This window comes from Pholcus phalangioides, unplaced genomic scaffold (assembly GCF_987345545.1).
Source record: "Pholcus phalangioides strain wild (caught in Gottingen) unplaced genomic scaffold, Ppha-v1.0 ptg000008l_1, whole genome shotgun sequence".
Lineage (NCBI taxonomy): Eukaryota > Metazoa > Arthropoda > Arachnida > Araneae > Pholcidae > Pholcus > Pholcus phalangioides.
Genome location: NW_028301601.1, coordinates 27,932,424 through 27,993,028, shown reverse-complemented (window position 1 = coordinate 27,993,028; position 60,605 = coordinate 27,932,424). Strand labels below are relative to the sequence as shown.

Sequence of the window (60,605 nt, the reverse complement as noted above, 5' to 3'; positions counted from 1 at the left end):
AAAACTGAATGTTTTCTATAATCGCATTTTTTGGAAAATACGCGTATTTATCGAAAAACCGTTTTTATCAATATGTCCCTATTCGGTTAGCAATCTGCATCAAATTAATTTAATATTTATTTCAGGCAATAAAAGAATTAAACATACAAAAATAACCGAAAAGTGATAGATGGTAAAATGGTTAAGAAAGAGCCCTTATAAAAAAAACATGAAAATGTGAATTTTCTCATTGAAATGTGGGCTATATATAAGAACTGATTCTCTACAGTATAAGGGTCATTTCGGAGTAGAGTCCGGAAGCTAAGACACTAAAAATGGTGATCACGAATAACACAAGCCACGAACCTTTACTCTTTTAGGCATTTCATTTATGTCTGTTTTGTGCAGCAGAAGTAAAAGCGGGCATCCAATGATTCTCGGCGATGTTTTCTGAAAGAATATTATAATGTCTAGAGAGAGATGGCTTTTTTTCTCAGCCCGAGATATCAAGGAAACAGTTATTTTCCGGATATTATGCTGAGGTGATTTCGGAAAGAAAAGTCGTCACGTCTCCGCCTGGGGAGGCTACTACTGCCTCTACTTCAGCACCTCACGCCACAGTGCGTGAAATAAGTAGGGCAGGGTCATGTCTCTCCAGTGGTGTAGATGGTAGCATGCTTGCCCGGTATGCAAGAGGGTTTGGGTTCGGTTAGAGTCCCGGCGGAGACGTGATGACATTTCTTTCCGAGTTCATTTCAGCGTAATATCCGGAAAATAACTGTTTCCATTATAAAGTCTGTTAGCCGTTTATTTATTTATTTATTTTTTTAATTCAGTTAATTTGGCAGAGTATGCCATGGAAATAATCCATTGCCGATTTAAACTTACGAAAACCTTCCACTGCGTTGCTCATAATGAACTTGCCGCCCAGTTCTTAATCTTGATCATCATGTCTTATCGTTTCGTTTTCAGGAGTAGTCAGTTCGATTACCTCCCGTCGATTTCTGAATTGCTGTTAGTTAATTCCCCAATTTCCTTCTACGTCCACTTCATTGTACCTCTCTCCATCCACCTGCTTCACTGACTTGCCAATATTCTTCATAACCTTTTCGGCTGGCTCCGTAGAATGAAATGGATGTTTCCTCGAGCACACATAGTGGCCGAAAACTTCTTCCAAGACGAGATGTTCACATCTTTATAGCTGTGGCTTATATAGCCGAAAAATTCTCAAAGGCAAGTAAAGTTTCCAGTTACAGCCAAAAAAAATTGTCAAATGGTAGGAAAGTTTCCATTTAAATCAGAAGAAAATGTCAAACGAAAGCAAAGTTGGCAGCTAAAGCCAAAAAAATTGTCAAAGTCAAGTAAAGTTGCGAACTATTACTAAAGTTGCTAAAAAAATCCCCACTCGCGGTAGATGATGGGTACTGCAAGTCAAAATGTGTTTCACCAAAAGAACGTATATGTCTGACAAAATGAATTTTTGCGATGAATTTTTTTCTGACAAAAATTAAATACGATAGTCATAATTACCATACAAAGTTTTATTTTAAAAAAAATGGTGGGGTGGCCGAAACAACGGAGATGTCCCGGAAAATACTGGTCATATGGTCGCCGCATGCATACAAGTTTCTGGCCCGTGAGCGGCAGAAAAACTGCGTATAGGGCCCGCGGACTGAAAAGTTGTGGGGCCACGGTGTTCACAAATTAATATCCTAAAGTCGACTCAAAGCTCTCTACAAAGAATGCCACTTTCCTTTGGAGTCGTAATAAGTCACTTTGACAACCACTAATATCGTTGAAACAATATATCAGCGTTTTCCAACCTTTTGAAGTTCGCGGGACACTTGGGAATAATATTAAAAACTTGGGGCACCCTCCCTTGAATACAGAATAGTTTACTACAACAAAAATCACAGTAAAAATACATCAATTATTGTTTTGTTCGATTAATTATTAATGTGAAATTGGGATGGGAGTAATTAATTCGACTTAATGTATTTTAAGACCTTATGTGAACCATAATATTTTTTATGTACCTCCATAATATCTCGCGGCCCCCCCCCCAGAAGATATCGCGGCACCCTAGGGTGCCAAGGCACACCGGTTGGGAATCACTGCAATAGATAGATCGTTTGATTTCATTTGTGCCACACAGTTTGCATATTCGCCTCCTTGTCATATTCCGGCATGACGAAATGAGCCAACTCAGATTTCTGTTGGACCCCCGTTTTCTTTTGGAACTTCCCATCGATTCCAGATTTGATGAAAAAAGATTCTCTAGAGAATGGACGAGGTCTGATCCTGGAGAGTCCCGAATCCTCTCGGATTGACTTGAAGAAGCCTTTCTTCAGCTTCTTTCTGACCTAAGGGATAAACGGTAGGCATGTCGTTAGTGTAACCTTTCTTGTGTGTGTCGTTCTTCAATTCTTAGGGATGGCAATAAAAGAAACTTACTTCTATATCACAGTATATGCGAAGGCACGGTATCAATACAGCCATTAAACAATTCGAAACGATGAAAACTTGACTGAGTGACATGTTTCTGTATGCAGATGCCAGCATGCCGGTTATCCATGATATCGTTGTCAGGATAAGTACGACAAGAGATACCCATTTCATTTTGAAGAACACTCTATAGCAGAATTTTGGGAAATATTGAAATGAATAAACTGAGCAGGGGCAAACACACAAGTATTCATAAAGTTTCTATTTCTTAATTTGAAATATAGATGGCACTACTTTGGATGGATTAGTTAATTTAATGGACGGAATGTCGGAAAAGTCCTCAGAAAATCTCTCATAGTAATCAACTGTTAGAAGAGGACAGGTTTTCATGGTCCATTTTCTCCTTTGGATGATAATTTTGCGCTTTCTAATTATTAACGTCCGTATTTTTTTTACGTTTTCCATATAAATTATTTAAATTTTTTGAATTTTCGCACATTTTTAATTAAGTTTGAGAGTTTTAACATTTCATTGGTTCGAATTTTCCCGAAATGTCTCAACAATGTTATTTGTTTAAATCTTCTCCACAATTTTTTTCGTCACTGTTTTTTTCGGGAAATTCTCTTTTAAAGGAAAGAAATTCGGTAGTTTTAAAAAAAATTACAGTTTAAGAGCATTTTTATATAGTTGTCTTTTTTTTTTTAATGAAGAATTTCATATAAATATGAAATGTTTTTTACTCGTGCCTTGAAGTATTTTCAAGAAAATATTTCCTTAAAATAACACGAATATTAATTCCGATGAAAAACAATTTTATTTTTATTAGCTTCAAAACTTTTGAACTTTTCGTAAACTTTTTTTTTTTAATTTTGGTTATTTTGACGTATAATTTACTTAATCTTAATCAACTTTTAAAACATTATTCATGATTATTTCTGCAGCTCAAATAATGGCAGGGATTACTGGCAAATTCGATTTGAATGGCATTGCAAACAAGCTATCAAAGAAAATTTGTGATATATATAATAATTTCAAACCATCTTTATGCATTGTATATTGAATACACAGATGTATATTGAATTACAATTATATTGAATTACAATTATATTGAATTACAATTATATTGAATTACAATGATGTATATTGAATTACAATTATATTGAATTACAATGATGTATATTGAATTACAATGATGTATATTGAATTACAATGATGTATATTGAATTACAATGATGTATATTGAATTACAATTATATTGAATTACAATGATGTATATTGAATTACAATGATGTATATTGAATTACAATGATGTATATTGAATTACAATGATGTATATTGAATTACAATGATGTATATTGAATTACAATTATATTGAATTACAATGATGTATATTGAATTACAATGATGTATATTGAATTACAATGATGTATATTGAATTACAATGATGTATATTGAATTACAATGATGTATATTGAATTACAATGATGTATATTGAATTACAATTATATTGAATTACAATTATATTGAATTACAATTATATTGAATTACAATTATATTGAATTACAATGATGTATATTGAATTACAATTATATTGAATTACAATTATATTGAATTACAATGATGTATATTGAATTACAATTATATTGAATTACAATTATATTGAATTACAATGATGTATATTGAATTACAATTATATTGAATTACAATGATGTATATTGAATTACAATGATGTATATTGAATTACAATTATATTGAATTACAATGATGTATATTGAATTACAATTATATTGAATTACAATTATATTGATTTACAATTATATTGAATTACAATGATGTATATTGAATTACAATGATGTATATTGAATTACAATTATATTGAATTACAATGATGTATATTGAATTACAATGATGTATATTGAATTACAATGATGTATATTGAATTACAATTATATTGAATTACAATGATGTATATTGAATTACAATGATGTATATTGAATTACAATGATGTATATTGAATTACAATGATGTATATTGAATTACAATGATGTATATTGAATTACAATTATATTGAATTACAATGATGTATATTGAATTACAATGATGTATATTGAATTACAATGATGTATATTGAATTACAATTATATTGAATTACAATTATATTGAAATACACAGTGTATTTAAAAAATTTCTCTGGAAGGAATAAAAATTCTATGATTCATTCTAAAATTGAAATAAAATATAAAATAACGTCCCAGTTTTACTCGAGTCAAATAATATTTGAAAAATTTATTGCTATCTCTATTGTACTGAAAAAAATTTGTTCCGTAAAATCTCATACAAAAATAAAATTTATTAAAATTTATTTCATAAATAAATAAATCTCAAGGGTCGTGTGGAAAAGTGACGTCATAAAATTTTTACACAAGCGTGACGTCAAATTTTCTTTTATTTAAATCATATGAAAGTTTCATTTTTGTTTTGCAGCGATTGAATTACGTCGGCTCTTCTCAATTTCTTCCCTGAATAAATTTTCTTGTAAATCTCTTCGATTTCAAAATCGATCATTTTGATTTCTTTTTCGAACACTACACCAAGTAAACAGATGAAATAAATAGCTTCATGTTTTAAAGTTTGAACGAAGAAGCTGGGGTATAAATGTTTACAAAAAACCTAACTTATAAGATCTGAAATAACCAATGTCAAGAAATATTCAAAATCCTCATTCGATTATTTTACCTGATTCGATGGTCTTGTTTCTTGAATGTCTCTGCACTCGTGCACTGAAGTATAACCAGCAGTAATAGATGTGATGCCGCAAATATCGCTGAAGGTATCACGGATGGATAAAAAGCTCTGCCTTGGATATTCAGCCAACAACTATATATCCAGAATAGAAAATAATAGAAACCATTGTACTGCTTAATTATTTTACAACTGATTGGGGACTTTATCTCATCAAACCGTTCGTCGTAATGAGACACTGAAATGAGACATTGAAAATCTTTCAAAAAAAGTGTTGAAAAATTACCCTGTACCAGTTTTGAGAGTGAAAATACAGTGTGTCAAAGGAAAGAAATCTAAATTTTTAGACGCTCTCCCTGTCCTCTAACTTCCAATTAGAAAGTTGTCGCCCTGTCTCTCCTGAGGCCAATGACAAAAAAATTGTCCAAGTTTCTAAATGCAATAAATCGCTTAGATATTCCAATTCAAAAATCGGAGAAAAGTTGGGGAACGACAGCACAAATGCGGGAAAGGAGTGTTGTGTCTCCATTAGTTACGCGTTCTTTCTTAATTTTTCTCCAATTTTTGAATTCAAATGTCTTAGCGAATATTGCACATGGAAACATGACATTATTTCTGTTGGCCTTGGGAGGTAAGGGAAAACAACTGTCTCATAGGACGTTAGGGGGACCGTATAAAAATTATTTTTTATTTTGGAACGTGCTGTATTTTCAATCTTAAAATTGGTACAGGGTGATTTCTGTGATCACATTTTAAACATTTTTTTAATTGAAGCCATACCTTTACGAAGAACGATTCATGAGATAAAGGCCGCATTAGCACTTACAGGACCCCCCCCTGTATACAAGATGTATAAATAACAGGGCGCATGACATTTTACTGGCGAACAGTTGATCCTAGAGGAATACTTCCAATTAAAAAAAATATTCAAATAAAGTGTCTATAGAACTCAGATACGTCATTTATGTAGCGAGCAGTTGTATAGTTATTAAAACAGGAGAAAACAACTTTTTAAATGGACACTATGTCCTTAAAAACCCAATTAGAAATTTGTTGTCCAATCTCTCCTGAAGCGAACGTAAAACATTCCACGTTTCTGAGAGCAATATTCACTGAGATATTCGAATTCGGAGAAAACAGCCTTAAATGCGTGTAAAATGATTTATCCGCATTCAATGCTGTTTCCTCCTAATTTTCCCTCATTTTCCGAATATCTCAGCGAATATTGCACTTAGAAACGTGGAATTTTTTTGAGACTGGGTATCAATTAAATAGGGTTTTTGGGCATACGGGGAATGTATGAAGAGTCACTTTTGTTTTATTTTAATAACTATACAACCCCTCGCACTATGAATGGCATATCGGAGTACTACAGGTTATTCGGATGCTTCTTCTAATTGAAATTATGCTTCTGGGATCAACGGTCCACCAGTGAAATGCCTACCTGAGTAGCAGGGCTACCCTGGGAAAACATCACTTTACTTTTTTTGGAAGTTCCGTAATTTCTGAAATTTAAGATATTTCGTTGAAAACAGGCTTTTTGAAAAATTAACGGATAAACAGGGTGTACAAAAGGTTAATAATACATTTTAAAAATTCACAAAAAAAAGAAACTACTTGATATTCACATTCGTGTTTATTACTATAATACTCATAATTGTTCAGAGTCTGTTTCATAAACAGAAACGTTTAGAATTTCATCCACAGATAGCGCTGTATGAAAACTTGACATAACATAAACTAAGTAAACATTGCATAATTAGTGTTAATTACGATTTGAGTTGCATCATTTTAAAATGAGAAAAAAAAATTTCTCATTACGCTACGCCTAAATAATTCTTAATATTTTAACCAATGTATTGGCTACATCGTTTGCGGATGTGTCTCGTTTACTTCCGTGATTCTTGTCTCCATTCCCTACTTCCTTCTATTATACGTGAGTTATTACGGGGTTGACCGTCTTCGACATATCCCCTACAACACGGGTCCAACTTTTCAGACGTTACGGACGAAAACATCTTTCCACGAATCCTGAGGGGGCCAACAAGCTATTGTAGTATCTAGATTCAAACTATGGGGTCTTTCGAGTGGACACAGGGTTCTGTGTCAACAACTGGGGGGAACCAATATTATTTGAGAAATTTCGTTAAAAAATTCTGGAATTGTTTCATTAAATAGGAATTTTCATTAATTCTGGAATAAATCAATTCCAGAATCATTTTTCATAAATTCTCGAAATATTTTTTATTAATAACGAATTTTCATGAATTGTGAAATTTCTCCTCTTTGGTCTCCACTAATTCTGAAATCATTTCTCATTAATTCTGAAATCATTTCTCATTAATTCTGAAATCATTTCTCATTAATTCTGGAATTATTTCTCTCATTAGATCTGATACGTTTTCTTAAAATAATTTCGAACTTATTTCTTTCGTCAGCTACGGAATACATTTTTTCATCGAAGGTTTTTTTCAGTATTTCTATGATTTCCGTAACTATGTAAGCCTTTTCGTCCGCGGGGCACTGCAAAAGGCTTTGAGGGCCACGTGTGGACCGTGGGTCATGTTTTTAACACCCCTGCCTTGAAGAAGAAATCAAGGCTAAGGAGGGGTTAAATCTGTAGAACGAGGCGGCCATAACAGGGGGGCATCTCATCCAATCCATCAGCCAAGTCATTTTTTATGGAGAGAATCTTGCACAGTACAATATTTTTCCAATATAAAGAAGTGTCGTCCTGCTGCCAAAAGATGTTGTTCCTTTGCAAATGAGAAATTTGTTATGTTAACTACAAAAAGTTTGAATATCCTGTCCAACTAAAGATCTTTCGTTACAGGGCACATTAGGTTCTGATGCGGCCGTTTGGAGGCAATCGTTTGAAAGTGGGACATTTGGACTGTGGCCGTTTGGACATCAGCTTACTGGACGGCGCCGTTTAGACGCAGTGGTTCTCAATATCGCATGAAAACTTCAGTAATCGAGAAATGATCGAGTACTTACTGTGCTCACAACTTTATACTATAACTTAATGTCATTCTGCTATAATTTAACGTGGTTATGCTATAACCTAATGATATTTCTTATATTTTGCGGTTTTTACGTATTTTATGTTTTTAAATTTCTCATTAGTTTTTTCTACGTGTTTTTTGTTTTTGTTTTTTCAGATTACTTAAGCGACCCATATGGAACTTCTATCTCATTCAAGTCACCCACGAACTGTTTCCCATCACTCAAGTGGCAACAGGCACATTTCCAAATCACTTAATCAACCCACTCAAGTCACCCCTGGCACATTCCCAGATCATGGGGTGACCCGAGGCACAGTTCTAGAGCCCTCAAGAGGCCATGGGAGAGTTCCAGGTCACTTAAGTGACCCACGGCACATTTCTAGATCACTCAAGGGACCAACGACATATTTACAAGTCATTGAGTGACTCGTGATACAGTTCCAGAGCCCTCAAGCTGCCCGTGGTAGAGTTCCAGATCACTTAAACGACGCACGGCATATTTTCAGACTGCTCTAATGGCCAGCGGCACATTTCTAGGTCACTCAAATGGTCGCGAGATATTTGCATATCACCAAGTGACCCGCGATACAGTTCTAGAGCATTTATGCGGCTCGTGGTACAGTTTCACGTCACTGAAATGGCTCGAGGCACACTTCCAGATCATTTAAGTGGCCCCCCGCGACACGTTTTCGAAACCAATAAAGTTGTCCGCACTCCCTTAAAGATCAAGCACCCTTGATGTATATGTTACAGTAAATGTGACAAATTGGTTGTTACACATTATAACCGGTTATTATGCATACTTACCACACAATCGTCTTGGCAAGTTTGATAAATTTATCACTTACACCTGCGAATATGCATAACACCTAAGCGTCATTGATAAATTTGATAAATACTGAAAATATTATTACTTTTATCGGCGATTATTCATATTAACCAAGTGCTGTTGGTAAATTTGATAAAATACTTCAAATTTATCGCTTTTATCTGTGATTATGAATAATAGCTTAATGTAATTGATAAATTTGGTAAGTACTTTAAATCTATCAACTTTATTTTTCTGTGATTATGCATAATACCCTAGTATAATTGGTAAATTTGATAAATATGAAAAAATTCCAGGCAAGTATGTGTGATGAACATAGTCGGACCCCGATATAATGATATATATATCAACATACGTATGAATTATCACGTATACAGTAGTACATCATACAGAACGATTTAACATGTTTACCAACGACGCGACGTTTGGGAATTACGCATAATCACCGGTAAAAGTGATAATGTTTTATACTTTTCAGATTTACGACGCTTCGGTACTATGCATAAACGCCGGTTAAAGTGATAAATTTAGGAAATATTTATCAAACTTTCCGAAACGCTCGGCGATTATGCGTAACAACCGATTATTACGTATCGAATCCGGATGTATCGCATTTACCGTAACATATATAATTCTAAAATATCGATTAATAATTGCATTCCTCTATCAATCAAGAATCAGTCAAAATCTTTTAACAATATTTCTAGTTAATATTGATGAATTGCTTGTTAAATTTATAATTCATGTATGTTTTAGTGACAGTATTACGCAACTTCCAACAAATTGTAAATTGCTCATTGAACACGCAGTCTTGAGCAAGCCATTTTGGCTATTTTTCCATAATAAAAATTATTCAAATGACTATTTTGATTAATGGGTAGTAATCTTTCTTTTTTTTTATATCTGCCATCTGGATGTAACAGTTGCGCTTGATTTTGAATACTGAGGAAATCATTAAAAACTTTGCTCACTTTTCGGTGCCATCAGTAAATTCATCACTAGCAACTGATGCTGATATGATCAAAATCAGTGACGGAATGCCTGCAAAATAGCGTTTTATCACAATTTTTAGCACCTTACTCTAATAACAATTTCATCGACTTCAATAATCATACACAGTAGGATCCCGATTATAAGAGCCTCCTCGATTAACCGAGTTACGGATCATCCGGGGCTCTTTCTGTAAACTCATGTTAAGAATTAGGTGCCGTAATATGACCAGCGGAACATCTTTTTGTCGTGACAATACCGTTACGCAGAGTGTCTACGTCAGTTTTTTTTCGGAGTGCGGGCGATATCGCCCTTTCGGGGGTAGGGGGGGGTGGTAGAAACTGCAGACTGGGGTTGGTGATTAGAGAGCGGCGGTACGATTTTTTTTTTTTTTTTTCGGAGAAGGAAGAGTCAAATGCGTTTGTAAGTCTGAATTGGACGTAAATCTCAATCCTGTTGATCTCGAGCACCATGGTACTCCCAAGTGCCGTCTCAAATCATGGCATACCTGGTCAGGGCCCGAAGGCCTCGAATGCATCGGGGGGGGGGGGGGGGGGGCTCGTTATTATGAGATTTGGAATTATGATTTCGAAGAGTGAGTATGTAAATTAATAGGCAGATACACCCGGCTAAGTAGGAGCCCTAGAAAATCATTTTGCTCGTGTGGTCACGTTTAAAGCTTCTGGATAAATCCAGGCCGCTTCATCATCCGCCATTTATGCCCAATGTGATGTCAGTATTATCGCTACAGCCAATAGGGGGCGTATATGTTGTCCCCCGTATCGTTTTTTTCTAACGATTAGACGTCACTTTGACGTGAACAGAAAACTGGTCTTTTCACCCTCAATGAGCCCGTCAAGGATTTTTTTAAGGCATCTTAAGTCAGGGCCACAATCGTGTCAAGCCTGGCCCCAATAGTATTCCCCCCCCCCCCTTCTTTCATACCAATACCTCCGGTCTATCGCCATGGGCAATAGACCCAATCGTCATTTGCAAATATTTGCTTCCAATATTCGCCTTCCCCGATGCAAAGAAGCAGCGGCATTGGCTGGCTACACATTGGCCCAGCCTGATCCAGTATTCATTTTCAAATATTTGGTTCCGGAACACTCTCCGAGTTGCACTGTTGACGTTCTTCGACCAATGTGTGGCCAGATGGATTAGAAAATCGAGAAGTAAGGCGGCAACTTTGATTTCGGTTGGAAGCTGGAAAATACTCGCCGTTCTCTTCTACAATCTTTCCAATATATTTCCCAGAATCCAACATCTGACGATCATCGTCAACGGGGGAGCAACCACACTACTTGCCCATGATCAGCTTTGGAACGTATCGTTCCAGAATAGACACGATTGTGCCCTGGCTTTACTCATGGAGCTATTAAGATGGCTCTGATGTGCTCTGAAGCATCTAATGGTGCTCCCTAGTGCCGTTTTAAGACATGGGCATACCTTTCCAGGGCCATAAGTCCTCAATTGCATAGGAGGGGGGCTCGTTATTATGAGATTTGGTATTATGATTTCCAAGAGAGTAAGTATATAAATCAATACGCAAGTACGTCCAGCAAGGTAGGAGCACTAGAAAATCGCTTTGCATGGATGGTAATAGTGCTGTGAAAATGGCTCTGGTGTGCTTTGAAGAACTTAAGACTGCTCGATGAATGTAAAATGATATTAATCCTTAAATTCTCTGTAAGGTCCGTATAATCCAATGTTTGAATAATCCGAGTAAAGTGTGGTCCACGTTAGCTCATATAATCGGTGTCCTACTGTAATTCCAAAATTTTATTTCTTTTTCTTGGACTCACCCCATCCACAAAATATGACTGCACCGGGTGACGAAACAAACGAGACACAGAATGACGGAATCCGATTGGTTTCTTGAATCGCCGACAACATGGTGACGACTTCTAACAATAAGAAGAAGAAAGAGCTTTGGAAAAAGAACTGTATCAACACGGCCGTAGCTGTACACAGGATCGGGTCAGGTCTCAGGCAAACCTGTACATCGAAAATTACAAACATGTTTATTAAAGTTTTTAGTATACTTTATTTTTTTTAAGACACACAACAAACACTTCAATCAAATGAGCTTACTTCATCGGTACTATAAAGCTGAGCGCTGCCAATGAGCACACACATGTACGCTGCCATGAGCGCGATTTCCGAACACATATGAGCCAATACATCTGTATAATACATCCTGAAAGCATGTAATAAACGATTTATTAAAATTCAAATTTCATGAATTGTACAATTCAGTTGAGAGCTATTAAAACTCGGTGCAGTAGAATCTCTCGATAAAGGGTACCCCCCCCCCCCCTTCAGACCGAAGATTTTGTCCGTCAACGGACGAGTGTCCAATAATGTTTTTGAAACCTTAAAATGTGTAGCAAATGTTAATGTACCGTTGCTAGTTGGTACGAAGTACCGAGCTTCTTCATCTTGGTTTCTCTACTTAGGTAGAGGTATTGATCAGTCAATGGCAAAATGATTGCTATAAAACAACCACCGGTGATTGTTTTTAATATTATACGAAACCCTATTCACAGGTATGAATCATATTGAACATTTTGACAATATTTATATTACACAAAGTATTAAGCTATGGTTTATATGCCTTTTTCAATACTTTACAATAATCAGTTCAGACAGTATAGCAACTTACATTATCACAATTTGCAAAAGTTATAACACCTTTTACCACATTAGTTTACACTCATTTTCAATATGTATACATATTGAAATGTACACATATTTTCAATATGTATACCTCGAAGATTACTAATATTCTCATTATCATTAAAAATAATTCAATTTTGTCACAATTTGAAAAAATTACAATTATGTTGAAATTTTAAAAAATAGTGTCCACTCACGGGGAGTGTCCGTTATGGGAGTCTTCATTGTAATCATTAGGCGAATTGGCACTATAGCCGAAGTAATAATGTAGCTCGAAACCCGTCCAGTCTTTGTAAGAATCTTCCCTGGCAGCGAGCAAATAATTACATTTGTTTGGGAGAGATGGCGCCAAAATATTCGAAAGCAATAAAGGATTTCGGTTTAAGGAGTTTTTGACATAGTGAAAAACTATACTCTAGTAGAAATATCATTAAAATATTGCTTAACCATTTTTTACACACTGTATATGCTATCCTATGTCAGTATAAAGTTCTACATATACATTTATATCGCTAACATTTAATTATTTACAAATTTTCCAACTAATGCACATCTTGCGCGCATGATAAAATATCATATGAATGTAATTGAATAAAAACAAAATAAACGTCACTATTCAGTCCGTGAAATGAAGCAAGGGATTAAGATTTCATTGATTCAATCTTATTCAGAAAAAGTTATAATCGAAATTTAATTTTAAATAAGATTAAGTCAATGAATTCTCGATCTTTCCCTTCATGTCACGGACTGAATAGTGACATTTATTTGAATCAGTTTTTATTCAATTACATTGATATCATGCTATTTTATCATGAGCACAAGCAAGTTGTTTTTAATGCACTAGTTTCAAAATTTGCAAAGAAATAAGTATTAGAGATAAATGAAACTTTATACTGACATAAGATAGTATACATAATCAAAAATATGTGTAAAGAATTTGAAATAAAGCAATGGTTAAGTTGTGTTTTTAATGATATTTCAGTTAGACGAGCAGTCTTTTACTATTTTAAAAGACACGAGACCCCTTAATGCCGTCAATATTCAGGGAACTTACCTCAGCACTGCGAATATAGAAACAGAGCAGCAACATCCAATGATAACTGCACAACAGCTCACTATCTTGAATATTATCAACGAACAAGTGTCGTCAACCTAAACAAAAATTTAGAGAAAATTATGGGTCTACATGTACAACATTTGATGCTTCCAAAAATAATTGTAACAGCTGAAATCTCGACATTCCAAAATAAATTGCATTTGAAAACATGTTGAAATTTCTTGTCTTAACGTCACTAATGTATCAACGAAATGTCACAGCGCAAAGTAAAAACGATAAATAACCTATAAATAACAATGGAAAAATTACAAATAACAGTAATTTTCAACCGGGACGCTTATTTTCAAAACGGAACATTTCCACTTTTGTTAAATTTACGCAATAGAAATAAAAAATGTTTTCCTATGCAATGGACTGCTTTACAAAAGAGAAAAATAGCCAACATGAAGCTGTATGTGTGAGTAATATAAGAATATTTAAAGACAATTATTTTTCTTGATCAACATTCAAAAGAGTTATATACGTTTGAATTTCGGAAATGTTCCGTTTTGAAATAAAATAAGTGGGAATGTTGCCTTTTGATTAAAATTGGAGCTGGTTAAGTTTAAAAAACAGGAAATTTCTGTGCCACCAAAGAAGGTACTCGTACTACTCTCTCGTGAGTAACATGAGAAACACGATCATTCTGCAGCGAAACCTCCCATAACGGACACTCCTGTTAGCGGACACCTTCACTAATGGACACCTTTATTTAATTGCATTGACGGGACTCAATATATTTTACTATTTAATAGCGTACACTTCTCGTTAGTGGCCAAAATTTTCGGTCCCCGGGGATGTCCGTTATCGAGAGATTCTACTGTAAAATGTGATTTAGAAAGCTCTTCTCTGAAAATGTTTCATTTTGAAAGAAATCCCTTATTGCCAACAATAATACCGCGTTGTTATGTTTCCTTTTCAATGAAAAATACCGAAGTGTCGGATGTGTGTGTGATCTTTGGGTAGAAACGACTAACTTTACATTATAGTCTCTACAAAAAGATTCCCTTCTGAATAAACCCTGTTGCATAATCCGATGAAGCTCAACGTAAAGATCATTGATCATTTTTGTAGCACCACGGTCATTTCCCGCACACGAAAGCTAATTAAACCGGGATCTACAATTCCTTGCCGATTCCGAACGGCAACTTTTTATTTATACTCACCGAGAGGTTGGTACAGTGACCCTTGGTGTGAGACTCCCTAGGGTAGAAATCTTTTTCTGTGGTCATGTCGCCGTTTATGTTGTACCTTTATATTAGACGAGAGGAAACCGGGTATCGAACTCGCGACACCTCTAAGCATCCTTTGGTACCTTAGGCGAGTATCTTTTCGATATGGGCTACCACGTCCTCATCCTAAAGATTCCGAAACTTGAGAATTGAATTTCGAAAAAAGTGCAAATATTCCTTTTTGAAAATAAGATCCTCAACAGAGATTGGAAATCTATTCAATTCATTCTGAGTCACTCCCTCTAGTAGAGAAATTCGATACATATCGATAAGTAAGACTTATCTGTTGATAGCTGCTTCTTGGAATTTATAATTTTTTTTATCTTAATTTATTAATTTATTCGGATATATCCTATTAAATAAATTGATGGAATTATAATCAGAGGATTAATGTTTTTAATGAAATTTGTTTTGAAATGGAATTCCGATATGGTCGAAGATTTGGGTTGGTCTGATTTTGGAATTGTGAGGATTTTGGTCCATAGAGAATTTGGCATGGAGATAATGTTCCCGACCTTTCCCCCCCCCCCCCCCTCCATATTCTCTTATCAATAAACAGAATAGCATCTGTACAGTTGGGATTCTTATCCTATGGATCGTGTCCAACCTAAAATCGCAGGGGACTTCTTAAATGAATAGTGAAAATCCACTCATATTCCTCTCTGTTATAAATTCATAGCCCTCCACATCTTTCAGCTGGGCCCCTATGAGTGGATATTTCGTATATAGTCCCAAGCTAGATACGGTTACCCCTCTGTAGTGAATTTAAAGTATGAGAGAAAAAACAAAAAATAATTAAGATACACATCTCGGGCCCCCGGGCTGGAGCCTTCTCAGCCACACCCTTGTGGAGGTAGGGTAATGGGTTCATGTGCAAATCCACTTGGCGCGCATCCGGTAATTTTGAGAACTAATTCTGTCAATAAAGAATATCTAATAATTTTAGAATTTTGAACAAGCCCATGGGTCACGAAGTTGACAGTATTGTTGATTTCGCACCATAAATAACTAAGAAAAGTCACAAGTACCCATTAAAAGAAGCTCAGAAAACTCTTACCTGAAGACTTGCAAACATGCTTTCTGTAAATTGAGAATATAATACCGATTAGTCACAGAAAATCTCACAAGAAAAACTTTGCAAAAGTTTTCATGCCAATTGTAAGATGATTATGATAATTATGAATTGCCATTATTATTTCTTACCTGGTCTCGTGGTGAACTGTATCTCGGTAGCGATCCCTTGAGGATTCCCTTCGTAAGCCGGTGAAATGACTACCTTATACTGCGAACCAGGTTTCAGTCTATGAATCACTGCCGTCGGCTGATCCGTCAGGATCGTGGTTTCTTGTGGTTTCGATCCAGATTCCGTGTTCTCTCTCCATGTGACGGCGAAGGAAGAGTCCGCCCAACCTGATGGTTTCCTCACTATCCACGACAAAGTGACACGATCTGCCATCAGTTCCTCGATTGTAACGTCACCAATTTCACCGAATTCCACTGCATACGAAGAAAATTATAATGCAATAGGTATCTCTCTCTATCTCTCTGATATTGATTTCCATTGGAAAGTTTTATAGAGCTCGAATAGGCTAATTAATGTTGTCTTTTAAGCTATAGTTTTTGGAATAAACACTCGTCGTAAATGAATTCGACGTTCAGAAAATTACACCATTCTTATTGTGATCATTGTCGTAGAACGAAAACAACACTAAAAACGGATTTTCACACTAATAGCATGAGCGAAGCATTTTCATACGATCTTTGGCAAGAATCTATCGTCATGAAAAAATATTGTTGAATGATCTTTGTGAAAATAGAATTCCTTATAAAGTGCTAGTGTTAAAAAAGTAATTGACATAAACTTATTAGTAGCATATTTATGAAACAATTTAATTGATTAATTAGAGCACTGTTAAAAAATATGTTAAAATTTAGAGTTGAAATACATTTTTTTTACCTGAAGTAATGTTTGTTTTTTTGCTCTGAGATCATGGTTATTCAGATAATTGATGAATACTATATTATATTTGAATGGCTGTTGAATATAGACCATTATTCTGATGACTTTTGAGAGTTTGCTGTTATTCAAAGGATTGTTGAAAGTCTACCGTTATTCAAAGGATTGTTGAAAGTCTACCGTTATTCAAAGGATTGTTGAAAGTCTACCGTTATTCAAAGGATTGTTGAAAGTCTACCGTTATTCAAAGGATTGTTGAAAGTCTACCGTTATTCAAAGGATTGTTGAAAGTCTACCGTTATTCAAAGGATTGTTGAAAGTCTACCGTTATTCTGCTTATTGTTGAATGTCTACTGTTATTCTGCTTATTGTTGAATGTCAACTGTTATTCTGCTTATTGTTGAATGTCTACTGTTATTCTACTTATTGTTGAATGTCTACTGTTATTCTGCTTATTGTTGAATGTCTACTGTTATTCTGCTTATTGTTGAATGTCTACTGTTATTCTACTTATTGTTGAATGTCTACTGTTATTCTGCTTATTGTTGAATGTCTACTGTTATTCTGATTATTGGTGAATTTCTACTGTCATGCAAAACATTGTTGAGCACCATTTGGTACTCAAAATATTGTTAAATTTGGCTGGTATCCTGATGATGGACAAAAGTCTACCTTAATTCAAGTGATTGTTGAGTATCTATTACATTATTCATGTATGATACATGTTATTCAAAGGAGATTGTTGAACATCGGCTCTTATTCCAATGATTGTTGAATGTCTGAGGTTATTCTGTTGATTACTAAAAGTGTAATATTATTCAAAGGATTGTTGAAAGTCTACTATTATCCAAAGAATTGAAGCATCGTCTGGCATCTGATGATTGTGAAGAGCCTACCGTTATCCACGTGATTCTTGGACATCTATTGCTATTCAAAGAATTGTTGAAAAAAAGTCTACTGTCGTTTGAAGGATTGTAGAAAGTCTACCATTGTTCGAAGGATTGCAGAAAGTCTACCATTGTTCGAAGGATTGCAGAAAGTCTACCATTGTTCGAAGGATTGTTGAGTATCTACTGTTGATCTTATGATTGATGAAAAACTGCTATTATTCAAAGGGTAGTTGGGAGTCGACTGTTATTCAGATACATACTTGATGAAAATCTATTGTTCTTCAGAAGATCCTTCAAAGTCCATGATTGTTAACGAGATAATTTCAAGTTTTTGTCACTCAGAGGTTAGGTTCAAAGTCTGACGCAACTGAGATTATTCAAAGGTTGCTGAAAATTCGTGATTGTTGAAATCAATTAATGTAATTATGATATTATATCAATTAATGTAGTATTAATGTAATTATGATATTATATCAATTAATGTAGTATTAATGTAATTTATTTAATTTAATTTAATTAAATAAATATAATATTATATTTAATATTATAATAATTTAATTTAATTTAATTAATTTATTTAATGTAATTTATTTTATTCAGACGTTTTTCTCGTTATTCTTTAACAGCAGAGTTGTTCCCCAAAACGATTAATTAACATTACGCAAAATCGTTTGAAAAAAACTATAAAATATATTCAATTATTTCACATTATCATTTCTATTTAAAAAAGTCAGTTATCAGTCAACATCGCATTCGCATCAGGGATTTTAACGCCGGAAGCAGTTTTAAACTAACTAATGCGGATCCTATTCAAAAAATGTGTATATAAGTATCACGAATTTTGAAATTCCTTCGGAGAGTTTTCATTCGCACGTCATTGAATCCGGTGAAAACAACTTAATTGGTGATCGAGATGCTTTCGCGAGGAAGGAATTCGAACCATCCCTTGTCTGATGAAGTTTTCAAACCTTTGCTCTTTTCAACGAGTCCAAATTAAGAGAATACTTTCGAGATTCGATTATCACTTTCTAATATGTGTCAGGATTTAATTGAAGCAGCCATGTTTTCAACATCGCGAGCCGTACACTTAAGAAGATTGCTTGCTCGTCCTACGCTTAATCATTTCGAAAGTTCTGATTGCTCTAGTTCCGGGAGAAAAGTGATATATTTTTAACAAATATTTCGATCGTTTAATTCCTCTGGGCAAAGAATCAGGGATTTATACTCATATTAGAGACTTCATATAATTTTTCGAGACAATTTGACGCACAAGATTATAGACAATCACGTCATTCTTATGTTGTGTCAGTAGTACGTAACGGACAGTTGTTTGCATTGGGATGATGATACACCGTGTCATTGAAGTCCGAGTTCAACGGCTCGACACGCATTGTCTTTGAAAGGCTGATAAAGGAGCGTTTAGTCTACTGTAAAACGGCATATTGACCTGGTTCTCAAACCCCCATTGTATTTAATCACATAACTCCTGGATTAGGCTGAAATCAGGACTCCGGAATATAAGACCGAGTCAAGGTGTGACCAATCTTTTTTGTTTTCTGGTCCTCGTTAAAAGAATACAGCCCGTTTTGTGTCTAATCGGGAAAGAAAACCCGTTTTATGCTGGAGGAAGGAAACCAGTTCTGTGTTCCATCGAAAAAGAAAACCAGTTTTGCGCCTCATCGAGAAAGAAACCCTTAAGCCGGGTTTTCCTAGGAGCAGGTTTTCTGTGTCGCGCGCAACGTGATTCGAACAGCGTGACACGCCGTCCACTCGCCAATAAGAAAATTAGTATGACTGTTTTCCTACAGAGCGCAATACGACTCACGACAGCGTTTTACGTCGGGTGTGATTGGCAGACTGCTTCTGGAGGTGTCAAATGCGTCGTGCGCCCGCGCGTTTTGCCGATGTTATCTTCACTCTTGTGCGTTTCTTTTCCCTTCCCTTCAAACCGAAGCATGCAGATGACAGAGTAGCTGATGCAAAGCCATGTACTATAATATAGACGCCCTGATCTGATGCGCCACGTTAGGAAAACACAAACGCGTAACGTGATTATGTAACACGTTTCTGCCGGCGCGAAATACTCTAATTCGGTTCATGCAGCGCAAAGAAACCTAATTCTAGAAACCTAAGAGCTCCTGGAGCGTATCTGATGTTATGAGATTCGACGTTTGATACACGTAGCTACTGCATTTCAGAAAGTTAATTACATACCTTTCTTTTCATATTGGCACAAGTAAAATTTCTTTTGACTGCCGTCACAGCAAGCACAGGTGACGTCATCTGAAGGTAACTCGCAAGTGCAGCAATAACTCATGGCCATCTCGTCCGTTTCTGAACCTTCGCATTTCGACGTCACTTGATCTAAATCATTAATATACCTGACAATTAGTGAAACGGCGACTGAATCCTTTAAAAATATCTTCAGCGATTTGATACTAAGAGTAAATATCATCATGTGGTGAATCTATTGGCACAAATATATTTTAATAAGGTTTTTTTTTTGCTACTTAACCACCAGTTTGAGCGTCGTCCAAACGTATCCACGTCGGGCCATTGAATTTCTCCGCTAGATGACGGCATTTGGTAGCTTTATCCTCATACGATAATGATCCGTAGATCTTTCCACCGGAACTACCGCAAACTTCTGAAGCACCTTCATATGTATTAATTGAACTTTGGTCCGTTTCCGAACCACCGAAACACAGCGATTCTAAGCCGTCTTGGTAACCATCGGAGCATGTTGGACCTGTAATAAAATAATATTCCTCAATAATTACATTTTCCTTAAGTATGAGATCATTTCCTCGTGATAATATTCTCACATTTAGAAATTTTTGTTGTGTTTCGGTTCATATTATATCGAATTGTAATTTCACGTAAACGTTCTTAAAAATTACTGAAGTATTCTAGAACTTTCTAGAATTTCTCCAAGCTATAGAAACATTCGTTTAAACCACTTGAGATAATTTTAAAAATTGTTTTTCCCATACGGGATCATTAAACGAGAAATCTTTAAAGAGCCATCTGGAAGTCCTTATGAAAGTATTTAAATAATGCGCCCGCTTACTGGAGAATACTTTGTCGGTGTATTCGATCTTCTTGCCTCTGCGGTTGGTAACGACGACGAACTCGTAGTCTTTGTTGACCTTCAAACCACTGAATGAAGTGTTTGATGCGGATCCCGTTGTCTCGAGCACCGGTTCACCATCGCCATCAAGTACTTTGATAGAGATTTCTTCTGCGCCTCGACCTTTCGCTTCCAGTCGTGGGCTCCGCACTTCAATGAAACCGTTGTTGGTTATCCTCACGGAAATTGGTTCGTTCGGATCTAATATGGGTGATATCAAATTGGAGTGTTCGTTTCAGAGCTCTATCAAATATCATCACGCATTTTATGTTTCATTCTTCTCATATTTCACACATTAACTGTGTTTCTGAATATTCTTTTCATTTTCTCATTTTTCATTTTTTTTTGGACTTTCTTTTAATCATTTTTTTTTCTTTACCGCGTTTTTTCCGCCCTTTTAATTTTTTTTTCTATTTTTTAATATTCTTCTGTTTTGCTTTTCAACAATTTATTTTCGATGAATTTATTTTAATTTGTTTTCATTGAATTTATTCTATTTTTCCATTGAATTTATTCTATTTTTCCATTGAATTTATTCTATTTTTCCATTGAATTTATTCTATTTTTCCATTGAATTTATTCTATTTTTCCATTGAATTTATTCTATTTTTCCATTGAATTTATTCTATTTTTCCATTGAATTTATTCTATTTTTCCATTGAATTTATTCTATTTTTCCATTGAATTTATTCTATTTTTCAATTGAATTCATTCCATTTTTTCAACGAATCCATTTCTATTTTTTCATTGAATTTATTTCAATTGTTTTTCTTGTTTTTCATTGAATTTGATTTCAATTTTTTTTCATTCAGTTTTTTTTCATTCATTTCAATTTTTTTTACTGAATCAATTTTAACCTTTTTTCATGAATTTATTTTAAAATATTTCTTGAATTTATTTTTTTATTTTTTCGGTGAATTCAATTTTTTTAGCGATTGATTCTTTAACATTACTGTATTTAATTAATTATCCTCCTAACACCTCATTTTTCAATATAAGTAATTTGTTGCAGATTTCATTTTATCTAAACTTATTCACTGTTTTTTTTTTACTCATACATTATTTTCCCAAAATTTTCTCTATTTTTTCTGTTTTATGATTTTTCCTCCCAACATATGTTCAAACAATAAATGTGACTGCCATCTATTGTCGTACCATTTTTTAATGAAATAATCGTTCATTATTGTCAAATATTTTATTGTTTTTCAGAACGTTTCTATTTCATTAACTTTTTCATTATTTATTTTTGCTATTGAATACAGCTCATGCACAAACATAAATTTAACTAATTTTCTTTCAGGTGTTTCGAAATTCATGAAAGTTTTTGATGTCGCTCTGCTATTATCACTATAATATTTTCTACAAAGCTGAAATCTTGTGAAATTGTGGTAATTTATGTTGAATCATAGGTAAATTTCTCGCAAAACACAATTTTTACCTACTGTACTTTGTTCGACGCTTACATATACACCAGTGACGTCATCGTAAGCGTACGGCCTCACGTCAATCACATAATCGGTAGCACGCTTCAGGTTCTCCAAAGTCAGTGACAATGATCCCTTCGGAGACATTAATGAGCCTCCAGTCGATCCTTGTTCATCTTCGGCTTCTGACCATCTAACCTCGTACTTCTGTACTGACCAGGAAATCGCTTCTGGCGGTTTCCATTCTACTCGTATGGAAGTTTGTGATTCAGGTACAGCGGACAGGTCAGCAACTTTTCCAATGTCCACTGAAAAGGAACAAACAAATCCATCATTAAGCTTGAGTAATGGCAATTTTAAAAAAAAATTATATGTTACGTAAATGTGATAAATCGTTTATCATACATAACAACCGGTTACTATGCGTACCATAACACCAAACATGGCCCCCAGTTATTATTATTATTCGTACCAATCGTCTTGCAAGTTTGATAAATTCATCACTTTTACGAGGTTGGCTGGTTTGAGGAAAAGGCGGACATGCATTTCGTGTTGCGGACGGGAATGATCTGGAAGTTGCTCCATATGATCTGGAAGGTCATTCCCGTCAAAGGACATGTCAAAGGACATGAAGTGTTTTCCAACAGGACTCGTGCCAGATTGAAAAAAAAAAAAAAACGTTCAACTGATTGAACAGGTGTCTGAGTGAAACGGACTTTAGGGGCAAACAGGATACCAAGCCTGATAGGATTGTTAGGACGCCACAAAAATCCTGTTTCGCACAGACACCGGTGCGATCGCTCAACGGTTTTTCGATCTGACAAGTGTCTTAAGGAAAAAATCAATCGCCAGTCTTCGGCTTCCAGAGCATTCCCGTCCGCAGCACTAAGGATGAAATGCATGTCCACCTTTTCCTGATTCGGGAAACCAGCCAATCCACAGTAGAAATGACGATAAGTGTCAAAACCATTTATGAGTTCAATGACAGCGCCGTCCAGCGGTTAACCACTTGCGTTGCGATCACGTATCGCATGACGAAAATTGCTCTTCAATGTCCATGAATTCTGAATCATCCTGTACATGAAATCGTGTTACTTACTTTGTACTTCGCGTGAACATACGCGATACCCTTTGCCCTGGCAGCAACATGTATAGACATCTTGATTTGAATTGTTGTATGAGCAACATCGAGGGCTGTTTTCCATATCGGGACACGTGTCCAGATTATCTGCAATGAGAAAAACTATGCTCAATAGATATATTTATTTCATCAATACATGTATATTTCTTGCCGGTCCGCAAATTATTTCTCATATTTCTGTCACTCAAAAGATAATTAGCATTGGAGATCTCCTGATTTTCAAAATTTACCTAATGACTGCTTGAGATCGCTTGTCTCGAACCAGTACCTTCTTCCACTGGGCAAAATTTCCGTAAGGTCCGAAATTTCAGACAGAGTCGAAGGTGACCAAATAGTTGCTCCATATTTGTCACACTGATCATCGCTGAATCCTTTTGAGAACCTCTCGATAATGAAGCACTTGTCGAACATGCTGAACCCATCAATAGCACAAGTTGGCCCTGAATAATGATTGAATCAAAAGTTAATTTTAAATTCCATTCTATAGGTGACTCAAGAATCCTCTAAATGAGTGTTCCTCAACCACTGGTCCAAGGACCGATGCAGGTCCATAAGAATTTCCTGCCGGTCTACGAAATATTTTATCCAATTTGATGTAGCCGCTACATAATTTCACATGTCTTTTATGTATATTTTTTGACGGTCTGCAAATAACTGCTCCTATTTATTAGTCGCTCCTCAAATTGTTTCGCTTGTTTATGTTTGTTTGTTTTTACAGTATTTCTCATTTTTGTGTATTTTTTTTCTGATTCACAAATTATTCCTCGTATTTCACATGTTTTTTTTTGGGGGGGATCGGGAATTATTTGTCCTTTTTGTATTCTTATGCCGGTCCGCAAATTATTTGTCCTTTTTGTATTCTTATGCCGGTCCGCAAATTATTTGTCCTTTTTGTATTCTTATGCCGGTCCGCAAATTATTTGTCCTTTTTGTATTCTTATGCCGGTCCGCAAATTATTTATCCTAATTGTGTTTCGCCGGTCCGCAAATTCATCCTCGAATTTACATATTTTTTTTCAAGATCAGCTAATTATCTCTCCCTTTTGTGTATTTTTTTGCCGGCCCGCAAATTATTTCTTGTACAGCACATTATTGCCCAGTTCGCACGTTTTTCCCTTTTGTATATTTTTTGCAGATCTGTAAATTATTTCTCCTATTTTTATGTTTTTGAGGGGGGGGGGGGGGTTTCTAAACAATTTCTCCTATTTATTTTATTTATTTAATTTTTTCAAGTCGCTGCTGTGGAAAGGTTGAAGAACATTGCTGTGAATTGCTGATACAACTGACACCAACGAAGTATCAGATCGAGAATCTTTCCTAACATCCGTGTTGCGCTCGAGCGGTGTTTTGGTAAGATGCTCGTCTACCACCGTGAAGGTTGCTGTCACGGTCCCATGTTCCATATCCGGGGAAGAATATAGATATTTTCCCTAACGAGCTTGCGGAGACTACTGATAGATGGCACTTTCATTTTCAACACACCTCATTAATAAGAGTAAATTGCAATATGGCTAGAGTTGGTGTTTAATGAAGTAGTTGTATCACCAATGTGAAAATACAGGGTGTTTCAAAAAGAATCATCCGATTAAAAAAAAATCATAACTATTCAGCTTTCAATCCATTTTGATCGAATAATGTATAAGTAGAAAGAGGAAAATCTCGAGTTTCACGCAGTTGCCGACAGGTAGTGCTAACGCTCTTCCTTCGGCCGCTACTTCAGTGTTAGTCAAGATGGCGACTGCACAACCGAAATCGTTTTGTGTTCTAGGCTTCGAGAAATGTGAGTCCGTAACAACTGTTCATCCTGCTTTTCGTCGACCCCTTGGGAATTTCAGTACCCTGGTGTTGAACTTCCTACCGCTCAGATCATTAGGCGATGGTATAAACAATTCCGAGACACGGGTTGTCTGTGTAAAGGGAAATTCCCCTGGCCGTCCCCGCATGTCAGACGAAAATGTGGAGCGCATCCGACAGAATTTCGCACGTAGTCCACAGAAATCCACTCGCAGTGGTTGCAAACATGCTCGCAAAAGTTTGGGATGAATTTGACTACCGTATATAGACATATATGCTAAAGAATAATATGCCAAGCATCGCAAGGTGGAGACATATTGAGCACCTTTAACTTTGTTTGCAAAAAAACTTCATGATTAGTCATGTAATGTAAAATTAATCTTATGTGTCTAATGGGTGTTCAATATTTTTCGTAATATACGCATTTCAAATCGGGTGATTCTTTTTGAAACACCCTGTATTCTGTATCTTATAGGAAAGAGAACCTACAATTATTCTCTCCCCATAACTCACTTGCAGTTAGTTCCTTCTCGATTCTCCAACTTCCATCCGAATTAGTGATTTCCATCTTGTATCGCTGTCCAGGTATCAGACCAGAAGTTACCAGTGACGAAGGAGTGCCCTCAAAATCTATTGTTGGCTCTCCATCTTCTTGACCGTCACCATCTTGAACAAGTATTCCTTTCAACTTTGAATCTTCTCTACCCGTCGCTAACAGGATGTCAACACGAGCTTCGAATTCTCCGTTAGCAGATATAGAATACCTTACATCTTCTTTTGGATCTTGACCCGAAAAAAAAATTGCGTTAATGAAAGTAAGGGAAATACAGGGTGTGTGAAAAGTCCATGAAACATTTCAAAAGTCGATTAGAAAAAAAAATCAATCAAAAAAGAGCGCGGTTTGCACTGAAATAACTTATGATGACGTAAAGATTTTTTTTTTTTAATGAATTAGGAAGAAATATTTTTTTAGAAATAGAAATTCTAATCATAGATTGCACTGTATCATAGAAACTCGACATAACATATAAATCTGTCAGCATATTTATTTCACGACGTAAAGACTCGCTAAGAAAGGGTCTTTCAAAATTCGACCCCTTAGGTGAGAGGAGGGTCATAAGGGTTGTTCAAAGGCTATATGGACAACAACTGAAGCTATAAATTTGGGGAGGACTTTTTTATTTCATGACGTCGAGACTCACTGAGAAGGAATTTCTCGATATTCGACCCTTAAGGGGGGGGGGGTCATGAGGGGGCTTCAAAGGTTACATAGAGAAATCAAGCCAAGCCATAACCTCTGAAGCTACAAGTATGAAATTTGGTCAGTATTTTTATTTTGTAATTAGACTTTTAGACTCACAAAGAAGGGATTTATTTCTAAAATTCATCCTGGCGTGGATGCAGTGCCATCTGAATTTTTTTCCTAATTCAGAACTATTCTATTCCTTTGAACTATTTTCTAATCTATCCAAGAAAAGAAAAAAAAACCTCTATGTCGTAATAAGCATTTTGTTGCGAACCGCGCTTTTTTTGTTATCTTGATTGGTTGATTTTTCTGAATTATATTTTGATATGTGTAGCACTTCAAGTCTAAATGTATGTCCGCTGATATAAATACAGAAGTTTCCAAAATGATCAAAACCTGCTCTTGATCATCGCATCAATTCATTTTTAAAGAAACGACTTAATACAGATAAAAATCGAGAGAAATACACACAGGATTTCTTGAACGGAGATTGTGGGATTCCGGAGTATGAAACTTCCGGTTCTAATCCCAGATTACTTCTTAGAAAATTAATGTTTCTCAGTTCAAGATGAAGACTGAGGTGGGCGAAATAAAAGGAAGTGCTGCTTTGTGTACAGAATTGATGAACATCAGCTGGTAAACGCCTCCACGGTATTAGTTGGAATTTCAGTTGATCCGAGGAAAATGCCATGTCGTTTGAAAGCTATGGGCATCTTTGCTGAACGCATGTTTTAAACTGCTGGTGTGTTTACATCGGTGGGATTCTCAACCTTTTTTTGTCCATGGCCCCCTTTCAACTATTTCTCATTCCTGTGGGCCCCCTCTTGCGAACATGAATAATTTTCTACTCCCCCCCCCCGCCCCGCCCCGCCCCCGTTTTTCAATTAGAAGATAGTTATTCAAAAATTGTCTGAAGTATGTAAATATGTTTGAATTTAATTTGATTAATTTTTAATTAATGAAAATAACTTAAGAGCAAAATAAACGTAATAGAATACAGTAAAACAAATAGAATAAATTATTTTCAGTCAATGTAAATTCTGTGCTTGAAGATGACACAATGTCATCAAGTTACTGTACTGGATGAAATTTGTATTATTTCCAAATTAGTTTATTTTTGTGTAAATAATTATGGTTTCAATGAGAAAATGCCAGTTGTAGCTTCCAAAATACGCATTCTTGTAGTGATAAAAATCACAAAAAAGTGGTAGCAAGTAGTTTTATTAATTTTATTCACTTCATGCGGATAAAAGTAGTATATAATGAGGGAGTAGCCACACAGAAATGCATCACAATTGAAAAGTTCAACCTTTCACATCATTTTCAAAAATAATGCATGCATGCATCAACGATATAGATTCATATTGTAGTCCTACTATGAATTTAAAAAAATTAACTAATATACGTGTGAAAAAATTTTAAATATTTGTTTGAAACATTCATTCCAGAGAAATCATGTACGCAGTCAGGGCTGGATTAACCATTAAGCAAAATAAGCACGTGCTTAGGGCATCAGTACAAAAGGGGCACCACAAAAATATATCAAATGGTATTTTCTTTTAATGTACAATTTTTTTTTAACATCGATCATTCGATAGAACATCCTGAAATTGAAAGAGCACTTGATTGTATAATAGAAGATCATTATCACAAGGATGGCACAAAAGATGAGAAACTAATAATATTGCGAACTAGACTTCACATTATTGCTGAGTTTTTCGATTAGCTTTCCACAATTTTCATAAAGTACGCCCAGGGCTGTCTTAACATTATCATACGCCCACATAAAAAGCCATTTTTCTGAGAGAGGCACTACTACCTAGCTAAAAATTTCTACCTACCGATTTGCATATTTACTCTTGAAAAGCGGAACCAGATCTAATACCACCTCGGAGAAGTGCTCATGCTGTAAACCAAGTTCTACAGAATAAGGAGATGATTTTTGTGGGTCATTAGTGGATCAAGTGTGTAGTTTGATCTATAGAAGTGAAAGAAATGCCACCAGGTGTAAATTACAAACTTGAGAATGTATCTAAAAGAAAAAAATACCCAATATAGCGGTGATTCATCAGAAATCAGATACCTATTGGCAGGGCCGTAACTGGATACTTGGTTAGCCAGGGCAACTACTCATTTAGGCACCCCCTCCCCCGTAATACTGAAGGATATGTTAAATAGTTACATTTGCGTTATTTTTTGTGATGCGCCCGGGGCACCGGACCCACCTGCCCCCCCCCCCCCATTAGTTGCGGCCCTGCTTATTGGTAGTATTATAGCCATTCTAAGATTCAATGGTTTCTCCTTGGAGTGTTATTACAGCCTTTATCTCATCAACAGTTCGTCGTAGTGGTATGGTTCTAATTTTCAAAATGTGACCAGAAATCACCATGTACGAGTTTCGAAGATGAAAATACACTGTACACAAAATAAGAAAATGGAAACTGGAATGGAAAATGGAAATGGAATTTGCCGCTGTGGTGGTCGAGTGGTTATAATGCCGGACTCGTGATGCGAGGATCCGGGTTCGAACCCCACAGTGGTGGTCGGCTGAAGTTGGTTTTCTGTGGTTCCCAACTTCAAGGCGCAAATGCGAGCCGATCTCCCCGTTAAAAAGTCTCGCCACAGAGAGCAACAGTCCTACAACGATAAATCATTTCAATCATAACACTTCACTCATAGTTAGTAAAACTGGGGGCAGATGACAGCACTACACATAACAAGCATTACACAGAAACAAAACTTTACGTCAGGTTGCACTACACGTACACGCACATTCCCGCATGTACCGATTCGTTGGGGGGTTCCGGGGGGGGTGCATGTGTGGTGTAGCAGTAGTAGGTAGGGACTCGGGGATCCATGATGTTCTTAAGTCAGCCACCTCGTTGGGCAATTTGCCTGTTGTGGCGTTGTATTTGTATTTGTATATTTGTATAAATTTTTATATGATCTTCCCCTCTACCCAACCATCCTCTGACTCCCAATTAGACAGTTGTTGCTCTTTCTTTTCTGAGCCCAACAAACAAATTACATGTTATTAACTGCATTATTCCCTAAGATATTTAAATTCAAAAATCGGAGACGGGTCCGGGCTTAGGAGAATTTTCCGGGCCAATGCAAAAAAAAAAATTTGCGGCTCCCTCTAAAAAAATTTTATGTAGTGGCTCCCCGACTTATACAAACTTTTCGAGTTACGAACATAAATCTTGAAGGGGAAAATTTTTTTCACAAAGAACGTATTCTATTACATTCATTTTTTTCATTATTTCAGGAACGCGTTGATAGTCTGGATCGTAATTAAACACGATCCATTGAAAGGGAATGGCATTTAAATTAATTTTACAAAATTCATAAGTTATTAATAATAATTGGCGCGTCGTCCACCTGCTGACACTTCATCGTAGCTCCAATCATATTGAACAGACATAAATTTTTGTCATACTTTTAAAGCGCTTCATTCATCTCTTTATCAAATATACGTTGCGATTCGGTAACTTTGGTCATTTTTCGAATCTTTTATTGGTGTTTTTGTTTAATTAATGTAAATTAATAGAAGTAAAGGAATCAAGTACTGGAATTCCATGACCCCCTACAAGGGTGGGGCTGACAGGCAGGATCGTCTTAGGAGCATCATGGGTCCCGAGCCCAGGGATTCTTTTGGATGCCCTACCTGAAAAATTCTCGAAAAATTCAGCTACATCTCGTTTTTCTGAGGCACCTTTTCTCTTGAGGCCCTTCGGTCAGGGCCCGGGGTGGGGAAAGCATGCGTTAAGACGGCACTGCCTAAGGTTCGCGCCAGGCGTCCTCCTTTTTCAGTTTTGAATCTGGTAACCCTATCTGATGACCACATAATTTTCACTTACTTGTTCGATCATCCATATTGTCCGAATGTTTTTGTGGAAAGAAATAATTATTTTTTTCTACATAAAATCGATTGTTGCAAATTTACGAATTTCGTTATCAAAATTTTCGCCTCATAAAAAAATTTCATGCCAAAAAATGGCAAAGAGCTCTCTATCTCTCTTTCATCATCTCACGAGTTGCCGGAAATTTCGAGATTAAATGGCAGCACCAACAGTATATAAATCAAGCCTCCGGAGAGAGTATGACGTCAGCAGTCTCCGCCTTGGCAATGCTGAGTCCCCCCAACATCTTTCGTCTGAACATCACGTGACTCGGTGAAATCAAACACGATCCCCTGTTATTTCCTTATGGGGCCATTCAAGTATTACGTAAGCAGATTTTCAGTCATTTATGACCCCTTCCCCCTCCCCCTGTCAGTAAAAGTCATCAAAACACTGATCCCCCCTGTCAGCAAAATTTCGTCAGCAGCTTAGAATATTTCATATCTTCAAAAAGGAGCGGTTGATGACGTGAGCAACCTTCAAATCCCCCCTCTCCACTTGTCATCAAAAGTCAGAAAATCCGAAACCCCCTCCCTCCCCCCTCGATGCTGGCGTAATACTTGAATGTCCCCTATGGCATAAGTATCAGTTTAAAACAATAAATGAAAAAATAATTTCATCATCGACGAGATAATTCCAAAATTAATGAAAGTTATAATTTCAGCTTTAAAGAAAGATAATTTCAGCAATAATGAAAGAAAATATTCTAGAATTAATGTAAGAATTACAGCATTGATGAAAGTGATAATTACAGCATTGATAAAAGTGATAATTCCAGAATTAATGAAAGAGATAATAATAAAATTAATGAAAGAGATGATAATAATAAAATTAATGAAAGATAATAATAAAATTAATGAAAGATAATAATAAAATTAATGAAAGATAATAATAAAATTAATGAAAGATAATAATAAAATTAATGAAAGAGATAATAATAAAATTAATGAAAGAGATAATAATAAAATTAATGAAAGATAATAATAAAATTAATAAAAGATAATATTCCAGAATGAAGGAAAGAGATAATTCCAGAATGAAGGAAAGAGATAATTCCAGAATGAAGGAAAGAGATAATTCCAGAATGAAGGAAAGAGATAATTCCAGAATGAAGGAAAGAGATAATTCCAGAATGAAGGAAAGAGATAATTCCAGAATGAAGGAAAGAGATAATTCCAGAATGAAGGAAAGAGATAATTCCAACATTAATGAAAGAGACAATTCCAGAATTAATGAAAGAGACAATTCCAGAATTAATGAAAGAGACAATTCCAGAATTAATGAAAGAGACAATTCCAGAATTAATGAAAGAGACAATTCCAGAATTAATGAAAGAGACAATTCCAGAATTAATGAAAGAGACAATTCCAGAATTAATGAAAGAGACAATTCCAGAATTAATGAAAGAGACAATTCCAGAATTAATGAAAGAGACAATTCCAGAATTAATGAAAGAGACAATTCCAGAATTAATGAGATATAATTTCAGCATTAATGAAAGAAATAATTTCAGCATTAATGAAAGAAATAATTTCAGCATTAATGAAAGAAGCAAATCCAGAATTGATTAGAGCAATTATTTCAGAAGTAATGAAAGAAATAATAATTAATGAAGGAAAATTCCAGAATTAATGAAGAAAAATCCAGGATTGATGAATAAAAATTTAAGAAATGATGAAAGAAATTATTCTAGTATTAATGAAATAAATAATTTAATCTTTTCTCACCTTTAGATGAATTCTCTATCTTTTTTTTAAATCTTTAAAATCCAATATTTAGAGACCGAACTGTACATTTCTATGGGAAAATTGCCAGGCGGGAAGTTTGTTTTCACCGAGTCACGCCTCACATTTGATGTCGCTGCAGTCGCGGCGGCTGGAAGCTCCCTCCAGTAATATAATCTCTGTCGTCTGCTTCGTTCCAAATTACTTGTTTTCGGCGTCTCCTTGTGTCCTGAAAAAATTACCGAACTGGCAGTTCGAACTTCCAGTTCCGTTTGTGAGCTTAGCTTGTAGGGAGCCGAACAAACCGACTTCTTGTCTGTCGTCTGCTCATTATGAGGTGATTTGTTTTGGACGCCTCCTTATGCTCAAATAAAATAACCGAACTTATAGTTTGAATTTCCAGTTCAGTTTACGAGCTTTATTTATAAGGAACTAAGCGGAATAAAGACTGTAGTTTTTTTACTTTAAACTTCCTCATCACCACATGAGTCACTTTCAAATTTGATATTAGATGGCAGCACATTACTATAAAGTGGAGTGTGGGAAAATTCACTTTTTACGATCCTACCTGTGGTCTGCTTGTGTGGAGGTCCTTTGTTTTGAATGTCTCTTTGGGTCTTGAATAAGGACCACAAAGGTGAATGAGGACTTCAGTTTTCTATACCTGAGCTTCGCCATCACCACATAAGGCACTTCTAATTTTGATGGTAGGTAGCAGCACCAACAATATTTTTAAAAATGAATGTCTTAAAGTGTATTCTAGAGTATTAAATTAATTTTAATTCCCTTAAAATTGTCAGTGCCATTGAGAATTCGCTGCAAATGCTACAAGGCAAAAAAAAAACGGCATAACATTTCGATTCACCCGGTATATACGGATTTTGTCATTGCGTAACGCAGTGACAAAGCTGTTCATATGAACATAATAATGATTCATTATCAGGATTTCAAGCCCATCGGATAATATAAATAATCAGATTTTCAAATAAGAAAATTATCAGTTTGTTGACTTCAACTTCGATACTGTCAAAATCTGATATTTCATTGGATGACAAGCTACCTTCAAGTGGCTTTTTGGTTCATAATGTGGCCGCTATTTCGCAGGCGAACGAAGCAACGTGCCAGTGACTTGAACACAATATTTCACATAATAGTCTGTACTATATTTAATATACAAGGTGCATAGGTAACGGGGCATATGACATTTTACTGGCGAACCATTGGTCCTAGAAACATACTTCCAATTGGAAAAAGCACCCGAATAATGTGTAGTACTCAGATATTTGATTCATGTTGCCAGGGGTTACATTAGTTATTAAAATAAAAATGTTAACTTTTTATGCGGACACCCTGTGCCCCAAATGCCAATCGGAAAGTTGTTTCTCGGTCTCCAACAAAAGAATTCATCGTTTCTAAGTGCAATATTCACTGAGATATTCGAAGAAAGTTGGAAAAAAAACATCATTAAATGCGAGGAAACCATTTTACCCGCATTTAATGCAATTTTTTTCCCAAATTTCCTCAATTTTTCGAATTTGCATATCTCGGTGAATATTGCTCTTAGAAACGTGAAATTATTTTAGTTGTCATCGGAAAAGACAGAGCAACAACTTCTTTATTGGGTTCTTTGGCACACGGGGAAGGTGTAAAAAAGTTGTTTTTTTATATTATAACTATACAACCCCTTACAACATGACTGACATATCTGAGTTGGACACGTGATTTGGATACTTTTTCTAGTTGGGTATGTCTTTACGACTAACGGCTCGCCAGTAAAGTGCCATACGCCCTGTTACCCATGCAGCCTGCATATACACGTAAAAAAATAGTTTGACACGAAATACAGTCGACTCACATTTTACGAATACCGTTATAACGGGAAAAAATACCGTTTTAAGGAAAACTTTTCTAATTCCCCGGATAAGTTTCCTTCGAACAATATAAAAATCAGAAATTCCTTTGTAACGAAACTTCTTTATTACTCCGGTCTCTTGCAGTTCATTTTAATGGGGTTTGACTATATTCACATGGTTCACGGAACCTTTGCCCCCGATATTTCGCCTCCGACATTTCGTCTCCGACATCTCGCCCCTGGCACGTTTCGTCCCCAGTACATTTCGCCCCTGACATCTCACCCCGGTACATTTAGCCCCCGGAAATTTCGCCCCGGACATTTCACACCGGGAATTTCGCCCTGACCTTTCGCCTGCCCTGACCATATCAGTGACCCAGTGAGTGACCACATGAGTGACTCAGTGAGTGACCATATGAGTGACTCAGTGAGTGACCATATGAGTGACTCAGTGAGTGACCATATGAGTGACTCAGTAAGTAATCAAGTAAATCGGAAATTTATCTCTGATATTTCGCCAGCCCTTATCGTACGCGTGACTCTATGAGTGAACATATGAATGATGGTACAAGTGACCAAGTGAGTGACCACATGAGTGATCAAGTGAGTTGGACATTTACTCGTGACATTTTGCTTCCCCTGATCGCATGAGTGACCAAGTGAATGAATACATGAGTGATCGAGTGAATTGAAAATTTATCCCCGGACATTTCACCTGCCCTGACCATATGAGTGACCCAGTGAGTGATCATATGAGTTACTCAGTGAGTAATCAAGTGAATCGGAAATTGACCCCCTGTCATTTTGCTTACCTTGACCGTACGCGTGACCGTATGAGTGAATATATGAATGACAGTGTGAGTGACCACACCGGTGTGAGTCGTAAATTTGGGAAAAATATTTTATGCTTAAACTGAAAATTCTAAATTCTTAGAATCCATTAAAGTGTGAGTCACTTGGTCACTCAGTGCTACGTAACCACCTATAAAAGGGGATGAGGAGGATCATCTTTGCAGACACTCCACCCTCGCACTTTGGCAATCACTCAATTGCTCACTCTGTCAATCACTCAGTCGCTCACTGGGTCAATCATACGGTCATTCACTTTCGGTCATTCACAATCTTTCGGTCACTCATGCAGTCATTCACTTTATCAATCTTTCGGTCACTCATGCAGTCACTCCCTTGGTCACTCACACGGTCAGTCCCTTGATCACTCACTTGAACACTCGTACCGTCACTCACCTGGTCACATATACAGTCACTCACTTGGTCACTCATGCGGTCAGTCACTCGGTCACTAATACGGTTAATCACTTAGTCTCTCCCTTGATCACTCATATGCTCAATCACTCAGTCACTCGCAAATTTATTCAAGCATTCACTCTGTCTTTCATTCCGTCAGCCACTCGGTCACTCATACGCTCAATCATTCACTAGGAAACTTATACCAGTATTTAATTAGCCACTCACTTGGTCACTCATTCGGTCAGCCACTTATTCACTCAACCGTTCCATCGCTCAATTCCTCCCTTTGTCACTGACGCGTTCAATCCCACTATCACTCACTTGATCACTCATACAGTTAATCACTTGGTCGCTCATGCGGTCATTCATTTGCCCACTCATACGGCCATTCGGTCAGTCACGTGGTCACTGATACGGTCATTCACTCATAAAGTCAATTGCACACTAGTTTATACGGTCACTCACGGGGTGAGTCATTCTGCCACTCGCTCAGTCATTTGTACGGTCATTAGCGCACTCCTACAGTTCATGTCACACCCACTTGGTCACTCATACGGTCACTCGATCATTCACACGGTCACTCATACAGTCAATCACTCATATGGTCACTCGATCACTCATACGGTCACTCATACGTTCAGGGCAGGTGAAATGTCAGGTGTGAATTTTTCGGGGGCCAAACGCACCAGGGGCAAAATGTACCGGGGCGAAATTTCCGGGGGACAAATGTAACGGGGACGAAACGTTCCAGGGGCGAGATGTCGGGGGCGAAAGTTCCGGATCCCTATTCACACACACCAAAAAAAATCTGATATTTTTCCACTAAAGTAATCGAACTTTTGCAATATGATGTGAAAGCAGCCCTTTTTATCATGATTATGTCATTTTACTTTTAAAAATTTAAGAAGGAAACAAAAGGAAGAAAGGGTGGGGAGAGAAAAAAAGAAAATGGCCAAGGGGGGCTCGGTTGTGCGTAAATGCCTTGAAATTCCACTTGTGCGCAAGGGGATTCGGGCCTCACTCTCAGTTTTATGTCAAAATTTCACATTTATGAGACGTTTGACTACGGTCACGATTAACCTCTATATATATATAGCTTTCAATATTAAAATATTTCATTTATACGAAGCACAATTTCAATTATTTGACATTTTCATTTTGACTCGAACTCCAAATCTTTGGCATTTAGACATCATTTCTAACTATCAAATCCACGAGATTTTTGCAGATTGTGAAAAATGCGTCGCTGAATTGGTTTTGTATGCGTATTATCAACACTAAAAACCACAAATTTTAGGTTGACAGATACAAAGAGTCGCATTGAGCGGGTTATGGACATTTCAAAGTGAAGACTTGCGTGAGAATTTATTACACTTTTCCAAGAAATCAGCAGACGCAGAGAGTCTCAAATAGACTCAATAAGCTTTCCACAACATTGTTCTTGCAGGATAGGAAAATTGCATTGAAATTATTTCGGATGTTGCAGGCCAGTAGTAGGCCAGCAGCAGGCTTATGCAGTAGGGCAGTTAATAGGAAGCATTACAGTATAGATTAAAAAAACTTTAAATATGTGATGTCAATCTTAGAGGAAGTCCTAATACATTATCTGCTTGGATTGCATATGAAACCAATCCACAAACCAAATGACGTTAAGACCGTCTTAAATATGTTTAAAATCGCGTTTTTCCTATTCAATTAAAAGGAATGGCATATGAACACTTGCGATTGAAACAACATCAAATTTATGTAATTACAGTTTCTTAAGTTGTACAGCATAGTTTTAAAAAATTTAATTTCGCGGGTATTTTTCCCCATGTACGATTTGGTCTCTTGGAGTTCGTTATAACTGAATTCGACTTTATTTCTTTTTAGTAGAGGCAATGGGTTGCCACCCCCCACCCAAAAAATTCATAAAGCATTGTGGGGTTTTTTTTTTTTTTACAAGCTTTCATTTTTCACCCATCTACCTCTTGGATTGCTTTTACTACCAGCACTCGAAAGAATGTCAATGAATGATCAACAAATCTTTGTCTGCATTATTTATGGCAGCCCTCTTTGAATGAAAAGTCTTCGAACACACACAACTTTCTGTCTTTACAGTTACTCCATTTCGCTTTAAACCCCTTCTATAGTTTTTGTCAGGGCCTACTGTCACCCCCAAGTCGTAAACCTACCGAGATTACATGCAACGCTTTTTTTATTTCCTTCTTCATGTTGATGTTACTCGAATAGCGGAAAAATTGCGAAAAATATATTCTATGCATTTTGTTTGAAATTAAGTTTTTTAGTCAGTGACTAAAAAAAATTTAATTTCACAAACTTTTCATCGTGGCCCCCGTATCAGTAGCCGTGGCTCCCCTTTTGTAAGATTTTCATCCTTGCCCCCCCCCCCCGAGGCCATATGGCCCCCGGTTGAGAACCACTGGTTTACATCATACAGAGCCGCCGTCAGAGGTTTGCGTAACAATAGGTAAACTATTCGTGGCTTTCACAAATATTATGAAATTATTTCGTGCGTTAATTCTGAATTGCCATCATATCTAAAATTTTAAGAAGTCACCAACGAATAAGGCAAATATACGAGAGAGAAACACAAACCCTTCATTTCGACACACACAATGGGTGCCAAATGGACCCTACTTGGGTTGAATATCAAATCTCGACTCTAGGTTGCTCAGCGGAAAAAAGTACGCCTGCTCACTTCAGTTCGAGGTTCGATTGTAGCATTCGTGAAATGGGGAGTTGATTATATCGGGGGTCTGATAGTAGAATTCATTGAATAGCTGTTCGTTATATTGGGTTCCGATTGTATACGTATAAAAACTTGTAAGAGTTCATTGAATCAAAGAATTTGTTAAATGAAAGTTCGTTATATCGGGGTACGACCGTAAAATTTGTTAAATAAGAGCTCGTTAAATTATCGAGGTACATTCGTAAAATTTGTGACACATTATATGGGTGCGATCGTAAAGTATGTTAAGTGTAAGTTCGTTATATCGGGGTACGATAATAAAATTTTTTAAATGGGAGTTTGTTATAGCGAGGTTTTATTAGAACTTCTTACGTGTTGTGCATTTCATCGAAGCTTCGATCCGATAATCGACATCGATAAGTACAGCCTCGACGGCAACATCGTACTCCTTGAACTCGTCCAGTCCCGATACCAGGCAAGTGCTGGCAGTGGATGATGCGTTGGTCCGGACACATCTGTCGAAATCGTCCAGCTCCAGGCTCGCGGGTGATGGACAAGCAGACACTTCCACGAATGACGGCAGCCATCTTTCCGTCAGTTGTTGCCACTGGATTTCAAATGAGCTCCAAGACTTCACTTGACAAGACAGTGGCGCAACATCTCCCATTAACGCTTGTGAAGAGGACGAGAGGGAGAAAAAAAACGTTATTGCGATTTCTCGTGTTACAAAAAAAATTCTAATTATTAAAAACTCAACACAATTACAGTGCATGCCGCTTAATGTGATCACATCGGAACTCGGTACCTCTGACAACAATATAACCGATTTGTAACTATAATTCCGGTTGCAAATACGATGACCATATGTCCCGTTGGTCAAACGGTACGTATGGAAACGGGTGCATTACAAATTACGATACTTTTTATAATGTACGGTACTTTCTATGGATTCCCTTGTGAAAGACTTTCAGCCGATGAACTGTGAATGTGGTCAGTTGAAAGAAATTAACCAAGAAAGGAAACTTTTTTCACCTTACACATTCTTCCACTATATGGTAGCCATTGCAAAAGCAGTGCTACACGTACATGGAACGTAGCAGTTATTACGGCTCAATTAAGATATTGTCAACCTGAATACGGAAATTTTTGTCAATGAGGGAGCCTTCTGACCTCCTGCATAGTCTTGCAGATTGATAAGGATAATTTATGGGGAAAAATTAGTCTAGTTCCGCTTTAGCTTCAAAATACCTAAAAAATATTAATAGTAATAATTACAAAAACCCAAGTCCTAACTGTAAACGAATTTTTTCCCATGTTATGATATTGGTCCGTTCCTTACTTGGCGAAAGCGATAACAATACCCGAATGATAGCAATATCTGTGATTCTAATAAGCGGTATCTACTGTTTTATTAATTTAAATTGAAAAAAATTATTAAATCTCACTTTCAACTTTGTATTTACAAACGTATGGCAGCCTATCCTTGCAGTGACCACCACTCAGACGCAATTTGTTGCCTTCGTTCAAAGCCCTGCAACACGAATCTCCAGCAATCGTGACTCCTGATGACTTTGCCATCGGAAGATCAGTGATCTTTGTGCCGTCCGTCCAGTAACCAGAAGCTGACACAGGAAAATAAAGAGTCAAATAAAACCAACCAAAAGTAATGTTATCATTTAATCTTGTCCAATCTACAGTTGACGTATTACCTTTTTGTCCAAGTTTCGCCCCGGACCAAACGACAGTGGATTTCTCGGGAAGTAGTTTGAGTACCCGCTTGCCTTCTTTCTCAGTCAAAATACTCACTAGGTGACCATCACGTCTTACGCAGTCATCTTCTGCTTCCGTCCAGTCCTTCGGGTTTACCATCAGGTCGTAAACTACGTGGACGTCACCGTCCCTTACTATAGACTCCGGTGGATCTAAGAGAAAGGTTAGGTATATATTAGTACATTCGCGCGATGTTTCGTACCATATAGTGTCATTTACTCACAGTATAAGTTACAACAGAAATAAAAGCATATGCAATTAAGGTATCCGATAGCCCCACCTTCTTCATAAAATGATACTGGATTGAACTTTAATAACACTTTATGATAGAAAGTGACTCAAAATGATGAAAGCACTAATCAATTTTTGATCGCCTATGCCATTTTCTATGAAGAAGTCATTTTTATGTGAAACTTTCAGCATTAAAATAATATTCGAAACACGACTGAGAAAAAAAATTCTGTGGATGGAATGTTTTGTTATTTTCACAGTACATTCAGATAGTGATGGTGCGGGTTATGAATTAAAGGATTGTATGTTATGCTCATAAGTTACACTCAAATCCGTTAATGGGCGCGTGAATTTTTGGAAATTTCAATGTACATTTCGTGTATAAAACACTGTAATTAGACAAATATATGAGATATACCTTAGATTTTTGATTCGTAACCTCAACAATATATAGTGAAATATCATATTAAAATTTCGCAATGGTACAATGAATAGATTTTTAGAAATCATGTTTCAGTATCAAGTAAAATGTCAAAAAAAAGCATTCTTCGTAAAACATGCTTAAATTTATTATTCACGTATCACTTATTTGTAAAAACGCAATACTCTGAACTGGACGCAACTTCCGTTCGGAGCGTCCTGTATCATTCCAACAGAATGAGGCCCGTTTTAGAATCACAACAAATAGGGCTTTCATAATAGAACATACAAGATATTTAATAGAAGCACTAAAAAATTATATATGTTTTTAACGTAATTAGATACCTTAAAATAGTTTCAAATACTTTCTTTTTTTTGCATTTAGACGAATCGATTATGAAATTTGTTTTTATTTCTTTTATTTTTTCATACACAGCAATGCATAAGTTGCTTTGCTCGTTAACTTTATGAGTCGTGTTTTACAAATGAGAATAAACTGTAAAGTTCTTGTGTGAATAAAGCGTACAACATATACAACTTTAAGTAATGTTTAATCCCGCATATGTGTATTATCATGCATACAGGGGTTGGACAAACTAATAAGAACATCTGTGAAATGACACAAAATCTTTATTAATAGGCTGTTTGCTATAGGCTGTCCTTACCGTCGACACGGTACTTCTCCCGCCACCAACAAGGGTAGCCGTTTTCGTTACTGTGGCCCCGGCAAGACGGGCTCCAACAATCATGCCTCTTTCGAAATCTGTGAGGTAAGCCATAACGAAGTTTTTTAATGTCCCAATATACTATTTCGCTTCAGAACGCTATCACTGCTACGACTAGACTGATGAGTGCACATTCTCGCGCCCGCTAGTTGGCACTCTTCCACACTAGAGGGCGCGGGAGTATACGACCGACAGGTTCCCTCGAGTGTTGTTTGTTTCACAAGTGTCCATATTATTTTGTCCAACCCCTATACCATCAGCATATCATATGCGGGAAAATTTTCATCCCCATGCCCATAATATTCATTCATTCATTTATGCATCTCAGATTTTCATTCTTCATGTGTACCTAAACATTCATTCCAAGATCTAAATACTCATTCATTTGTGTGTCTTACCATCCATCCGCATATTCTTAATCGCTAATTTTATTCGCGTGTCTCAGCATTCATTCATTTATCCCAGCATTCATTCACGTAAATTAGCTATCGCTTATCTTATTTGTGTATAACTTAATACATATTCATTCATATTTCTAAATGCACATATTCGTGTGTCTTAATGCATATATTCGTGTGTCTTAATGCATGTATTCGTGTGTCTTAACACACATATTCGTGTGTCTTAACACACATATTCGTATGCATTAATTAATAGCCATTCATTCGTGGGTCTCAATACGCAGTCATTCGTGTGTCTTAATGCGCATACGCATTCATTCGCGTGTTTTAATACGCATACACATTCATTCGTGTGTCTTAACACGCATTCATTCGTGTGTCTTAACACGCATTCATTCGTGTGTCTTAATGAGCATTCATTAGTGTGCCTTACCATCCAACCACATACTTCAAAGTGTTTTGTTAATTTATTCATTTATCTCAGCATTCACTCGCTTATCTCAACATTAATTCACGCGTCTTAATACACATATTCGTGTGTCTTAATGCGCATTCACATTCGGGTGTTGAGCAATGTCTTCAGTCTGTTGGCCGGATATCCTAGATGGCTACAGATTGAGGGCCATAAACTGATGTAATTATCGTAGAATTGATACTTTTTTTTTGGAAATGTCTTTCACGCAGGGCCGTCCTAATGCATGAGCTCATGGTACATGGGTTTCTTACATGACCTTGCACAGAAATTACCATCAATTTTGTCCGACTTGCAGGAAGTCGGTGCATTGCTTGGCCTAGGAATGGCCCATTATGATGTACATATAGCTCTTATATCTGAATACTTATTCATTTCGTTGATCTGTACGTTCATCCGTATTATCCTTATAATCATTTATAATTAGTCTTATTTGATGAATTATAAATTTATAATTAGTCTAATTAGTCTTATTCGATGAATCAGTTGATAATTTAGAATATATCTTTCGATTCATTCATCAGATTCGCGATTACTTTATCCTCAAAACGCAGTCCTCTTATTATCAGATTTTTACAACTAAACGTATTTAAGCGTGTGGCTCTCTCTCTCTCTCTCATCACTCTCACCAGCATTTTTCAATTTGTGTACTCATGAAAGTTTAATCAACATCTTTCTTGTTTTCATTGAAACCAAAATTTAATTTTAATTTAATTAAAATGTCATTTTATTCACCCGTTTCAATGCTGATCTCTCCACAGTGGTAGTCGACGTCCATAAAATAGCAACGTATACTAAATGAGTATATAGTTCCCATAGCGATAGGAGTCAGAACGTATCCGTAGACATCTGATGGAATTTCATCCTTGGACCCAACGTATTCTTCGGTTCCCGTCATCTCTTGCCATTCGATGGTATATTTGGCTGCACGCCTAGGATCTCCAGATTCCTCTGAAGCTGCGAATCCTGGTTGCCATTTTACCTGAAGCTGGCCGCTCCAGAATAACTCGGCTTCCATCTCCAATGGGGTTAAGAAAGCGCCTGAAATGCAAAACATAGAGTCTCATGAAATCGAAGTGTTGCGAACCGTATTCCTTTTTATACAAGTTGTCTCAGAAATCCATCGTCAGAATGAGAGGGCTGATAATACCGTGTCCGGAAAATTACCCACCAGAAATTCACCGCTAGAAAAATTCACCGAACAACACAATTCACGGAATGGAAAATTCATCGCTGGGAAAATTCGCCGACAAACAATGCACCGTCATCAGCTCGACATGAGTGAATGATCGAGTGAATAAATGATCGCGTGAGCAAATGTACGGGTGTGCGAATGAAAATGAGTGGGACCGGCCTGTCACTAGAGTTCTAACTCGCTCTCGCTCGCTCACTCACAAGGTCACTCAGTCAATCGCTATGTAGTTTGTTCTATCACTCACTCACGGGGTCGTTTTCTCTGTTACTCACTTACTATGTCACTCATTATATCACTCACTCACTAGGTTGCTCATTATATCACTCACTCCCTAGGTAATATTTATAAATAATGTATAATTAAATCATTACAAGTGATATAATTATTTATTATATCACTTGCTAACCAGGTTACTCACTTCACAAGCCAATCACTCAATGTCACTCATTCTGTCACTCACTCACTCACTCACTAACTAGGTCGCTCACTCTGTCACACGCACTAAATCACCAGGTCACCCACTCACTCACTGGGTCACTTACTCTATCTCTAGGTCGCTCACTCACCAACACTAACCACTCTGTCACTCACTCACTAACTAGTGTATCATTTGCTGATTCACTCACTTCTGACTCGTGTCGAACTGTTGTCAGTGAATTGTTAGTCGGTGAATTTTCCCAATGGTTAATTTTCCTTTGGTGCATTTTCCATCGGTGAATTTTCCTTTGGTTCATTTTCCATCGGTGAATTTTCTTGGCGGTCGATTTTCCTGTCGGTGTATTGTTGTCGGTGAATTTTCCATAAATATGGCAACCTTGCATATCTTACGAGTAGAGAGATACGTAATTTTTTTTTCTAATAAATAATACAAATTTCGCAAAAAAAAATTCCAAATCGGAAATTTCTCATTTGCTCGCAAAAATGAAAAGAAAAAAATTTCACGTTAAGAATTATGCATTGGCACAAAAAAAAAAAAAGTCCTTATAAGAAATTTCTCGTTCATCCGCAAAAAAAGAGAATTATCAAATCAGAAATTTTTGCAGCAGTCATCTGAAAAAAAAACTTTTTATAATCAAAACATTTTGCATTCATTCGGGAAAATATTTCTCAAACCGGAAATTTCTCATCCATTCGCAAAAAAAGAGAAAAATCAAATCAGAAATTTTTGCATTCATCCGGAAATAAATAAAGGAATTATATATAGGATATTTTTTTAAATAAACTAACGACAATTTTGTTTTTAAGTTAAATTACGAGGACCAAGTAAAAAGTACTGTACTTAACATTTTATTAGAATTCAAGGGCTCAACAAAATTACTACCTCTTTTCGCTTCAAAAAGTGTAAATTAGCAAGATTTCGCAAAAAATTGGTTAAAATGTCCCTCATTTATTTTTTTTAAAAAAATTGTAGAGTTCTGGGATGTCCCAAAATTGGTGAGCCCATTTGAAAGATGAATTAAAAAAGAACGGGAAGCGATAGAAATGGGCCGTTTGCTGCGTTCTGCCGGGGCCTTCGTGATCCCCCCCCCCCCCTACGTTAGAGGGAAAAACGCACATCACGAAGGCCCGGTTCTGCTTGAGAAAATTGTATATTTTCAGTCAGACAGAATCTTGAAGTTCGTAACAAAGTTAAACAGATTTCACTGCAGTCTGAAAAGCTAAAAAATAAGCTATTCAAAATTCCTGCTGAGACGTTTGAACAAACTGAGACTACACCATGTAGTTGCTGTATTTTGAAAATACCGTATTTTTTAGTTTTCTAGACTGCAGCGGCGTCTATTGCAAACATTTATAACTAATTTTTAAATTTTTCTGACTGAAAATTAACTATTTTTTCCGTGTATCACAGCAATAAACGGTGCTTTTATATCACTTTTTGTTCGTTTTTCTTTAAATTAATTTTTCAAATAGGCTTGTAAATTGTAAATTTTGAGACAACTTGTATATTGCTTTTCAATTGGAGATGTTAAAAAATCACAGTAATGGATCCAATACTAAAAGATTTTGAAAAATAAAAAGTTAATTGTGGAAGAACTCAAAACTTTACCGTATTTGGGTTCTCCATCAGGAAACTCCACTATTCGAGGCAGCATGCAATTTTAGAAAATTTATGGTATGTAATCATTTCCACAAAATTATAGGACAAATATGTATAAATTGTTGCACACATTATATGGTTCTGTATCGTCATCAAATTTCATGTCTAGGATTAAAGGCGTAGGGTTCACGGCATTTTCCTACCGTGACTCATCGGTCTATTTTCAATTTAAAAATTGTTATAAAATATTTCTGATTAACAAAATGTTTTGGAAATTAGTGAAACCAGTATATGGTATCTTAACAGGTGGACCAACAGGGCCTAAGCCAGCAGAACTCGGAATATAAAATAGGGAACCCAAATTACTTATTGGAAGCTTTCACTTATATGCTGGCGTTGTTATTAAAAATGGTCTTTTTTTGAAAATTTAAATAAGTCACAAAATACATACATACTAGTAGTGACGTATACAAAACAAATAATTACAAAAACAATACACAGATATGCTAATACAAACATAATTATAATACATGCACATGTTTATAACAAACACGGTGTGGCCTCAAAGAACAGTAAAGTCCATCCAGCAATTCTGTTTCTTTTCGGCATCAGCTTTGAAATAATACAGTCCACACCTCTTAATGCGATCACATCGGAACTCAGGGAATTTCTGATAACAATAACCGAATGATAATTATATCCGAAAAAGTCCCGTTTGCATACATCCGTTTTGGTCGAGCGGGATGAGTTATTCATTCCATTATACATAGGATTTTAACATCGAGTTACGTTCATTGGCAAGATCATAATTGCGTTACTAAAAAGCAAGGCAAGCTGTGGGTTTTGTTTATGACAATAGCGCCATCTGGATCGAAGTTCAACTAAAACCTGCTTATACTATCGTAGTTATAGCGTGCAAGATCTTGAAGTATGGGTTCCGACTGTCGCATTCAAATCGAGATTGAAAAATTGCCGAACAAAACTCTTTTTTTGCTATTAAGCCAATATAAAGCCGGCGATTATGCATAATTTCACTGGATTTATCCCATTTGACCACATATATATATTATGCGATAAATCCGGTTATTGTGCATAATCGTCGGCCATTTTGTTAAGTTTTATGAATATCCTTAAATTTATCACTTTTAGCAGTGGTTACGCCTAATACCCAAGCGTCGTAAACATGATAAATCGTTCTAAATTCGATAAATTTCAACTATTTATCAAATTAATCAGGTTCGCTTGGGTATTATGCATCTCTGGTAAAAATATTATGTAATTTTTTTAGTATTTATCAAATATACCAACCATGCTTGGGTATTATGCCTAAGGGGTCATTCAAGTATTACGTCAGCGTCGAGGGGGTTTTCCGATTTGCTGGCTTTTGATGACAGGGGGGAGGGGGGTTTGGACGATGCTTACGTCATCAACCACCCTTTACAAAAATATGAAATATTCTTAATGGCATCTTCCTCGGTCCGCCAAAAACGCTTTGGCGAAAAACCTATCGCTAGTTTGTGGACACCTGAAATAACATTCTTCCAATTGAAAAGTCCCCTACAGAGCCACTATAGTGATCTCTGAATGTTTCGCGGATCCAAATGATCTAAAAATACGTCCGGGCCGCTTAAGTGCTCTGGAACTGTGTCGCGCGTATCTCAAGCGATGCGTAATTATGCCGCGGATCATTTAAGTAATCTGGGAATGTGCCGGGATAACTTGAGTGATGTAGAGCCCCTTAAGTGCTCTAAAACTGGGCCACATGTCACTCAAGGGTAATCTTATGTGCTATCTAATGTGCCAAGGGATCTAAATGTGCCACGGATCGCTTAAGTGTTCAAAAACTGCGCAGCGGGTCACAAAAACAATCAGTGAATGCGCCACGGACCTACTTGAGTGATCTGAAAATGCGCCACTGGCTACTTAAATGATCTGGAACTGCGACATGGGTCACCTAAGCGACCTGTAAATGTGCCGCTTAGTTTATTTTTAGAAATTTGGTTTGAGGTGACGTGCCACATCAAATAACCCTACAAGGCCACATTTCGCCCGCGGGCTAAGGGTATACCATATATGGCTTAAAGGGTGGGTCGCAATGAATTTCTTAAAAAGAAATTTTGAGTTCTTAGCCTTCGAATAGCATCGAAATTGACAGAAATCGATTATATCAACACATAAAGGTAATTTCTTTCGAAATTTTAATTCTTTTTAAAAAATATTTTTTGCGTTAAAAAAATGAATTTTGATCGCCTGGCGGTGGGGAGGGGGGAGCACGAGCCCCCTATCCCCCCCCGTCACGTCTCTGATCCCACCAATAAGCATTAGGAGGCAAGGGGCAGAGCTAATGACGAAAATTTGCTGACAAGGGGGGGGTGTCAAAAATGGCTAAAAGTTTGCTGACGTAATACTTGAACGGCCCCTAATCACGGCAAAAAAACTTACGGAGATGATTAGCAAATAAATCTATTAGTTATGCGTTATAATCGATTTATTACATTTTTGATGTAACATATTATTAGAGTCCGAAATTTCAGGCAAAATGCCATAAATGCCTTTTTTTTTTTTTTTTTTTTTTGCTTATTTTCAAACCTTTTCTGGTTAAACTGCCTTTTATGAAATTTTCGTGTTATAAATGGCTAAATTAACATAGTTTTAAGTTTATTAGTGAATTCCAGAGGCCATAATCTGTAAAACTTGGATATTTTGTGAGTATTGAGAACTTCTCAAAAGAATTGCACTTTTCAAAAAAATTTTCCAACCCTCGATATTAAATACCATCATAAAGTGACACCCCCCCCCCTCTTCCAGCCTCATTTAGACGTAACTAAGTGATCTAAGAGATTGGTGTTGGCATACATTAATTTTGCTTTGACCGGATGGTGTAGTCCGTGTTAGAAAAGCAGAGAAAAATTAGAAATTTTTGTTTCTCTACATGCTTCACATAAGATGTCTTGCTCAGGTATTGGACTGCGTTTCATGTGTATAGCTGACCGATGACTGTCCCAAGAGGTCATGAATTGACATCATGGCTCACACAAGGCGGGAGTAGTATTAGGCAGTGCTCTGGGGCACTTGTTTTGATTTTTTAAATAAATGCACTGCAAACAGCCGTGGCTATTTATTAAACATGCACATTTAGTTTTCGATTAAATTGACAAGAGTCACCCTCAGGGGTGCGTGACAGATGCGGCCACTTGAGGCCCCGCGCTTGAAGGACTCTCTAATACGTGGTAATTATTTTTAAAAATAAGTATTTTTTTTTTACAAAAATAGAACAAGATAGCCATGTTTCATCTATAGAAATGATAATTACAAATAAACGAGAATTATTCGCAACTCGAAGGAGCCCCACAGATCATTTTCTCTACCGGCCCCGCGTCTGGTAATAGTGGCCCTGGAATTGGCCAAATCCTGAAGCATTTTATTTTGGACCCGAAATCAATTGAACTTATATAATAATGCAGTTATTATAAACTAAAATTAAAATAATAGACGGATTAAGTGAAACCAATTTTTCAGATATCGTTTTTGGATCCTTAATTCCCTTACCCTTGTTTTTAGTTATTTTTCTTTCTTCCAAAAATTATAAATGCCTTTTTTTTGGTGCCTATTTTAGGCATTTTTAGTGAATTTTTGCCTGACTATTTCGACCATTTTTAATGCCTAAACTTCCGGGCTCTACATATTATATACTAAAACATTTTGGGACCCTTGCCTCGTTAGCCCCGCCTCTCGTCTGGTGACGTAACAGTGATTTCGGCAATGAGCATAACCCCATATTAAAATTGTATGTACAGGACGGAGAAACGTGAACGGGACGTATAGTAAACGATTATTGGTGAAATGTAACAACTATTTTTCTTTCTCACATAATTGGCGGAAAAATGTTCAATCGTTTCTATCCCCCCCCCCCTTATTCTCTTCTGAAACGTGACCTTTTTTTTTCCTTTAAGCTAAAATTCTCCATTTTGACCCCTTGTGAGGCGTCCGAATGGAACGGTCGTCTAATATTTATCACAAATTGCGATTATTTTTTTAATGTACACAATAGTTTCATAGATCCCTTGAGGAAAGTCTCTCAAGAAAAGAAATTTCAATCTGGTCATATGAAAGAAACTGATCAAGAACTGAAGGAAAGGGTTTATTTTTCATATCATACATTTGCCGTCACTATAAGAAAGCCATTGCAAAAGTATCTCCACACGTATATGGATCACAGCTAATACTACAGCCCGATTATGGAAATTTTTCATGGCGGGGGGAGGGGGGAAGAGAGACATAGTCTTACCGCCTGATAACGATAACTTACAGGAAAAAAATTAAGTTTGGTAAAACCTTAACTTCAGAATGCGCACGAAAAAAATCTCTCTTGCGGAAAAAATTTCTATAACGTTACCAGAAGTCCCGATCACTATAAACGAATTTTTTCCCATATTATGATATTGGTTCGTTCCGTTACTTGCAAAACTGATAACAGTACCCGAGTGATAACATAACTGTGGTTTTAATAAGTGGCTTCGATTGTACATCCGAAAAAGTCCCGTTTGCAAGTAACGTGACCTGAAATTAATATATCCCATTTGGGATTTATGGCAAACGGGTGTTGTTAAAACGGGACAACTGTTTCCTTTTCCCACACAACTGTCGTAAAGAAAGAGAGTGAGGATTTCTGGCTTGATGTCACCAGTCTGACAATCTTCAGTCCACAGTTTGGCCTAGAGTCTGTCATTCTTTCAGCCATCACCTTCCTAATGCCAAGAGACTTTCGGCTTTGTATCCAGATTTGCAAGCGGAGGCAATGAAGACTGGAAGACGGGATTTAACTTCCCATATATAGCCCAAGAAGGTCCAAAAAAATACTTAGGTTCAAGCCCAGGCAACAAATTGATTTATAAACGGATCGTACGACACATTTCAGGATCCCCTGCAACTCGACTTTGGGTCACAATCCATAGGTCAAGAATCCCTGGCTCAAGTCAAGCCACTTGTTACCATAATAGACTAGTTTTCGGGATACATAATTGCGATTTATTTTTGAATTTATACCAGCAACTAACGTATAATGAAAATCTTGTCTTGCTCCAACGTCCTTATGTTCGGCGCTGGCCTCAGCCGGAACCGGTACCTCGTGTCTACTTTTAGGTTGTCGATGACGAAATCATTGGATATCGTTGAGAAAGTGAGGATTTCCGGCCCGATGCCACCAGTCTGGTAATCTCCTTCGGTCCACAGTTTTACCTGGAGTTTGTCAGTCTTCCAGCCATCGCCTTCGTAATGCCAAGAGACTTTAGCTTCGGATCCGGATTTGGAAGCGGAGACGCTGGACACTCGGAGGCGGGAACCTTCCCCTAAATAAAACCATAAATATATTATTTCAACGGGTAAGAGTCTCAACGAGGTCACCGGATCAAAATTTAAATAATAATACCTTTATGGTCCCGGATGCACAAAGCATAAACGACATCATCCTTGTCACAGGGTCTTTCCGAAATTGTCTTATCTTCATTGACAGTCGCCAAAATACAGCATTCCTCTAGGGAGAATAATTCATACGTTGTGTTATGCTCTCATCATAATTACGTACCGGTTGCTTGAAAAGATCGTTAAGACTCTGAAATTAGTTAGTGCAGAGTCATGATTATTTTTGCTAAAACAGTGGCGAACTATGCACTAAAAATGTTGAAATATGTATTCAAAATGCTGAAATATGTACTAAAAATCTGCATTTAAAAATGCCGAGATATGCCATGAAATCAAAAATATATGCGAGAAATGAAAACAAATCCATCTAAAAATGGCGAAGTGTGGCACAAACAAAAAGTATACGCAAAAATGGAAAATAAATATGCATTTGAAAGTGTTGAAAAAAGAAAACTTCATAAAAATTGTGAAAATATGCATTTAAAAATACCGAAATATGCATGAAATAACAAATATACCTTAAAAATCCTTCAATATGCCCTAAAGGATGTATACATTATAACGTACATTGAAAAATATACGCAAAAGGAAAAAATAGGCATTTCAAAATTCTGAAGGTTTCCCTAAAAATGAAAACATATACACGAAACAAAAAAAGTGCGCATACAAATAAAAATATGCGCAATAAATGAAGAACACGTATTTAGAAATGAAAAAGCATTCATTTAGAATTGCAAAAACATGCATTCAAATATGTCTAAAAATGTGCCTTTTTTTAATTTAACAAATTCAAAAAAAATTCAAATAAAAAACTATGCATTTAAAAAATATGCATTAAAAGTGCCTAAAAATATTTATTAAGAAGTATCTAAAAATGTCATAAATAGCACTCAATGGTAAAATAGGCTATGTACTTGAAAAAATTAAAGAAATATGAATAAATTTGAAGAATGTTGAAAGACAAAAAAAATAACCTTGGAACATTAGTGCAATGCAATCAATAGAAAAAATGCTGAAAAATATGCACGTATTTTAAAATTTCGGGTATTTTATACATTCATATGCATTAACTATAAAAAGTGCTAAAATATGCAATCGCATATGCACTTATGAATTTGCGTATAATTCGGGCTTTGGTGATGATGAGAAATTATGGTTTGCACAGATATATATGGGATTAAAAGTAGATGGGAACAATTTTTTTTTTCCTTAAAGAAAAAAAGGTAATATCAGAAGTGGATTTATGCAAATCTGACCTTCAATAAACTGGATTAATTTAAGCGCTAATTCGCATAATCTGCTTCACATGCAGCACCATCTATCAATGAATCTATAAAAAGTAATTTTTTTTTTCTTTTATTTAAAAAAAAAATGGGAGATTTGTCTCGTTTACTAATAAAATACAATTTTTTATTATTTTTTTAAGTCAGTTTTCAAAGTGTTAACAAACTTTAAGCGCAATTAATAACATCAAAAAATAAATTTTTTAATTATGTGTCATTTTTTCATCAGTCATACCCAATACGTGACGCTCGGATCTCATCAGGAGTCACTCTATTGGAGTTAGGTTATTAGAAAAGTACTGTAAAACTAAAAGGGAGCTAGTAATCGAGAAACTATGACGGCAAGTTATTCCAGAGAGTTATTATTTAATTAAATAATAACTTTTCTAGAATAACAACTCTACACTATTAATATCAAGTTAATATTCTAGAGAGAATTATGAAGGCATGTGCCGTCAGTTTCAACGTTTATGCCTGTGGACATCGTATAAATTTAAAATAATACAAGATTTATCAAAATATGAATTAAAACTACAATAATAATTACATTTTATAGATTAAAAAAACGAGTTCTTGAACTTTTTAAGGGTTTGGTATTAATACCACAACAATTAGGCCACAACCGACGAAATATCCAACGAGGTGGCTGAAAAAAGACGCCTATAAGAAATATGGATGTCGAATATATATTTAAACTACATCAAAATTACAGCAACCCAATAAAAGCAATGAAAAAATAATTATGGTTAAATATACTTCCCATAAAAAAAATTATGGTTGTCTCATCTAAGTATAGGTAGATTTATCCCTATATGTTTATCGTATTTCTTTTTAAACGTAAATTCAACTTACTGTATTACGGTTAAATACATGGGTAAACTTACGATTCATACGAGTACTTTTTTTTAATTCACACCAATTGCATCAAATGTTAGAATAATTAGCATTTATCTCTAAAACGCAATGAATACTCATTAATTTTATATGCACATAGCACCTTTACTTTCAGTGATTTGAATATTTCATCAGTAGTTAATAGCGCAAATATGAGGTACATATCTCGAACACAGGACCAAATTCAGACGGGGGGTGGGATCCCTGGGCAGGGCAAAACAGTCGCTAGAGAGCCTTTCAATTGAGGAAAAATGTCTGGTTTATCAAGAAAGATATTTTGTTTAGGTCCGAAACTCCAAATCAATAGGGGCCATGCAGGAATTGGGTCCAGCTCGAACAGTCCTTATCGCTTCAAGAACTTCTGTGTTTTTTGTCGGAAAATGAACTTTCTGTTTGTCACATTCGTTATTTAAGCTGTTCCATTTTTGGTATACATAACGCTTTTACTGTCACTTTTGAACATATAGCAGTGTTTTTATCAAGCTTTTCTTTCAAAGGAATCATCTATTCCTCTCTCTCTCAAACTTTTCCCATAATGACGAGTTTACCGAAATTAGCGACTAGTAACTGAGGATTTAATAACATTGTTATCTATGGCAGCTTGACGAGACCGAAGAAAAATGACGACTTAACGGGAACGATGACTTACCGAGATTTTATACTGTATTATTTTAGTGTCATGACATGGCATGACGAGATTCACCCCGTCTCGCTTCTTTTGCAAGATATTGAAGCGTTCCCTAAGAATGGCGAATCTGGGTTCCTTTATTTTGAGACTCAAATTATTTCAACAATTCCATAAACGGACAACAACAACGTCAAAAAATATATATATATTTACTAGGGGGGCTCTGCCCCCCCTGCCGCCTTTGGCGGCCAACCCCCCCTCCCCACTTCTCTCCCGGACATATCTTGTTTATTTCGTCCCACTTCATCAGCGTGCTATGGAAAAGGGGAAAGGGACGTGTGAAAGCACCAGCCTACTGAAGAAGCGAATTTTAATGAAAATAATAATAAAGCAACAAAAAACAAATGAGATTCATCAAGTATCCCCAGAAAACTTCCCCATGGGGGTCCCCAGATTCAATTCGCTGAATTTCAGTGGGGCCCCACACTGGATATATCTTGGGCTACCGATGTGTTGCAAATTTTACAATGTTAAACCACAAAAATCAATGAGATACATTCAGGGGCACCGAATTACAACCTGCCAACATTTCCATGAAGCCCTGACCTGCAAGCTTGTCGGACACCCCCCTGTGAGAATTTTTCATTTTTATCAATTTTACAACAAATAAAATCCAGGGCCCCACATCCAGTAGCGGGGACACAATACGCAGATTTTTAGTGGGGCCCCAGTTTGGCTATATCTCGGGTTTCGGCTGTGGCAAATTCTACAACAGAAAAGAATGAGATTCATCCAGGGCCCCCAAAATCAAACCTGTAAACATGGTTGTAAACGACTTGGAAGCTTGTCGGTCATCCCCCGGTGCGAGTGCCATGAGAAATTTTCATTTGTATTCGTTTTACCAACGAATAAAATCCAGGGCCCCAAAATGAAACCTGTAAACATGGGGCCCCCGACTTGGAAGCTTGTCGGTCATCCCCCGGTGCGAGTGCCATGAAAAATTTTCATTTGTATTCGTTTTACAACGAATAAAATCCAGGGCCCCACATCCAGTAGCGGGGACACAATACGCAGATTTTTAGTGGGGCCCCAGACTGGCTATATCTCGGGCTTCAGCTGTTGCAAATTCTACAACAGAAAAGAATGAGATTCATCCAGGGCCCCCAAAATCAAACCTGTAAACATGGGGCCCCCCGACTTGGAAGCTTGTCGGTCATCCCCCGGAGCGAGTGCCATGAAAAATTTTCATTTGTATTCGTTTTACCAACGAATAAAATCCAGGGCCCCCAAAATGAAACCTGTAAACATGGGGCCCCCGACTTGGAAGCTTGTCGGTCATCCCCAGGAGCGAGTGCCATGAAAAATTTTCAATTGTATTCGTTTTACCAACGAATAAAATCCAGGGCCCCCAACCAATTACCCGGGACACCAATTCGCATAATTTTGGTGGGGCCCCAGACTGGCTTTATCTCGGGCTTCGGCTGTTGCAAATTCTACAACAGAAAAGAATGAGATTCATCCAGGGCCCCCAAAATGAAACCTGTAAACATAGGGCCCCCGACTTGGAAGCTTGTCGGTCATCCCCCGGAGCGAGTGCCATGAAAAATTTCCATTTGTATTCGTTTTACCAACGAATAAAATCCAGGGCCCCCAACCAATTACCCGGGACACCAATTCGCATACTTTTGGTGGGGCCCCAGACTGGCTTTATCTCGGGCTTCCGCTGTTGCGAATTCTACAACAGAAAAGAATGAGATTCGTCCAGGGCCCAAAATTAAACCTGTAAACATGGGACCCCCGACTTGGAAGCTTGTCGGTCATCCCGCAGAGCGAGTGCCATGAAAAATTTTCATTTGTATTCGTTTTACGAACGAATAAAATCCAGGGCCCCCAACCAATTACCCGGGACACCAATTCGCATACTTTTGGTGGGGCCCCAGACTGGCTTTATCTCGGGCTTCCGCTGTTGCGAATTCTACAACAGAAAAGAATGAGATTCGTCCAGGGCCCCAAAATGAAACCTGTAAACATGGGGCCCCCGACTTGGAAGCTTGTCGGTCATCCCCCGGAGCGAGTGCCATGAAAAATTTTCATTTGTATTCGTTTTACGAACGAATAAAATCCAGGGCCCCCAACCAATTACCCGGGACACCAATTCGCATACTTTTGGTGGGGCCCCAGATTGGCTTTATCTCGGGCTTCGCGTGTTGCAAATTCTACAACAGAAAAGAATGAGATTCATCCAGGGCCCCCAAAATGAAACCTGTAAACATAGGGCCCCCGACTTGGAAGATTGTCGGTCATCCCCCCGGAGCGAGTGCCATGAAGAATTTTCATTTGTATTCGTTTTACCAACGAATAAAATCCAGGGCCCCCAAAATGAAACCTGTAAACATGGGGCCCCCGACTTGGAAGCTTGTCGGTCATCCCCCGGAGCGAGTGCCATGAAAAATTTCCATTTGTATTCGTTTTACCAACGAATAAAATCCAGGGCCCCCAACCAATTACCCGGGACACCAATTCGCATACTTTTGGTGGGGCCCCAGACTGGATATATCTTTTGCTTCCGCTATCGAAATTTTTCAACGTTAAAGCAGCAAGAAAACAATGAGATCCATCAAGGGCCCCTGGAAATGAAAACTTTTTACTTATACGTGAAATCTTCCCCGGGTACCCCGACCCTGTGTTGGGAGCACTGCTGTTGTGTGTGTATATTATACATATATATACCTCTCGGCATGGACCTCCCCCCCCCCCCCACAAAGGAAGGGCTGACAGGGGCCACAACGATTCTTGTCACTTTTTGATTTTTCACACTATAAATTAATCACAGAGGGGCCCCTGAAAAGCTGGTTTGGGGGCTCGAAATCTAAATTCCAGCCTAAGGGCTCTGCTGTAGGATGGAGGAGCCTCTTGATACATGCACATAACATGGTCCCGATGGGTCAAATGGGTCCCGATATGTGAATATCGACCCAATATCGATATATGATATCATATCGATATATGAATATGAATGTACGATATATGAATGTGAATATCGATATATGAATCGAACCCACTTCCGTAACAGATTTCCGTCACTCAAAAATTTCACCCACTTCCGTCACTCGGTTGCTTAGCAACAGGCCCTTTTCGAGTTTGTTTGTGATTTTATATTATAGAATAGATATAAGAGTTAATTTCCCACAATACCTCCACAATAAGAGTGTATCATTACCGTTGTCAGTGCACAAACCCCCGATGATCCACATTTCACTGACGTCGTCTCCGAGGATCCTTTCGGTGACGAATTGCTGTTCGTCTTCGTCGACCAGTTCGCTCAGCGAACCCAAGGTCTGAACGACTTCACCGGTACAGGTATCCCTGGCATCAGAGAAGCTATCGAAGTCGGTTTGCGTCAGCAAGAGGAAACAATGGTACTCGTTACCTCCGGTCCAGTCATCGGGACAAGGAGGATCTAAGAGAAACAAAATCATAATTTAAAATTAGATCATCATTAAATCATCCTACACCATCAGATACATATGTAGTTGCTACTTACATGCTTCTACTGTAACTTGACCACAGTCCAGGACTGCATCGGAGACTTTGCAACTCAGCTCGATATAATAAGTCGCTCCAAGTCTTACGTCATCCAGAAATGCATTTTTCTCTGACGTTGAAGTCAGAAGCTTCTTCCCGCCATCTGGCCAGTAGGAGACATCGTAAGACTGGAAGAAAAATGGTGCCTGAATGGTTACTGATTCGTCGCCGTCGTTGGAGTTGTCGGCTGATGGAGTTTGCCACTTGACCTGTATCTGACCTTTCGTTGTCGTGTCTGCTCTGATGGATACGAATGGCTGGATATCTGGAATGATACGAAATGCATGAAAACACACATCAATTTATGAAATGTATGAAAACACACATCAATTTATGAAATGTATGAAAACACACATCAATTTATGAAATGTATGAAAACACACATCAATTTATGAAATGTATGAAAACACACATCAATTTATGAAATGTATGAAAACACACATCAATTTATGAAATGTATGAAAACACACATCAATTTATGAAATGTATGAAAACACACATCAATTTATGAAATGTATGAAAACACACATCAATTTATGAAATGTATGAAAACACACATCAATTTATGAAATGTATGAAAGCACACATGAATACTAATGAAGCGTATGATGGTAAAGGTGGGCAGTTAATCCAAGTCCAGTTCAGGGACGGCGCGAGCTCACCTGCCGCCCGGACTCATGTGCCACCCCTAAAGACACCCCTGGTGAGAAGCTGAAAGGAGTTTTAGCCAAGTAGAGATAAACCTAATTTTTTATCCAACAAAATGCATTCGACAACACGCCCGCTTTTAAACAAGCGTTTCTATTTTTGGTCCACAGTAATTTCAGAGTTACAAGAACAGTGCGCCGACAAAACGAATGGAAATTCGTTTTCTAACTGGAAATTCGAAACCCGAAAATGATCCGCTGCCCCAAAGTTCCACTAAAGTTTCTGAAACGATTCGACAGACCACTAATATGTATACAGAATATGGGCTTAACTTATTATAATGTAGAACATACATGAATATCGTTAACATTAGTTACATACAATTGAATAATTCTCATTTAATGAGAATTAAATTTTCTCGTCTCAATTCATCGTGGTACAAATTTGTCGCAGCTCTAATTCGTCGCAATACAAGTTTACCGCAGAATCAATTCGTGGAAAAGTCTATTCTTCACTGTACATGTTCCACGCGATCTTGTATGTAGGTTTTATCTTATACGTGAGGTGACCATAACATTGATCGATCTCGTCCAATTCATATGCCAGGGAATTCCAGGAATCGAACAAGGATTCTGTGCACCATTTATACCAACGTTTCTCAACCTATGGTCCGCGGACCAAAAGTGATCCGTGATGGTAGGACAGGTGGTTACCGCAAGCAGACTTGAAAATTTGATTCTGATTAAATGAGAATTATTCGATTGTATGAAGTAATGTTGACGATATATTCATTTAAGTTCTATAATAAGTTAAGCCCATATTCTGCATATTAGTGGTCCGTCCTTCGAAACGTTTCAGAAACGTAAGTGGTCCTTAGGTTTATAAAGTTTGAGAAAATTTGATCTCTACACCAATGTTTTTCACCTTTTTATAACTGCGGGCCGTTGAAAAGTAGAAAAAATACTTTGCGGACCGGCAAAGAAATTACACAAATAGGATGAAATAATTGACTCACGAGCAAAAAATACAGAAATATGCGGAATAATTTACAGACCAATATATAACCAATACATAAACAGGATAAACAGGAGAACTTATTTATAGACTAACAAAAAAAAATACGTAAACAAGAAATAATTTGCGTACCGGCAAAAAAACACGTAAACCATGGAAATAAATTGCAGACCGCGAAAAATTCGGATAATTAGCAGACCAGAAAAAATACACAAACATGAGAATATTTTGCGGACTGGCAAAAATATGCAGTCAGGAGAAATAATTTGAGGACCGGTAAAAAATTACAATGAATAATTTACGGACAGGCAAAAAATATAGAAATAAGAGAAATAATTTGCAGACCAGCAAAAAATACATAAAGAGGAGAACTAATTTTTAGACCGACAAAAAAAACACACACTAATAGAATAGAATAAATAATGTGTGCACCCGCAAAAAATACATGAACAGGGGAAATAAATTTCAGACCGAGAAAAATTCGTAAATAGGGGAAATGGGAAAATGATTTGGCGGACGCGCCAAAAATACATAAACATTACGTAGTGGCTGCATGAATTGGACGAAATGTTCCGCGTTACCAGTACTGGAAAACACTGACCTGCACTATTTATATGGCATTTTATGACACAGCGCCATCTGTGAGTGAAATTTCGGACGTATTTTTTAAATTTAAAAAAAAAAAAAAACTCTACGCCATGATAAATATTTCAGTGCAATCCGCAATTTTATGTAACTGCTTGAATATTTATTGATTTTTAAACTGTACCATGGATTTTTTGCCCACCCTGTATATTTAGCAGAAAAAGTGCTGATGCACAATTATACTCACTCGTATTACAGCCATAAAGCTCTAATCTCAGACACATCTCAATAGGACCAGAGACCTGAAGGAGAACGCTGATTCGTACGAAACGGGCCAACTCTATCCTCGACGCCGTATGATAAGTGACTGCGTCGACCGTGTCGTTCTTATCCACGTCGAAAAACTGAAAAATATCTTGATATAATTTACAGAAAAGCAGTTTCAAAGAAATACCAACACAGCATATTTTTTTTAAAAATCGTCACTCACCAAATTCCCGTCGTTCAAATCAAGCCAAGTCATTTCATCAAGGCTGCAAGCCACGCTAAATGCCACCAGGTGGTTGTAGGACGCGGGCCACATCGACGCAGGTGGTCCCTGAGAAGCAACAGCACTGACGAACATCCGCCCGTTCAACTTGACCGTCAATTCGGCTTCACCTGTCGGGATGGAATCGTTGCTGAAACACCAAGCGCCATCGGGCTTCCCGAGCCTTCCTGAGTGTGGATTCGAGGTAGAAGAGGTCGAACTCATGGATTCATCTTGGATCGAACTGTCAGCTAATCCAAGTGAGGAAGCACATCGTCCTAACATGATAACAGGGTGGAAAGTAGCACGAAAAAAATGTAGAGTGTCTGCAAGTAGTTGTGGGCATAAAAATGTACAGTGTCTGCAAGTAGTTGTGGGCATAAAAATGTACAGTGTCTGCAAGTAGTTGTGGGCATAAAAATGTACAGTGTCTGCAAGTAGTTGTGGGCATAAAAATGTACAGAGTGTCTGCAAATGGTTGCAGTGGTGATTCTTTGCATGGCTACAAAATCAAACATCTGATGATGGAGTTTGATATTTGAAACATGGTCGTCTTATGCTTGGGGCCCAACTAGGGACTGAAGTTTTTAGGGGAGGCCCTCGTGATAATGAAATTTTGTAATGGGAATTTTTTTTCGAGAGCTGGCATGCGAATCGGCATGCCGGAATTTTTAGCTAGATATAGGACCCAGAACAACACTTTGTCTGAGAGCACGTGGTGTCTTTAAGGGGCATCATGCCTTTTAGCTGGTCTGTAGATGCCCCTGGT

General features: G+C 36.9%; 1 protein-coding gene across 1 annotated transcript; it reads right to left on the bottom strand.

Moving 5' to 3' along the window:
- Nucleotides 1-1,573: 1,573 nt before the first annotated feature.
- Nucleotides 1,574-60,028, bottom strand: LOC149084146 (uncharacterized; the record flags this gene model as incomplete). Its single annotated transcript, XM_089235269.1, has 26 exons — nucleotides 1,574-2,342; nucleotides 2,434-2,611; nucleotides 5,161-5,301; nucleotides 9,972-10,041; nucleotides 11,796-11,988; nucleotides 12,085-12,190; nucleotides 13,724-13,821; nucleotides 16,055-16,077; nucleotides 16,201-16,494; nucleotides 20,059-20,208; nucleotides 20,360-20,593; nucleotides 20,915-21,175; nucleotides 22,413-22,706; nucleotides 23,498-23,626; nucleotides 23,770-23,979; nucleotides 25,847-26,116; nucleotides 38,370-38,669; nucleotides 39,443-39,619; nucleotides 39,707-39,919; nucleotides 42,752-43,057; nucleotides 50,307-50,597; nucleotides 50,678-50,782; nucleotides 56,696-56,935; nucleotides 57,020-57,325; nucleotides 59,555-59,711; nucleotides 59,798-60,028. Coding segments are annotated over 26 exons (5,202 nt in total), but the record flags the coding sequence as incomplete, so codon positions are not given.
- Nucleotides 60,029-60,605: the final 577 nt, after the last annotated feature.